Raw genomic sequence first — 72,089 nt, forward strand, 5'->3', positions numbered from 1 at the left:
CCCCATACACCCCCTTAACAAAATCAACTTTCCACTTGCAACTAATCGTGCACTCCACGCTCCTCCAATGAACGTAATCCACATCATTAATCTAAACTTAAACCCCCCCCTTCCCCACCCCCCCAGAGTTTACTTAAACCCCACCACATAGTCAACGCCTCCACCCAAAACTTAAAAAAATCACAATAACCATTTTTAATATAAATTTAAATAAATAAAAACACACCAAAAACACAAAAAAAAAAAAAAAAAAAATGCAAACTAAAAAGCTTTTTCTTTTTCATTTTTTTAAACTCACTTCTCATTTCAAAACCCATACCTCAAAGGTCAACGCTTCTCTCTCTCTCTTTCTCTCCAACCTCTTCTTCTTCTCAGCTTCCCTTCTCTCTTTTCAGAATCCGCCATGAAATATCACAGATAGTAAATTTGTTTTTTCCAAACAAATACCCAAAGAAGAGAGAGAGACAGAAAGTAAAGAAACAAAGAAGCTTTGGTTTTTTTTCTTTTTTTTTGTTGGCTGTTGTTGTTATAAATTTTTTTATTATTTTATTATTTTGTTCTTGTTTAAGATGGGAAACGGAATCGGAAGGCTAACAGTGTGTTTCACCGGCGAAGAGGGTCGGCGGAAACACCATGAAATACCGGTATTACTATCGGACCCATCAGACGAGGGTCTGGGCCACTCGTTCTGCTACGTGAGACCCGACCCGACTCGTTTGTCTTCATCCAAGGTTCATTCCGAGGAGGAAACGACGACGTTCAAGACTATATCGGGAGCTTCAGTGAGCGCGAACACGTGGACCCCACTTTCCACAACCATCGTCGACTTGTACTCGTATCACAGCATAGACAGAGTCGCCGCCGCCTTTGAGAGCTCCAATTCCTTCGCTTCCATCCCTTTACAGCCAATCCCCAGAAATTTATCGGGTCCGATGGTGTCGTACGGAATACCCGGATCCGGCCCATTAGAAAGAGGGTTCTTATCGGGCCCGATCGAGCGTGGATTCATGTCTGGCCCACTCGACCGCGCTTCTGGGCTTTTCTCCGGCCCAATCGATAATAAGTCTTATAACGGCGGCGCCGGTGGAGGTTTAGGATCCGATAACCACTTCCAGAGAAGCTTCTCTCACGGTGCTGGGTTCGGACTCGGGTTCGGGTCTGGGCCATTCAGGTCCAGATCGAGGAAAGGGAAACTCATACGGGTTTTACAGAGAGCGTTATCGAAGACCCTGATTTCACGAATCGGTGGTGGGCAACAGAACTCGATTGTCGCTCCGATCAAAGGCGGTGGGCTGAAAGACCCAGATTGGAATTATAATGAGAAGCAACAGCACAATGAGAATTTGACGGTGAATAGCGTGAATTTCTTGAGCAGCGATGGTAGTTTGGAAGACGATGAGTCATTGGAGAGTCAGAATCTACAGTGGGCTCAAGGGAAAGCAGGGGAGGATCGAGTACACGTCGTCGTTTCGGAGGAGCATGGGTGGGTTTTCGTTGGGATTTACGATGGGTTCAACGGTCCAGATGCTCCGGATTATTTGTTGTCCAATTTGTACTCTTTTGTGCACAAAGAGCTTAAGGGCTTGTTGTGGGATGATGGGTTTGAATCAGCTACAACAACGACGACGACGATCGGTAATAGTACTGCTGGTGAAGCTGCAGCTGCCCCTGTTTCTTCTTCCTCCTCTGTTTTTGGCGAAGATTCCGATCAAGATTTCGCGAGGAATCGGACGGGTGGTGATGCTTGTGCTCACTGTGTGGTGGAGGAGCAAGAGAATTATCCGTGTCCAAGTGGGGATGATTCGAATTCGGATTTGGATTCGCCAAATCCAAAGCGAAAACGAGGTAGGAATTCAAAGAGTAAGTACAGAGGCAATGCGGCGAAAAAGTGGGAAGAGAATCAGAGGAGGTGGAAGTGTGAATGGGATAGAGAGAGAGTGGAGCTGGACCGGAGATTAAAGGAGCAATTGAATAAATCCGGGTCGCCATTGGCTTCCTCAAAAGCGATCAATCACGCCGATGTGTTGAAAGCTTTGTCACAAGCTCTGAGAAAAACAGAGGAGGCTTATTTGGAGATCGCAGATAAGATGGCTGTTGAAAATCCTGAGTTGGCGTTGATGGGTTCGTGTGTACTGGTGATGCTAATGAAGGGTGAGGATGTGTATGTGATGAATGTGGGTGATAGTAGAGCCGTGTTGGCCCAGAAGGCCGAGCCGGATTATTGGTTGGGGAAGATTAGGCAGGATTTGGAGAGGATCAATGAAGAAACAATGCATGATTTGGAAGGTTTGGATGGTGATAGACCCTGCACGGTTCCAAGTCTGACGGCTTGTCAGCTCAGTGTGGATCATAGTACCAGTGTTGAAGAGGTATTATATGGTTTCAAAGTTTTAAAATTTGGTTTTGTTGTTGGAAATTTTAGGTGATTGAAGCCTTTTTATGTGCTGTTTTTGATGGATCGTGAATGATTTTTGAATTTCAGGAAGTTCAGAGAATAAAGAATGAACATCCGGATGATGCTTGTGCTGTGATGAATGATCGTGTCAAGGGTTCATTGAAGGTCACTCGGGCTTTTGGTGCTGGTTTTCTCAAGCAGGTACTTAAAGTTCATAGATTTCTTGCTTTCAACTATAATCCATTGTTAATATGGAGAATTCTTTTGGCCCCGTTTATTTGTGCTTGATATTGTAGATTCTGAAACATGGTTAGGAGAAACTTACACTTGATTTCTTTTGCAATGCATGAAGATTTATAATTTGTTGAAAACATTGAACATAATGATTCAGAATGCAAGTTTGAGAAATAGGCTGGTTGTTAGACAATTCACTTGTCTTGTACCATTATGGTCATGGTGCAGGGGCATCATAATCATAACGATTGTTCACTTCAAATAGTGTTGATAACCTCTTCCTCCTAGATTTCATTTTCGTTAGCTTAATGGAGTATTTAATTCAAGGAAGATATGCCAGATTGTGGTTATGCACATTCCAGTACTATCATATCTTGAAAATCAATTCCATAGAAAGTGATTAGAGTCATGCCCCTGGTGGTAACAGCCATATTGTATTGATGCAATCCTGCTGTTTTATATGAAATTTTTTTAAGTGTTAGAACTAAGTTTTGATACAATTAAAAATAAATTAAGCTCCCAATTGGACCAGCTCATTGTTAGAAAGTAAGCCAACTGAAACACAGTTTCTATCGTGAGGTTGCTTCAATAGAAACAAGTTGCATTCCTTTCTCCCCACTAAACTGATCGTGACTTTGAACTGGTCCTGGTCAAGATTTGTCAATATGTTTAACTTGTTATGGCAAGTCCCTTTATTTTTTTCGGGAAAAAGAATAAAGTAGTGGAACTTTTTGATAAAAATGTTGGTTTCATATTTGCTTTAGCACCTGGAAAGATCCCTGACTAATGTCTTGTTGTTTTACTAAAATATTTATCTTCCATTTCTTACGCCTGGTTTTTTCTTGGATATTTGCAGCCTAAATGGAACAATGCACTTTTGGAGGCATTCAGAATAGATTACCTAGGAACTTCCCCTTACATAAACTGTTCCCCATCTCTATACCACCATAAATTAGGCCCAAAAGACAGGTTTTTGTTATTATCGTCTGATGGGCTCTATCAGTACTTCACAAATGAAGAAGCTGTTTCTGAAGTAGAACATTTCATCACATTGCAACCCGAAGGAGACCCGGCACAACATCTTGTTGAGGAAGTTCTATTTCGTGCTGCAAAGAAAGCTGGTAATTTTCTTTAATTTCAAAAAAGAACACACTGTTTATGAAAGCTATAAATTTTGTCACTAACTTGTGGAGACTAAACATGGTGAATTTTGGTTTGGTGAATTACAGGTATGGACTTTCATGAATTACTTGAAATACCACAAGGGGACCGGCGGCGTTACCATGATGATGTTTCCATAATTGTTATTTCTTTAGAGGGAAGGATATGGAAATCATGTGTATAAGTAGAGAAAAGCACCTATAGAGGACATAGAAACATCTACAAAGTCAGCATTACCCTCTCTTTTTTTCTTTTCTTTTTTCTTTTTTTTTGCTGTTTTTTTTCCTAGTCACCTTTGTAAACATTAGCAACAAAGCTTCCGGGACTTAGTTGTGCAATTTACTGGGTGATGAGGAGTGTAAAGGTGTAAAAGCTGGTTCTTGTTGATTATAAACTGCCATAGAAAATTGTAACTTTCAAATAAAACATTCCTCTTGAAAAAGGTTTTGTTCGGAATTCTTACAACTATCACTTTCTATAATTCTTTTATCACAACCATATGGGGTTGGCAACACTTTTCATCTCAGCATCCGCATCTTTTCCCTACCTTTTTCTCCTTGTATACAATTCACCACTTGTTTCCCAACATTTAGCCATGTGAGTGTGTGTTGGCTTCAAATTAAAAAGCCAACTTATTTTACTATTTAATTTATTTTTGTAACTATTTATGAGCCCAATTGCATTTTTTGGTACTATTTATGGGTTCTATTATACTATTTCGACTAACTTTTACATTTATATATCATACTAGTTTTGTATTTGTATTGTAACTTTTTCCCTTTACAGTTTGACGTGGATACATTGGTCGCATTGAAAGTCAGAAGCACTTTTGAAGCATAGGACCATATTCCATGGGCAACACTTTCTTGTTTTTTCTTTTCTTTTCATCCTGTCTTAATTAAACAAAGATGCTGAAGTTGGCCCCTTAACTGCTACTCAAAACACATTAATCTCGTGCATCAACTAGAACCAACTATACCTACTCATAAAAACAAAAAAACTATACCTACTCATTTTGTTTAGTGCCGACTTGAAGAATATATATTAAGCTTTTCAACTATCCTATAAATGATCCCCACTTTCGAATATTTGTATATCTATAACGGGTTGAACTTAAACTTAAAACATAGTGAGAGATTTACCTTTGTCACTGTTAATATTTAAAGTTTTAAGTAATACTGATATAGAGAAGGTCATTAAACCAAATCACATCAGTGCAAGTAAGACGAACTGATAGGAGTGTAGGGTATCAATGCCCCTTATATTATCATGAAGCCAAGACCAAAATAGAGACTACAATTAAGGGAAATGCATGAGTTTATAAAGCTAGAAGGCGGGAATGAAAAAAATATGAGCTCATAATATCTCCATGTTTTTAATTAGTGACTCAGGCATTAGAGTAATTGTATTACACCGATGTCATTCAAACCCCTTTTGTTTCTTGTTAGTATTCCAATGTAATAATATTAGTACCACACACTTTGCCATAACTATTCTACGCGACAAAGTATGAGTGGTGAAGAAAAATATTAAGCCCGTATAATATTGATAAACAACGCAATCTACTATTAAAAAAAACGGTTGTGGGTGTGTGAAAGTGTGTAGTAGCATTTTTGATTCCCACAATATGTCAACCATCAAACCACTTGTTCGTCATCAAATAGTAACAACATGATGGAAACTAGAAATGGTACAATGCCGTAATGGAAAACTAGAAATTGTTCAATGTTTATCAAATCCTTCTTTTGAAATTGAGAAGTAAACTTCAAATCTTTAAGGAAAGTGGTCCACTTGTCCTAACTCCTAAAAAAAAACTCCATTGACCAGAATGGAATTACTCATATTTATAAAAGTAGGCATTAAGTTGCCATCAATTAATTCATAACATTAAAACCTTGTGCAGAAAAATCCCATGATAAAAAAAGTAAAACCCTTTGACCCCCAATTTATGCCGCATACTACGTGGCAAAACAAGAGCCCTTTATCCTAACTGCTAGCTACTTGAATTGATACATGATAGTAAATCATAAATGTCATGTAGTTGAGAGTGGTCGGCATCAGGCCCATACAGTAAAGGAACCTGTCATTTGGTCAATTAATTTCTTACCAAGATTTCAGCACTCATGCTCCTCTCAATTTCAACCAATCTTAACCAATTCCTTCATTCATAGGGCAGACATACAGCATACATAATAAACCATTTGAAAATCTTTTCCTTGACCCCCCCTCTCAGAAAAATATTAAAGGAAACAGATTTTTTTTTTTTTTTTTTTTTGAGAAACAGAAAATTTTTAGGTGACGTCTATTCACACAATATATATATATATATATGTGTGTGTGTGTGTGTGTGTGTTTTAACTGAATTTTTCTTTGTCAGAATTTTTTTTTTTTTTTTTTGGGGGGGGCTAGAACAGATTTCTAAAATTAACCAAAAGCTTTTAAATAGTACATCAGCCCAATATAGAACATTGGCTTTTGAAGTCCCCCTCTAAATAGTACTTGGGCTGGAATTGAGTTACGCATACGTCAACCTTGAGCTTGCTCTTGGTTCCTTTCGTTGTCCTAGTGCAGTAGTGCTCCTCAGCCCATCTGAGTTGCAGGCCAATTTTGTGTTTCAGTGTTCACCTAAACTCATTTACCAGAAGGGAATAAATTATATAATAGGAATAGTTGTTAGTCTGATCTCATAAAGTAGCATACACAAAGATTTCGGCAAATGATTAATACAAAACTGGGGGAGGGATGTCTTATACTGAGTGGCCTCCCATAACATAACAGGTCAAGATACGAAATCAGGGGACAGTACCAACATATTTAGAACATGATTCGGAAATAAGATACGTCTGTGATACCTAATCCACCATCAAAAACTAGTATAATTAGAGTTATCTTAATAGTTAATAGTGAGTAAATTAATGAGACACATTACAAAATTGCATTAATTTGTTATCTCCGTAACATATTTCAAGTCACTTGCCCAAGCAAGGTAGGTAGGTAAAATGTTTTACTCAAAAAAAGAAAGAGAAAAAAGGTAGGTAAATTGTAACTTTTATTTTAGTAAAACACAAAATTATGATAACTAATTAATGCAAACAAATCTGAGGCAAGCAATAATGAAAATAAATTGTCAAATTGAAGGCTAAGTTGCTTCAAAGCATAAGAAAGATCAGCAACTCTTCAATTAAGCTACAAGGCTAAATCTGTATTATTGAATATTGATAGTTTTTTTTTTTGAGAACAGGAATATTGATAGTTTGTTGGTTTTGCCTTTTCCTTTTTTGGGTAGATTTTTGTTATTATGATTATTATTATTATTTTACAAATAAGCCCATATTTTTTGGGTTTGATTTAGAATTTTATAGTGGAGTTTAAATTGATTAAATTCTTCTTCTTTTTCTTTTTTTAAATTCTAAAATTTAAGGTTTGATTTTTTTTTTTTTATAAGATTAAGGTTTGATTTAAAACTAAAGAAAATATATGATTTAATTTGGGACAATATTAAATTTGATGGTTTAATTTATAACTTTCAAATTTATATGACAAATTTTGAAATTAACCAAAAAATATATAGAGTTTAAAATAAAATTTACAGTTATTTTATTCTCTTGTTGGGTGGGATTACCTATTTAAATTCTGTGCAAATTTTTTGAGCAGTATCCACTTGCTCATCAGGTATGACTTATGAGGTAGTAAATGCTTCATCAATAAAATATTAGCTCGAATGGTACGTAACAATTGCCATTTGTCAACTGATATCTTCCTGGAAATAAGGTTATTTACTAAAGTCAGTCTAGCACCACCATTTTATCTAACAACACACACGACTCTGTCAATGCCTAGTTAACGTCGAATCCCAAAACCTCACCAAGAGAGGGGGGGAAAAAAAAAAGGTTATGGACCTATTTAATTTTTTTTTTTAAAGATAATTATAAGCTAATATTGCAATTCAAACATTTTCTTCCTAAAACTCATGTACATTGTATAAAAAAGTGTCAATTTATCAACAAAATCCGTATAATTATAAAAAAAAAAAAAAAGGAAAAAAGAAAAGGAAAATCCATATCCTATGATGTAATACCTACATTGGTATGCATTTTGACTATTGAATTTTGATGCGGTCTTCACATAATTTTTCAATAACATATTAATAATAATAATAAAGAAAGGGAAAAAAATGATGACACATTGACACCTACCCTACGTGACTTTTTTTGTTTTTTTGAGAAACTACCCTACGTGACTTGGGCTGCTGACAATTGGCAACAATTTCATGTGGCTTAGGCTTCTTTGACTTTAGGCAAGCTGACATTTAGCCGTTTTCCATGCTCTTTCTTTATTCATTAACTTTACGTACGCTTTTAATTTCACAACAAGATAAGATATTAAGTTTGTGATTGGATGTTTATCCCAAAAAAAAAAAAAAAAATTATGATTAGAGAACATTGTTGATCCATCAATAATACTACTTTTTTTTTTTTTTTTTAGTGTATCAATTACAAATACTTTAATGTAAAATGGATAAAGTTCGGCCAAATTTAGTGGTAGCCTAATGTTACAATAATATCTTTTTATTGAATGTGAATTTTGACAACTCACCATGGATTAAAATTTCTTCTTATATTCTCAATACTTGCAAATTTTACAAAAATCAAAGATTAATAATTATGTCATCAATCAATTGTATAAATTGCAAGTTTTTGTAGTCTAAAATTATGCATAAAAAATAAGTTTATGAATAATATAGTAAATAGCATTTGATTGACACAAAATTTGACATATTTGTAAGTAAAGAACATGCAATTCAATAATTAGATTTTCAAAATATGTAGCAATTTTTTTTTTTAAAAGCAAATTGTAGCCATAGGTGTAACGCCCCAAAATCATAAGTAATAAAAGTCTATTTAATCTAAATAATCCATAAAAATATTAAATAAAAGCAACCAGCAATTAGCAACCTAAAATCTCATCACAAATGTCAGAACTCTAATCCACCAAAGATAAAACATCCTCAAAATAATTCTCCAGTACAATATTTAATACCATAAAAATAATAATAAAATCATCAGTTCCACAAAATCATTTGTAACTATTGTCTTCCAAGAATCTCTACTCCAATAATCCCTCTAATGTATTTGTAAGGGGGAAATAAAGGGGAGGGAGGTGAGATAACTCAATAAGTGGAAATCACTAATATTGGGGTATGGGAACAAACCTTTCAAATAAGTAATTCTTACAACAAATTCATAATTGTAACTCATCAATATTTTATCATCAAATATTTCATATAAAAAATATCTTTATATTGTGAGCAATCATAATATGTATATCAATACCATCATATAAACAATTTCTTAGACCTTTCTCGTAGTCAACGTTTACGCCCCATTGATAGGGTTGTGCTGCCCCCTTTTAGGACTAGAACCTCCTTTTCATCCATTTTCTTAAGAATGACTCCTTTGAAACCTAAAGGTGCACTCCCTTGTTAAGGAGCTTCCTTTTTGGATCCTCAATAGTATACTCCCTTGCTAAGGAGCTATCAAATGTGTACTGTCCCCTTTTCTGGAACTATCCCTTGCTAAGACGAAGGGATGACAAAAACCTTTGGTGAACAGACGAATAGACGACAGTAAAGTTCACACCTTTGGTGATGCCTGTCGACCAAATTTTGGCTCAAATCAAGGACAAACAATTTCTCAAATGCCTAGGCCATTACACTCGTCACTCAATGTGCGTGACAAGAGGAAGTATTGCCGTTTCCATAAAGATCATGACCATTATACAGAGGACTGCCGAGACCTGAAGGAGCAGATAAAGGAGCTTATGCGAAAAGGGAAGCTGTAGAAGTTTGTAAAGAATGGAGATTCCAACAGATTCAAGGATGGTAACAAGGACCAATGCGAAGGCTCCCAAAAGGATGAGGACCACATGCATCTTCGTCCACAGACTGCTATTGGGGAGATAAAGACCAATGCAGGAGGACCGTCCACAAGAGGGAGTTCTTTGACGAACAAAGCAACGACGATCAACTGAAGCTAAACCTGGATTGCCTAGACGAGGTTAGAGACCAAGCTTCCCAGAGAATGACCAAGTACCAGTAGAAGATGGTCGAATACTACAACGAGAGGGTAAAGTTCAAATATTCAGCATTGGAGACCTAGTCCTTCAAAAAGTAACTCCTGCAACAAAGGATCCAACACAAGGCAAATTAGGACCAACCTGGGAAAGACCCTACAAGGTCGTCCACTATTCACGGTAGGGAAGTTACCACCTAGAAGATCTAGATGGAAACAAGCTACCTCGCCCGTGAAATGTCGAACACCTAAAGAGGTATTACGAAAAGGAACTTTAGCCTAATTGTAAACAGTTAGCATGATCTTATACTTTTTAATGCAAGTCAAACAAATGTATTATACGGCAAGTCATGTATTCAAATAAACATATTATTCAGCAATTCACATGTTCTAGTTATCTCTCTCAAAACTAAAATCACCATCCGAATCTGAGAATCCCGATACAAATAAAAGACGATAAGATTCCTTAAATAGATGTACATCGTCCAAGTAAAACGACGATAATATTCTTTAGATGGATGTACATTGTCCAAACTATAAGATTCCTTAAATTGATGTACATTGTCCAAGTAAAAGTAAAAGACAATAAGATTCCTTAGATGGATGTACATCATCCAGACGATAAGATTCCTTAAATGGATGTACATCGTCCAAGTAAAAAATGATAAGATTCCTTAAATAAATGTACATCATCCAAGTAAAAGACGATAAGATTCCTTAAATGGATGTATATCGTCCAGACGATAAGATTCCTTAAGTGGATGCACATCGTCCAAACGATAAAATTCCTTAAATTGATGTACATTGTCCAAATGAGACTCCCCAGGTGGATGTGAATCAAAAGAGATCCCAAAAATAGGAAGAGGCCGTCCTCTAAGACGGAACAGCCAAATTCGCATTTAGACAAAGTCCCCTAAGTCCCCAAGTGGACAAAGAGGATTACCTTAGTAAAAATTCTCTAAGTCCCTAGATGGACTAAGAGACTACCTTCGTAAAAATTCTCTTAGTCCCTAGTCCCTAGATGGATGAAGAGATTACCTTAGTAAAAATTCTCTTAGTCCCTAGATGGATGAAGAGAGTATCTTAGTAAAAATTCTCTAAGTCCCTAGGTGGACGAAGAACAAAAATTTTCCTAAATCCCCAAAGGGACAAAAGGATACACCCGAGCAAACTACAGCCAAATACAAGCAAGATGTATTAACGAAATCATAAGAGTACGAAGAAAGGTAAAATGCATAGACATATTATATATAGATAAAGTTGCAAATTGTTCAAAAAGCCCCAAAACAAGCAGGGCATCCAAATATAAGGTGTCCAGTACCCCTAAAACAGACATGGCATTTTCAAAAAAAAAAAAAAAAAATTCAAGGGGCAGCAAATTCAAGCTCGGGGAGCGTTATCATCGTCCTTATCAGCCTCGAGAGGGTCCGCACCAGTAGACGCTGTAGTCTGGGCCACCTCGTTCGTCTCAATCTCCTTATCAACGGCCTCAAAGTCCAACTCCTCCAAGTCCGTCCCGAGTCCATGCTTTATCAGATATCTCCTTAGTAGTTCAAAGCCTTTAAAATACCATTGAAATAGAATGGTGTTATACTCGTCAATAGCCTGGAAATCGTGGATGGCCTTAGCCACGGTTGCCTTCATCCTCTGGCTAGCTAATGCAAGAAGTTCATCCTTTTGCTTTACTAGCAGCTTCTTGGAATCAAGCTGCTCAGTCAAAGCCTTGATTTGCTCCTTAGAAGTGTTATGGGTGTCCATAGCTGCAATCAAGTCTTTCCACAGTCCCGAAGCTTCAGCCTCCAACGCCTCCACTTTTGAGGTGGCCACAACGGCCTTCTCCTCGCATGCCAGATACTAGGAAGTGATGTGCATCGTTTCTCCCAATACCTGACAACAAAAAGTTTCGTCATGACCAAAGTTAGTAGAGGCAGCCAAACACTCATGGACGAAACAAAAGGACGAGATAAGTGGACGAAACAAAAGGAGGAAATAAGGAAGATTATCTGCACAAGTTTATGAACGTGACGGCTCACCATCTCTTGGGAAGGCACATTTGAAATCTCCCTCATCTCCTCATGAGTAAGGAGTTCATTCGCTCGATCCATGGCAACCTCAACATCAGCCCAAACACTGGAGCCCATCTTCTCTTTCCTTTTACCCCCCGTCTTTCGTTTCTTTGAAGGAGGGATGACCTCCTCGATTGAAACGCCAGGAGAAACAACCTGACTTTCATCCAGGGCAGGGGTGGACGAACCCCTCTCCAACATTTCTTTTTCTTTTTCTTTTTCTTTTTCCTTATCAGTGATTCTTAATCTCCTTTGGCCAATGTTAGAAAGGGGTTCGTTCTTCTTCCCCTTAATCTTTGCATGCATTTCCTTGTTAAACTTGGTCGTCATCTTTGCACCCAAAAAGAGCAAAGGTTTAAAGCAAGGAAAAAGAAGAAAATATGATCTGATATGTCGGGGCAACTTACGTTTTCTCTCTTCCTGATCAAGTGTGCAGAGGACGTAATGAGAAGGCTTTGGCCTCAAACAATGACAGGCCAACATGCGATCAACCAGCTCATCAAAATCCTCAATGGTACTTGCATACTTGACAGCCTCTTAAACCCTCTCCTCAAACTTACTCTTAAGTTCAGGACGCTCTTTTACTGCAAAACAAAAAACTACGTAAGATTAGAAGGACGACCAACATAAACAAAAGGTCAAACAGGAAAACGTCTCATGGGAGGTAAACGCACCAAGCTGAGGGGTCTCCCACTGGCACAGCAACCTAGGGACATCCCCCCAAAAGTCATCAGAAAGAGTCTCTCTACCATCGCTTGACACGAAGAAATATCTAGACTTCCAGTAACGGAAGGACGATGGGAGGTCAACGATGAGGCAAGACTTTCTGTCCCAGGGTACAAATTCATAATACCCAAACTCCTTGGACTCTTTCAAATGGTAGAGATGGATGAACTCATTAAGCATGATCATATCCCCATCAGCTATAGTCGTCCAAATCACTATGCAGCTTATGACGATTCTCCAAGAATTCGGCATAAGCTGCCCCGAAGCAATATTTAGGTGGTGAAAGAGCTCTATGATGAATGGATGGACGAGGAATCTGAGGCCGCACAAGAACGCAACCTTATAAAAACAAACTTCACCGTGAGCAAAGGCACAAGCCTTCTCACCCTTTATAGGAAGATGAGCCCTAGTCTCATCAGGGAACTCAAACATATCCCTGAACTTACAAAAGACGTCTACCTTCAAAGAACACTTCTCTTTAAGAGCATGGAAAGGACGAGGTTTGGCAGAAGCAGAGGGATGAGAGGACGAAGGTAAAGAGGAAGGCACAGAGGTAGCTGTGTCTACCCCCGCCCCAGACGTGCCTACACCAGAACATGAACCCCTCTCTACATCACCAGATCTCACCTCGGACCCCATATGTTCCCTCCTTAAATCCCCATGCACAGATTTAAACCAAGTTAGGGATTTGCACAATAGAGGATGTAAATCACCCAACACCAACACAAGGCTACTATCACCTACGACGAAATTCCTAATCAGTGGGTATAGATCGCTAGAGCAATATGAAAGTGCACCTAATGGGTCAGTAGAAGAATCTATCAGTGCCCCTAAGCGAGCAAAAAGGAAGGCGATGAAGGGAGAAGTATGCCTAATTTCAGAGTAATCCACCATTAAGGAAAGTAACATAACTCAAAAAGGAAATGGAAGCACAAAAGAAAGGGATACAGTAAAACTCAAAAACTCAAAAAGGAAAAAGGCATAAATAAGGGGCGTACTTGGAAATAAGAAAGGAAACTGAGAAGTCAAAGAGCAAAAAGCACAACTGTGAAGTCAGAAAAGCCAAACGCAGAGAGAAAATGAAGAAATGAGAAAGGAAAGGCAAGGGTTAAAAAGGTTTGCCTTAAAAAGTGCGGGAAATCTGAAAAGGTTTCGTTGGAAACGAGGCCTTCTAGCCAGTCAAAGTGGGACATGTGGCCACGATGCATGCCTGCCACCGCGAAGCAATTAATAGAGGGAGCAGAACCCCAAGCATCCCAACCGCAAAAAAATAAAAACTCCTCATATTCCTATGACTGTCCAAAACATGGACGACCTCGGAATAAGGGGGCAGCTAATAGTTTCAAACATATCTTTGTCCATAGAGAAAACAATGGCCGAGAGTAATTCCAAGGTTCATCCAACTAGTAATGATCGACAGGCGAGGACGAGTTCATCCACCCTCAATTATTGATGAAGCATTACAAAACAATGATGAACCTCCATACCGTTGGGGAAATATCTCACCATTAACACCCTGCAGAGGCGTTACTAATACGGGAATGAAGCCATAATTAAGGCAGCACAAAATGGCTAGGAAGAAGCACCTATATAGGCCAACCAATAAGGCCTGACCTAAGGTACACACACACAAAAAAACAAACTCTAGTCCACACACTAATATTTTAATATTCCTCATTTTAGTAAGTCTAACTTTGGCATCAGAGGATTTGTGGCAGACACCACACCGGTGACCCACATTTCCTCCTTTTACCATCAATTTTCTCAGGATCAGGTTGCCTGTGGACGACTCCACCCTGGACGATCATCTTGACTAACGATGGTGGGATTACTTGCTTAAATTCTTATTCTAATATATAGAGTTTAAAATAAAATTTACAGTTATCTTATTCTCTTGTTGGGTGGGATTACCTGCTTAAATTCTGTGCACATTTTTTGAGCAGAATCCACTTGCTCATCAAGTATGAGGTAGTAAATGCTTCATCAATAAAATATTAGCTCGAATGGTACGTAACAATTGCCATTTGTCAACTCATACCTTCCTGGAAATAAGGTTATGTACTAAAGTCAGTCTAGGACCACCATTTTAACTAACAACACACACGACTCTGTCAATGACTAGTTAATGTCGAATCCCAAAACCTCACCAAAAGTGGGGAAAGAAATAAAAATAAAAAAGTTATGGACCTATTTAATTGTTTTTTTAAGATAATTATAAGCAAATATTGCAATTCGAACATTTTACTCCTAAACCTCAAGTACATTGTATAGAAAAGTCTCAATTTATCTACAAGACATGTATAATTATAAAAAAAAAAAGGAAAAAAGAAAGGGGAAATCCATATCCTATGATGTAATATCTACATTGGTATGCATTTTGACTATTGAATTTTGACGCGGTCTTCACATAATTTTTCAATAATATATTAATAATAATAATAAAGAAAGGGGAAAAAATGATGACACGTTGACACCTACCCTACGTGACTTTTTTTTTTTTTTTTTTGAGAAACTACCCTGCGTGACTTGGGCCGCTGACAATTGGTAATGCAACAATTTCATGTGGCTTAGGCTTCTTTGACTTTAGACAAGCTGACATTTAGCCATTTTCCATGCTCTTTCTTTATTTATTAACTTTACGTACACTTTTAATTTCACAACAAGATAAGATATTAAGTTTGTGATTGGATGTTTATCCAAAAAAAATTATGATAAGAGCAACATTGTTGATCCATCATTTATACTTCTTCTTCTTCTTCTTTTATTTATTTATTTTTTTATGTATCAATCACAAATACTTTAACATGTTGTAAAATGGATAAAGTTTGGCCAAATTTAGTTGTATCTTAATGTTACAATAATAACTTTTTATTAGATGTGAATTTTGACAAAATCATCATGGATTAAATTTTCTTCTTATATTCTCAATACTTGCAAAATTTACAAAAATCAAAGATCAATAACTATGTCATCAATCAATTGTATAAATTGCAAGTTTTTGTAGTCTAAAATTATGCATAAAAAATAAGTTTATGAATCATATAGTAAATAGTATTTGATTAGCACAAAATTTGACATATTTGTAAGTAAATAACATGCAATTCAATGATTAGATTTTCAAAATATGAAGCAGTGTTTTTTTTTTTTTTTTAAGCGAATTGTAGCCATAGGTGTAATGCCCCAAAATCATAAGCAATAAAAGTCTATCCAATCTAAATAATCCATAAAAATATTAAATAAAAGCAACCAGCAACTAGCAACTAGCAACCTGAAATCTCATCACAAATGTCAGAGCTCTAATCCACCAAAAATAAAATATCCTTAGAATATTTCTCCAGTACAATGTTTAATACCATAAAAATAATAATATAATCATCAGTTCCATAAAATAATATGTAACTGTTCTCTTCCAAAAATCTCTACTCCAATAATCCCTCTAATGTATCTGTAAAGGGGAAATAAAGGGTGGGTGAGATAACTCAATAAGTGGAAATCAAAAACATTGGGGTGTGGGAACAAACCTTTCAAATAAGTAATTCTTACAACAAATTCATAATTGTAACTCATCAATATTTATCATCAAATATTTCAGATAAAAAATATCTTTATATTGTGAGCTATCATAATATGTATATCAATACCATCATATAAACAATTTCATAGGCCTTTCTCATGGTCAACGTTTATGCCCCGTTTACAGGGTTGTGCTGTCTCCTTTTAGGACTAGAACCTCATTTTCATCCCTTTTCTTAAGAATGGCTCCTTTAGAACCTAAATGTGCACTCCCTTACTAAGGAGCTTCATTTTTGGATCCTCAATAGTATACTCCCTTGCTCAGGAGCTATTAAATATGCACTGTCCCCTTTTCTGGAACCATCCTTTGCTAAGGACTAGCTGCAATATGATTGTCCCTTACTAAGGACTAAATACAATACTGAGATTTTAATCACAACTTGCCATAGGTTTTCAAAACATATTCAATATGCTCACAAAAATAATCCATTCATAATTCTCAAAAATATAAAAATATATTCACACATACAAGTTTAAATAAATTTAGGTTGTCCCACAAGTTTTTCATAAAACGAATAGTCAATGTGCACATCAAACATTTTATAAAATATCAATTTATATATAGAATATCAACATATTTCTTTGATATAAAATAGTTTAATAATCAACACTGTTTTGGGAAAACCCTCAAAATTAGTAAACACCACTTACCTCTTAGTTGCAAAAATATGAAACCAACCTCCCTTGAATTAAGTAGAATTAGAACCTCGCAACACCAAAGATAGGTCCATCAATACACAATTTCCCACTTAAAATCAGTTTTCACACTTAAACAATTTTGTCCTAGACAATATTGATATATCCAAAATTCTCCATTTATTCACTTAACTATCCAATTCACTTTTAGCTTTGATCAAATATTTGGACTTAAAAATATTGCTGCCTAATCAAAATTTTCCATTAACGTAATCATAGGTATTCATGAAACTTCAATATGGGCGAATAATGAATATCTAATCAACCTGAATGTAACAGCCACATGATTTATTCATATCTATTCACTCTAACATTATATCTATCCAATCTAATATTGGAACCATGTATAGAATTCTTAATTTATCAATCCAGTTGCCTATTATCCCCTCAATGCCGCTGGACTAGTATTAGACAACAACAAAAGTGTGATGCATGTCAGTTTGACGGTAAATAAGTGAGGCTATATACGAATATATATATATACCACAAAGCACCCTTTTCCCTTTAATATAAAGATAGGTGGAGATTCATGAAGTGATGCCTATTATCCTAGTAGGTACTAATATAATTCCATGCACCACTCATGCCTTTCCTACAAATGTGGGACAAGTCTAGCCATAGAATATTCAACCTCCTAAATTTAGAGCTAATGGAAACCATACTTGCAGCAGTCTCACGTTCAGCCGCAAAGAAAAAAAGAAAATAAGTTGTTCAATCGGGTGTTGCGGCTAAAACAAAAGAAAATCTTTTATATATATACGTGTATCTTAAGAGGAAAAAGGCTAGGGTTTTTAAAAGCTGATCAAGGCCCATATATTTACTTATACCATCTCACTTGAGCTTTATATTCCATAGTATTTATTTTGTTTTTAATATCTTAGGCCCAAATCAATTAAATCAATTTAATTGTGGGCCTCCTTTTTAATTTACGTATAAGAATTAAATTGGTATCAAAATTATGGGGTGTTACAATAGGCTACTGTAAGGACACGATTTTGTAACGAACCTAAACAGTATTGGGTTCGCACGTAAAAAGGCCCAGACAATATGATTTGTAGAGCGTGGGTGTAAAGAACTAGGTTAACTGTGGTCTCTCCTAAAAAGATTCACTCTCAAGCACGTTAAGGGTCTAAAGTTGGTGCAACGAACGTTTTCTTTAATGACCAGTGCAATTCTTTTTTTCTACTCTTACTTTCTTCTTTTTCTGTTCCGATCCCCCTTCTTCATGCTCTTCTTTTAGTTTATATACCTCCATTTGCGCTCCATCCTTACCGCACACGTGTAGGTTGGGTTCGGAGGATTTCTTTCTGTCCCATCTGGCACCTCCTGGAACTTCCTATGGGCAGTTGTAAGGATGCTTCCTTACTGTTCAGGTATCACCTCCACATTAATGCGGCTAGAGAGTTGGTTGAGAGGTCATTAATGCGGAGGCAGCTGTAGTTACAGATATTTGTTTGTTTTATCTCTTTCATCCTTAGTCGGTTACTCTATCCTTTACGGTGACCTAATTCTGAGATCTGGTCGCAATAAGACCACGTCTCGATCGTCCTCGGACGCACACTGCCGAGGAGTATGGTGTCCTCGGACGGATACACATCCTCGGATGGGCCACGGGCCCAACAATCCTGTATCAATTCTGAACCCTATGGGCCTATTGATCAAACGGTCCCCACAATAGCCCCTCAAAATCCTACTTTTCGACTCCTCGGGAGAGAAGGTGGATTTTGACGTCATAAGTCTGCACCTGTGCGCATTTTGGGGCATGCCCCTGACGCTTCAGCGCCCCGATTTTGGCAGCATTAAATTCTGACAACTCCCTTGTCTCCCACGTTCGACGGTGAGATCTAAATCAGACGGCAGGGGGCTTCCCTTGTTTTGTGAGCGGGAATTTCACCGCTCACAATCCTCACATGACTATAAAGGCGCTCCCTAATTAAACCTGCACCTTACCTTTGATGATTACGTGGTTCCAGAGCTTATACACTGAATCTGCCTTCTTCCAGTCTTCGCTATTCTCCTGGCGATTACAAATAATCGTACGTTGTCCGAGGTCCTTCCTTTGATCCTGTAAGTCCTCTTGAAGTTTTTACCACTTTTTTTTAAAGCAAAAAAGTCTTTTCTACTAAGTTTTTTAGAAAAATGGGGAAACAGAAGAATCCCTTTCGATGTCTCGTTGAATCTGAGGAGGGTATTAGAAACTTCCGCTCTAAGTACAAGATCCCCCCAACGGTAGGGATGAGGTATGCAGCCCAAGGGGAGTGGGTTGATACCAGGCAAATTGGGGAAGTAGTTATCCCCATGATCGCCTTTATTGAGGGCGGGATGACTATCCCCATGGGTAGTATCACTAGGGGTTACCTCAACTTCTTTAGGCTATCCCCACCCAATGTGCTCCCAATATGTTTAGGGTCCTGGGAAGCGTAGACGCTCTGAATCAGAGAATGGATCTAAAGCTAACCCATCATGACGTGAATTGGGTGTACAACCTTCACCGCCTAGCTGACCAAGGCTATTATCTCAAGTCGAGATATCCTGAAGTAAGGCTAATTCAGTGCCTTCCCACTTCAAATAAGAACCTAAAAGAGGATTTCCTTATTTTTTCTGGGAAATGTCATGATGGTCTACCTTGCCCGACAGTAGAAGGAACACCAGGTGGGTGCGAAGTTATAGACCTATACTATTTAGCTCGCGAACACATTTTACTTACCTTTATTATTTTCGTGTCTTACAACTTTAACTTTAGAATCAACGGTTTTGCAGATAGACGCTACACGAAACCCAATCTCAGATTAGTCAATAAAGTAAGCCTAGACAGGTTATTGAAAGCTGAAATATACGTGAATGAGGCTGATGGTCAGCTTCGGGTAGCACATTTAATTCTTGGCTATGCCCCTCTTTCTTTTGGCTTTCAGGCGCCGAAGTGCGTGATTAGAGCACGAGATCCTCGGCTTCGCCGTATCAGTGTTGCCTACGAAGGGTTTATCGTTCCAGAGGGTATTCCATTTCCCAAATACACACCTCGCACAGAGCCTCTTTTTGTGGCCAGCGTCTCGGCGGGACCTTCTTCACCCTTACCTTCCCTCAAGAAAAATAGAACCAATAGGGGAAGGAAAAAGGGAAAAGACGAGGAAACCGTTGTAATAGTATCTGAATCCTCGGAAGATTTCGGGATTTTTGATCAGCCCACAAGCCCCGAGGAAAATCCTGACGAGATGGGGATACAAAGGAAACCCCAGAAAAGCTTGATGGAGCTGATGGAAGGTCAACCGGGGAAGTATGCACCTGCCAAAACAATACCATCCCAGGCTTCATCTCTTCCAGCCAAGTCTCCTCCTCCAGCTCCTTGCCACCCTCCTCGATCATCTCCACAACCAGCGCCGCCCAGTGCTGCCAAGCAGAAAAAACGCAGGGAACAGAGGGGCAAGGAGGTGGCAGATGCGAACAAGTCTCGTCCCACTCGAGAGGAGGATGTCCAACGAGCTGCAAAGCAGCAGAAAACTAAGCACCCCGCTACGCGGGGCCAAGAGAAATTTGATTCCCCACATCCTGAGTCACAAGCGTGGCTGCCAGCTCTTATGCTCGGTGGGGAGCCCCTGCGAGACGATGCCTCTATAAGGGACTTTAACGGCGGCATTGGGTGTCATGTAGCCTCGGCCATAGAGGAGGCCTTACTGCTCCCAAAAGATATGGTTGAGATAAAGAATATGAGGAAGAATCAAATCATCCTTGACAACAAACGATACTTGGGCATGGTGAGAAGCTGTCTTTTACACTGTTTCATTTTATGACTGTTACTCACTAATGCGTACTTTTCATTGACTATAATGCTAACTCCCCTCCCATTTTTTACAGATCATCCAAAATACTTTCAAGCTAGATGAGATGCTCAATGCTTTCTCCAATCAGCTAGATGGTGAAAGGAAAAGAAGGGTAATGGATGTACAGACCTTGTCCAAATCTGAAAGGATTTAGTCGACGCAAGGAAAAAACTACAGGTCGAAGAAGAAGCTCGCAAGAGTGCTGAATCGACATCAGAAGGCCACCAGAAGCAGGTCGAGGAACAAGCAAAGCTTCTACGCGAGGCGAATGCTGAACTGAAGAAGACTCAGGAGCAAGTTTTTGTTCTTAAGAAGCATATAGAGGAAACTCAGAAGCTAAGGGAGCAAGCTGAAAAGCTCAAAGAACAAGCCGAGAAAGCGAGAATCAACTCCGAACAGGCAATGAATGAAGCCGAGCAGAGGGGCTACGAAATTGGGATAGCTGAAACTGAGAAAGTTTTAAGAGCCGAGGTTCCGGAGGTCTGCCGCATCTACTGCGCGAGAACCTGGAGCGAGGCTCTTAACCGTGCTGGGGTTGAAGCCTCATTTAAGCTACGTAGGCCAAAGAACGTATATTACCCCGAAGCGATATGCCCCTCAGCCCCTCAGCCGTATCAGGCTGATACTCCTTCTCAAGTTTTTAACCTTAACGAGGAGGTTTTGCCTCGCAATTCCCCTCCTTGCGGCCAACCGGGATCGATTGAAGCGGGACTAGCCCCTCCAGGAGCTTCCCCAAACAAATCCACCACTGTTTCGGAGGCAGAGACGGCCTCACAGGGTTTTCAACAGGAATTGGACTCCACAGTTCTACCAACTAGGGGCATTACCAAAGCCAAAGATGGAATCGCAACCTCGGAGGCAAACCTACCCACCAGCCAGACCCCGCAGATCCAATTGAAAGTAAAAAAGTAGAAACTGTTTTGTAACTCTAAATAGACACTTAATAGAGGACTTTTTCGCTCACTTTCTTGTCGTTCTGACGGCTCCATGTTATCTTTACACCCATTTACTTTGTCGTCGTAATTTTGTATGGGTTCATTTCAACCACCTTTTGCATTGTACGTTAATCTTGCGTCCGAAGATCTCTCTTTCTGATTCCTTAATGAATGTTCATAGGGCATTTATTTTCGTCAAGTTTATGATTTAGAAAACTCATCACAACTCTATTATCATTTAATAATTCAATACACAACTTAGAAGGTCAATTTCTGCTGAGTTTGCGGTCCGAGGATCTGGCATAACATAGGTTCTGTTTAACAATACAGTATGAATGATAGGATGTTAATTTCCACTAAGTTTGCGATCCGAGGACCTGGCATAACTTAGTTTCTGTTTAACAATTCAGTATGAATGATAGGATGTTAATTTCCACTAAATTTGCGATCCGAGGACCTGGCATAACTTAGTTTCTGTTTAACAATTCAGTATGAATGATAGGATGTTAATTTCCACTAGGTTTGCGATCCGAGGACCTGGCATAACTTAGTTTCTGTTTAACAATTCAGTATGAATGATAGGATGTTAATTTCCACTAGGTTTGCGATCCGAGGACCTGGCATAACTTAGTTTCTGTTTAACAATTCAGTATGATAGGATGTTAATTTCCACTAAGTTTGCGATCCGAGGACCTGGCATAACTTAGTTTCTGTTTAACAATTCAGTATGATAGGATGTTAATTTCCACTAGGTTTGCGATCCGAGGACCTGCATAACTTAGTTTCTGTTTAACAATTCAGTATGATAGGATGTTAATTTCCACTAAGTTTGCGATCCGAGGATCTAGCATAACTTAGTTTCTGTTTAACAATTCAGTATGATAGGATGTTAATTTCCACTAGATTTGCGATCCGAGGATCTGACATAACTTAGTTTCTGTTTAACAATTCAGTATGATAGGATGTTAATTTCCACTAGGTTTGCGATCCAAGGACCTGGCATAACTTAGTTTCTGTTTAACAATTCAGTATGAATGATAGGATGCAAGATTTACAGGATGCATAATTGACGTAAGTTAAAAGAGAATATTTGATTGAAACTTCTTTACTAATAATAATACCTTTTGAGATTATTTACATTCCAAGGATGGAGTACAGGTTTTTCATCTAGGTCCTCTAGATAGTAAGCCCCTATTCCTGCTACAGAAGTAATCCGATATGGTCCCTCCCAATTGGGTCCCAGTTTTCCCCAATTTAGATTCTTAGTGGCACCCAGGACTTTTCTCAGCACCAGATCTCCTATGGCTAACGGCCTCATCCTCACATTGCTATCGTAGCCCTGCTTGAGTTTGTGCTGGTAGTAAGCTAGTCGAACCATCGCGCTCTCCCTTCGTTCTTCAATCAGGTCTAAACTTTTTCCCAACATCGCATCATTCTTACTCGAAGAGAATGCACTGGTCTTTAACGTTAGGAATCCAGTTTCCAGGGGAATGACGGCCTCGACCCCATAGGTCATGGAGAAGGGAGTTTCCCCCGTCGAAAGTCGGGGTGTTATCCGATACGTCCAAAGCACATGTGGCAGTTCTTCCACCCATTTTCCTTTCGCGTCATCCAGTCTCTTCTTAAGCCCATTGACGATGACTTTGTTAACAGTTTCAGCCTGCCCATTGCCTTGCGGATAAGTTGGAGTGGAATGTCTGTTTCTTATTCCCAGTTCTGAACAATATTCCCTAAAGGCATTGCTATCGAATTGGAGCCCGTTGTCCGAAACAAGAGCTCGTAGGATTCCAAATCGCGTAACAATGTTCTTCCAGACAAACTTCTTCACATCTACGTCCCTGATGTTCGCCAAGGGCTCAGCTTCAACCCATTTAGTAAAGTAGTCTGTGCCGACCAGCAGGTACTTCTTGTTTCTTATGGCTTTAGGAAAAGGGCCGACAATGTCCAGCCCCCATTGCGCAAAAGGCCAAGGGCTTGAGAAAGGGTTAAGAACTCCTCCCGGTTGGTGGATATTCGGAGCGTATCTTTGACACTGATCGCATTTCTTAACTTACTTCTGCGCTTCTCTCTGCATATTCGGCCACCAATAACCTTGCGTTAGTGCTCGGCATGATAGAGACCTTCCTCCTGTATGGCTTCCATAAATGCCCTCATGCAACTCTTCCAAGATTGATTCTGCTGTCTCAGGAGGTACGCAGAGCAAGTATGGCCTAGAGAAGGACCGTCTGTACAGCTTTTTATCCTCGGATAACCAGTACCGAGGAGCTCTCCTTCGTATTTTCTCAGCTTCCACCTTATCCTCGGGCAATATGTCACTTTCAAGAAATTTTAATATAGGGTCCATCCAGCTTGGCGACTAACTAACTTGACGGACTTGGCAAACCTCCTTTTCTGGTGAAGTGGGAGTACGCAAGTCTTCGACGATAATCACCCGAGGGAAATTTCGTACTGAGGAGGTGGCAAGGGTCGCCAAGGAGTTAGCGTGGGTATTTTCACCTCGTGGAATATGTAATACGTCGAAAGATTCGAACTCAGTTCGCATACGCCTAACCCGGTCCAGATACCCTTGCATCCTTGGTTCTCTAGCCTCCAACTCTCCGGTCACCTGGCCAACGATCAGCCTCGAGTCCGAGAACAGTTTCACCGCCTTTCCACCCATTTTATGGACCATGCTCATTCCCATTATCAAAACTTCGTACTCTGATTCATTGTTAGTAGCCGAGAACCCTAGTCTTAGCGACTTCTCGATGATGACCTCTTCGGGGGATATCAAAACCAATCCCAATCCAGCTCCCCGTTGGTTTGCGGCCCCATCCACGTATACTTTCCATACAGACCCTCCTTGTGCGGATATCATGCCAACCGATTTTTCACCCATGTGATCTTGATTGCTACTAATTTCCTCAGGGCACTCAGCAAATTCAGCTACCAGATCGGCGAGAACTTGACCCTTTACAGAGGTGCGGGGCATGTATTTGATGTCAAAAGCACCCAGAATCGTACCCCACTTGGCAATTCTGCCGGTGTAGTCAGCACTTCTAAGTATGGATTTAAGAGGCAATTGGGTCAAAATAACCACAGTGTGAGCTTGAAAATAGTGCGGAAGTTTACGTGTTGCATGGACCACCGCCAGTATGGCCTTCTCTAATGACAGATATCTCACCTCGGCTTCATGGAGGGATTTACTTACATAATAAACTGGCCTCTGGACGCCATTGTCTTCTCGCATCAAGACGAAACTGACTGCGTGAGGAGCTACCGCCAAATAGGCATACAACACCTCATCCACTTCAGGGCTAGACATGATCGGCAGTTTGGACAAATAGTCTTTCAACTGCTGGAACGCCTCAGTGCACTCCTCGGTCCATTCGAATCCTTGCCACTTATGTAACAGGCGGAAAAAAGGACGACACCTCTCAGCCAACCTGGAGATGAACCGGTTCAACGCAGCAATCATCCCAGTCAGCTTCTGCACCTCTTTTGGATTCCGAGGCGCTTGCAAATCGTTAATGGCCCTAATCTGGTCTGGATTCACCTCAATTCCTCTATGGGTCACCATGTACCCCAAGAATTTCCCGGAACCTACACCAAAGGAGCACTTCGAAGCATTCAGGCGCAACTTATGTTCTCTCAGTATCCCGAAGATGCTAGTGAGATCCCCCACATGTTCAGTCACTACTTTACTTTTCACAACCATGTCATCAATATAAACTTCAATACTTCTGCCCAGCTGTGGCTCAAACATTTTTGTCATCATGCGTTGGTAGGTAGATCCAGCATTTTTCAAACCGAAAGGCATCACCTTGTAATGGTAGTTCCCAACCGGGGTCACGAAAGTGGTCTTTTCTTGATCGTCGGCGGCCAGCGGTATTTGATGATACCCTTGAAAGGCATCCAAGAAACTCATCCTAGGGTGGCCCACGGTCGCATCCACCAACTGGTCAATTTTCGGTATAGGAAATGGGTCCTTGGGGCATGCCTTATTAAGATCAGTGAAATCCACGCACACTCGCCATTTCCCAGTTTTCTTCTTTACTACCACCGTATTGGCCAGCCATTGGGGGTAAAAGACTTCTTTGATAGCCCCAGCCTATTTTAGCTTGGCAACTTCACTTTTGACTGCCTCGGCATGCTCTTTCGATGGTCGCCGAGGAGGTTGCCTCCTGGGGACAACGGCAGGGTTCACGTTGAGTCGGTGACAAATGAAACTTGGGTCTACTCCTGGGGCTTCGTACGGGTCCCATGCAAAAACGTCCACATTGGCTCGGAGGAACTCCAACAAATTCGCTTTCTCTTGCAAAGGCAACTTGGCCCCAACCCGGAAGAATTTTTCTGGATCATCAGCAACAATTACCTTTTCCAGATCTTCACACTCTACCCCATTGGTTGGTACGTCTAAACCTGATGTTGGGGACTTTAATTGCTATGACTCATTATCGACGGTAGCCAAGGTTTCCACCTCTGGCCGATGCTGAATAGCCGCTACTTGGCATTGCCGAGCAGCCGCTTGGCTCCCTCCTATCTCCAGCACTTGGTTTCCGGATGGGTACTTCACCTTCTGATGTAGGGTGGATGAAACTGCTTTAAGTGTGTGAAGCCAAGGTCTGCCCAAAATAGCCGTATACGGAGAAAAAACATCCACGACAATAAAATCCACCTCCACCACCTCCACCACCTCCGTGCCTGACTGCATGGGCAGCCTGATTAGCCCCATAGGAATGACCAACCTTCCCTCAAAACTGACTAGAGGGGAATTATAGGTTGTCAAGTCCCCTGGTTTCAAACCTAGCCCCTTGTACAAATCTGGATACATCACATCCGCTGCGCTTCCCTGATCAACCATCACTCTTCGGACATTGTACCCACTAATCCTCAATGTTACCACCAAGGCATCCTCATGGGGTTGTTTGGTCCCAATCAGATCTTCGTCTGAAAAACCCAAAATCAAGGGGACACGCCTCTTGGCTCTCTTCAATGCTTGAGAACGATTCTCGGCCGGGGATCGGGACACCAACAACACTCTCGAGGGGCAAGATCCAGTCCTTCCCGGGGCCGCAAAGATGACGTTAATCGTACCCAGGGGGAGCCTTGATGAAGCATCCCCACGCACCTCGGAACCTGCTTGGCTCGCCCTTCCGCTGGAGTGATGCAAGAGTTGCTTTAATTGCCCTTCCCAGACCAACTGCTCCAAGTGGTCCCATAAATTCTTGCAGTTGTCTGTCGTGTGCCCATGGTCCTGATGGTAATGGCAATACAAACTTGGGTTGCGTTTTCTAGGCTCTCCCGCCATCTTGTTCGGCCATTTGAAGAATGACTCGTTTTTTATCTTCTCCAAAACCTGGTGAACAGGCTCCTGAAATACTGCATTAATAACCTGGGCGTCCGCCGAGCCCGACTACCCAACAAAGTCCCTCCTTGGTCGGCTATTATTATAACGATCCGACCTGAAATCTCTCCTCTCCTGAGGGATCATCTTGGCCTTTCCTTTCCCCTAAAGTTGATCTTCCTCTATCCTTTTGTACTTCTCTATTCTGTCCATCAGCTGGCGCACACTGGTGACAGGTTTACCCGTCAAGGATTTCCTCAAGTCGTGATCAGCTGGGAGACCGGCTTTGAAAGTGGTTATAGCCACAGGGTCATTCTTCCCCCCTATTTCGTTAAACATTTCCCAGTACCTATCCGAATAGCTCTTGAGAGTCTCGCTCTCTCGCATAGACAAAGTCAACAAGGATCCCAGAGGCAAAGGAGTCCGGCTACATGTAATAAAGCGAGCACCAAAAGCCTGGGTCAGTGTTTTGAAAGATCCAACAGAATTGGCCCTTAAGCCATTGAACCACCTCATCGTCGTTGGACCCAAACTCGATGGAAAAATCTTGCACATCAGAGCATCATCCCTGGAATGAATAGCCATCTTCTGACTATAATAGCTTACATGTTCCACCGGATCCGAATGGCCATCATACAGAGAGAACGTAGGTTGATTGAACCACCGAGGATGGGTAGCATCATTTTTGCTTCTTGTAAAGGGTGACTTGGAAATTTGACTCAGGGCTTTGTTTATGGCATCGTTTCCCAAGCCCCTGCTAGTTGGACTTCTACGCCTACGCCTATGGCGACGTTCCTCTTCATAGGAGAAAGTCTCGCTTTGCGGAGTCCTCGACCTCCGCCTGTAGCTAGTTCCATCCGACTCCCCGGATGATGGTTCAGAGCAAGGTGGGGAACGTTCCCGTCGTGCATGGCGCAACTCTCTCTTCAAGTCCGCAATCTCACGTTGCAGATTCCCACCATGCTTCGCGTGGGAAACGTGACTCTTCCCGCGTGTATGGCTCCTGGTGGTATGAGTGGTATGTATACTCCCCTCCCGGACTTCCCTCCGTTCGGGACTCCTTCGAGGACCACCATGCTGAAAGCCCCTTAACTCTGCCTGATGCAGGTTGACATCATCCTGATGCAGCCCCGCTGCGGGATGAGGTAGTTCCACTCCTTCCATCGGAAACGTTGTATCAGAGGTTGTACAAGCTAACACAAGCTCTTCCCACAGACGGCACCAATTGTAAGGACACGATTTTGTAACGAACCTAAACAGTATTGGGTTCGCACGTAAAAATGCCCAGACAATATGATTTGTAGAGCGTGGGTGTAAAGAACTAGGTTAACTGTGGTCTCTCCTAAAAAGATTCACTCTCAAGCACATTAAAGGTCTAAAGTTGGTACAACGAACGTTTTCTTTAATGACCAGTGCAATTCTTTTTTTCTACTCTTACTTTCTTCTTTTTCTGTTCCGATCCCCCTTCTTCATGCTCTTCTTTTAGTTTATATACCTCCCTTTGCGCTCCATCCTTACCGCACACGTGTAGGTTGGGTCCAGAGGATTTCTTTCTGTCCCATCTGGCACCTTCTGGAACTTCCTATGGGCAGCTGTAAGGCTGCTTCCTTACTGTTCAGGTATCACCTCCACATTAATGCGGCCAGAGAGTTGGTTGAGAGGTCATTAATGCGAGGGCAGATATAGTTACAGATATTTGTTTGTCTTATCTCTTTCATCCTTAGTCGGTTACTCTATCCTTTATGGTGACCTAATTCTGAGATCTGGTCGCAATAAGACCACATCCCGATCGTCCTCGGACGCACACTGCCGAGGAGTATGGTGTCCTCGGACGGATACACATCCTCGGATGGGCCACGGGCCCAACAATCCTGTATCAATTCTGAACCCTATGGGCCTATTGATCAAACGGTCCCCACAGCTACAACAAAGTTTGTAACCAAACTTCATCCTTGTAAAATTGGGTGTGTCATTAGACTTATTGTTATTTATTTTTTATTACTAGAATTATTTATATTATTATTATTATTATTATTATTATTATTATTATTATTATTATTATTATTATTATTATTATTATTATAAAAGTGAGTTTATATAAATTTACTCATATAAGCTTTTTAAAAAATGATGGCCAATTAAAACAAAAAAGTGACAAACAAAAAAAAAAATAGCAATCACCCAAATTTATTAAAAAATAAAAATCATATCTAGAAAAAAAAAATCACTTCTAGTTAAAATAAATAAAAAATACAAAGCACTATTAAGCCACGCCCCAAGAAAAAAAAAAAAAAAAAACAGCCCCAACATATTGGTCAAAAGCCCATGTGCAAGTGCACAGGAGCTTTTTGGTCAATAAATAAATCAAACTCCCCTCATCAGTTTTCTCCCTATTTTGCATTTTGCAGAGAAAACTTTCTGGTGTGCCCAGAAAGAAAATATCCGAGCTTCACCCTTGTTTTTTTCTTCTCCCCCTCCCAACCAAATGGTCTCAAAAAAGTTCTCTCCTCATTTTCTCTCATTCCTTTTCCATCTTCCTTAAAATCCACCATACCAAACAAACCCTAAGAGATAAGCCGGAAGTGGAAGCCATCTAACTCGCAGGGAGACTTGAGACACGGATTGGATTGAATGACTGGGAATGACTTTGTAGAAGTCTTGGAGAGCTTGTGGACTAGGGGAAACACCTGTGAGGCAGTGAAGTCTTTTTGGTTTACCCTTATTTGGTTCCCTCGGTACCATATAGTCCAAACATGCATTGCAAAGAGTTTCAAGTTTTTTCTTTCATCTATAACATGTTGCACCACCTCAAAAAAATGGGAAAAAGAGTTTGATTGGCGAAACAACCACATGGTCATGGAATAAGTTTTCCATATTGTCAAGGTTGTTGGGCAGTCCCATAAGACATGGAGAAGCGATTCAAATTAGCTTTTGCAGTGATTATAGGTATCTTCGGAGAGGACTCTTTTATGAACTAAATTTTGTTTCACTGGAATAGCCGTTCAACATGCATGCCAAAGAAAGTTTTTTACCATATTTGGAACCGTAGCTTTCCAGATATGTTTCCAAAGACTTTGCTGAGGAGTCGGGTTGTGATGGTGCAAGCTAATCAGATAATTTTTTTTTGCTACCCTGATTTTACAGAGTAGGTACCTGATGATACAAAAGGCCATATCAATTTATCTTCAACATAGTTGTGGAAAAAAAAGGATACTAGAGATCAATACAGCCTCTTACAGTACAAACAAACCGTTAATCAACTCCAAATCCCAAAGCTTTGAAATTGGGTTTATGAGGTCACTAACCTTAGCATCTTGGAATCCACCAAATATAGGAGATTGAACTCTGGGATGAACAGTAGAAGGTCACCATGAATCTGTCCAAACACTAATGGAATCGCCGTAACCCACCCTCCAACTAGCTCCACTCTTCAATACATCTCTTCCTTTCAAAATGTTTTGCCAAGCATAGGAACCCGATGAATCCGAAGCCTCCAAAATTGAGCAATTTTGGAAAAACTTTGGCTTAAAGAAACGATAGGAAAATGATTGTTTATTGTGTAGGGGTCTCCATGCCTACTTTGCTAGAAAAGCTTCATTGAATAAAGCTAAATATTTAAACCCTATACCTCCTTCTGACTTTGATTGGCAAAGAGCTCCCCACTTCATCTAGTGTATCTTTCTTTGGTTACCTCTTTGGTCCCACTAAATTTTTTTAATGAGACTTTCAATCTTAGTGCAAAAACTCAAGAGAAGTTTGAAACAACTCATTGTATAGGTGGGGATTGCTTGAACCACTACCTTAATTAAAACCCCTCTCCTAGCTTGACACAAAAAGCTTTTCTTCCCATCCTTGCAATTTCCTCCAAACTTTTTCTTTGATGAAATTGAACTTAGCATTTTTCCTCCTACTCACAAAAGAGGGTAATCCAAGATACTTCTCATATTACTTTATTTCTAGAACCCCCAAAGCCTCCTGATGTAATTTCTCATTTCTTTTGAGGTTGCTTTTTTGAAAAAGATAGTGGTTTTCTTTTTGTTTATTTGTTGACCAAAACAGCTTCCATAGACCTCTAGTATATCAAGTACTTTTTGACACTTCTGAACTTATGTGTTAGTCTTGGGTTATTTCTTTAGAGAGAATAGCCATGATTGCCGCCCATTGCAGCAGTTTTAGAGACGTGTCTATGAAGACCTTCAATACATAGTAGAAAGCGGAAGAGAGACAATGGATCTCATTGACGAATGCCTCTAGAGGGATGGATCATTCCCTTAAGTTCACAATTTACAAGTATAGAGTAGGAAACTATGGTAACACAAACCATAAAGAGATTAATACACATTCGTTGAAGCCCAACTAAGATGTATCTAAATTTTAATATATTTATTATTATATCACATTGAAGTTATCAAATTTTTTTTTTTTTTTGGGGGAATTGAAAATATCAATTTGAGTACAAGCGATGATAGTATTTTAGTTTTTGAATCTCTGCTCGATTGATAAGGAAAAACAAACGGGTGAGCCTAAATTGATCAGGAAATGGATGTTTATTGGATTAGACTACATTTTTTTGTGTTTTTTTGTCAATGTCTTAAATTAACGAAAAATGCTCCTCTCCTTTTGTACTATCCTTATAAAATTGACATTTGACATATTATTTTCAAGTTTTCAACCTATCAAATGTGTAGATAAAAATAATAAGTTTAATCTTTTTTACAATGATTGAAATGGTATATTGTGATTGGTGTAGATTTAAATAAGTGTTAATAGTGAGGTCATTTAAAAGTGATGTTATGCGTGCATTTGTCCAGCACTGAAATTATATTTCAATTGCATATTTGTGTTTTTTTTGGAGTCCCACGACATTGTTCATGTGACCACCAAACTCAGTAAAACGCAAATTTTTAGGTAAATTTGGGTCCCACAGTACTATTCACACCTTTAAAAATTATTTTGCTACAATGTTTTCAGTAATAAGTTTTTAGTTTTCAGTAAATAAATGGTATCCAAACAGACTCTATAATCACAAATTTATCATTTTAATAGTTGTGGAAATTTTTTTTGTTTTCTAATATTTCTTAAGAAACTAATTTGTTTTTGGATTGACACCTATTGACATGTCTTTTCATTGTCAAAGTCTGTAAAAAATATAGCAATATATATATATATATATGTGTGTGTGTGTGTGTGTGTGTGTAAAACTCCCTCTTGGAGACTTGAATCCCCACCCTTACCCCCCACACTCCACAAGCACTTATACATGTAGAGTGACCATCACACTAAGGGTATACGGTGATAATCTATATATATATATATATATATATATATGTATATACGAAATATCATGAATGATATTTTTGACTCCTTCAGTCATTTCACCATTGTTTATATTGATGATGTTCTTGTTTACTCTAGCTCTATTGAGAACACTGGAAACATTTGAATTCGTTTCTAGATACTATCAAAATAAATGGTCTTGTTGTCTCAGCCAAGAAGGTTAAACTATTCCAAACCAAAGTTCGTTTTCTTGGCTATGATATCTCTGAAGGATAGATTCGTCCTATAGATAGAGCCATTCAATTTGCTGATAAGTTTCCTGATGTTATCATTGACAAAACACAGCTCCAAAGATTTCTTGGGTCATTAAACTATGTTGCGGATTTTTACAAAGATATGAGAAAACAATGCAAACCTCTGTTTGATCGGTTAAAAAGTAACCCTCCTCCTTGGTCTGATGTTCATACTTCTATTGTTAAACAAATCAAATCTCATGTTAAGACATTGCCTTGTCTTGGTATTCCTACTATTGGTGCTTTCAAAATTGTTGAAACCGATGCCTCTGATGTTGGTTATGGTGGTATTCTAAAACAAAGAGTTTCTCCTGAGTCATCTGAACAAATTGTTCGTTTCTATTCTGGTATCTGGAACAATGCACAGTTAAATTATAGTACTATTAAAAAGGAAATTTTATCTATAGTACTATGTATTTCAAAAATTCAAAGTGATTTGTTAAACCAAAAATTTTTGTTACGTATTGATTGCAAAAGTGCTAAATATGTTATTGAAAAAGATGTTGAAAATATTGCTTCAAAACATATTTTTGCTAGATGGCAAGCTATTTTAAGCGTTTTTTTATTTTGATATTGAATATATTAAAGGATCTCAAAATTCTATCCCTGATTTCCTTACCCGTGAATTTCTGCAGTGTCACAATGGCAAGTAGGAGACCAAAAGATAATCATCCTGCTAAAACTTCTAAACAAATTGTTAAAAAAGAACCTACTTCTCCCCTTGACATAACCAACCGTTTCACCACCTTAGGAACCATCCCTAGGATTAATTACTCCACTATTCTTGCTTCATCTTATGACCCTTATGCCTTAACCCCTGTTAACCGGCCCATTAAAACTGTTTTTCCAAAAAATTCCCCTCAATACATCAAAAAACAATATTTCCAACACCTGTTTTATATTGAACCCAACAGAGCCTCTTTTTTGATCCTCTCAGACTTGCTAGGAGTTATTTCCCTCTGAAGTTTCATTGGATTCCGGAGCATAGAGAAAAGAATTTAAATTATTATTCTGATCTTCTGCGCCATGAAGGATCTATTATTATTAACACCATTTCTGATAATAAAGATACTTCCAAAATTATTTACCACAGTGTTTACTTGGTCAATTTTATTTCTGAAGAAAAATGGGGCTCTTCTCTTACATCTACCAGAACAATGCCAAGTTCCCCCATTCCCTATTCATATTATGATTATATCATGGCTTGGTCAAGATTCATGCTGCACCAGAATGAAAACATGTCTCATTCCTGGTTTGTTAACTTTGACAAAAATTTCACTGGTGATTTGCCTCTTTGGTTCAACCGCTGGTGGGCCCAATTTGGTCCTATTACTGAATTATTTCCTACACCATTGCTTGATGCTTTCAACTGTTTCAAGAAATGTTTTAGGTGTGATGCTTATGGAGCCAAATTTCCTGCTTTGCTTCATTTTGTTAAAAAATATAAAATACCTTGGATATTGAAATGGCAATATGAGAAAGACGGTGATGTTCTCTCTAGGCATTGGTATGTAAAATGGTGGGGCAAATTCCCTCACACTCAACGTATTATTACCGTTGTTGCCTCTATTTCCAGAGAATCTTCATCTGCTGCTGCTTTGCCCATGGCAAAAGATCATTCCTTTGTTCAAACCCCTGCTCCTGCTGATGCACCCTCTTCTTCTTCCAGCAAAAATGTTCAGTCTCCAGCATAGAATAAAAGCTCCTCTATTGACAATTTGAGAAAAAAATCCTGATGCTCTTCTAGCTTTACTCAAATGGGCAGAAGAAGCTGTTGCTAATCAAGAAGAATCCAAAGCCTCCTCAGAAGAATCTGTTGCTCACAACCCCTATTTCTCATATGATCAGGAGCTGTTTGGACATGATGAAGATAACACTCCAGATCTTCAAGAAGATTGAGCTTATTTGTCTGGCCTGCATAAGGGCCAAATGCTACACTGTTTACTAGTGAACTTTCGCTGTTAATTTCCACTCCTAATGATAATGTTTTAAAAAGATGATTCTCCATGTTTCCCATGACTTTTAGCCACACCAAGATTGCTTCCAGCAATTTATTACTATTATCTTTTACTATTAACTTTTACTGTTCACGAGTACTGTTTATTCAAAACTTTGCCTATTTAAGGGAGGATGTCCCTTAGGGGCTTTTCAAGTCAAGTTTGAGTTCTGATTTCTCTTCCTTTAGAACTAGCCTTCTTAGAGAAAGAACTCACCCTACTTCTATTACTACTACTACCTTATTCACCCTTGTTCACTACAAGCCTTGTAATCTTACAAACCTTGTAACTAGAACTAGTTCAAGTTTTGTAGTTGTTAACCTGTAACTGTTGAAATCTTGTATTCATTACTACTACTGTAAGTGTTTATCCTACTTTCAATAATAAGTATTTTCAATTCTATGTTCATTACTTTACTTGTTGCTACTGCCAACTTGGACGGATTACCGCCATACCGGACGGTTCTAAATTGCTTTCATTTATTTTGAACTATTGTTCTTATTTACTTTGAATTATTTTGATATATACTGCTTGGCTGGTTCTGCTGCCTTATTATTGTTCTTACATTCAAGTTATTTACTTTCAAGATATTTACTTTCAAGTTACGTACTTTATTTTCATTACAACATTACTGTGCTTCCGTCTCTTCCCTTCAGCAGTGTGTCCCCTTCCCCCTTTATGGTATTAGAGCCACTCTTTTCTGGCCGGTGATAGTGTTGTTGTGTTCTTTGTCTCTTGTCCGTGTCTACCCGAACGCTTGATATTTCGTTGTTGTGTTCCCTTCTTACCGTCGTTGGCGCCACCCTAGTCGTAAAGTGAATTCCTAGAACTGAACTGTAAGGCCCGTTTGAGCCAAGAGAGGGCGTGTAGGGCATGAGAGGTATAAGGTTGGTTAGGGTATGTGTTACGAAATGCAACGGTTGTAAGAAAAACATGATAACTGAGTGTTGAACCTAGGATAGTATGGATAAGTTGTGGAGATCCAACTCCTCTATCAGCTCCAGGACTAGTTGTCCTCCTAATATTGTAAATGAAGAAGATCACACTATTGATGATAACGAGCTAATCCCTGATTTTCGTAAATGGACTATTCCTAAAGTTGATACTAAAACTATTTATAAAACTAGTTTTGTTGAAAGTGCTTTTCATTCTGCTTACAAAGCTAGAACTGTTGAACAAATTTTTTCTATTTCGAGAATTCATGAAAAATGCTGTTTGTTTACTAAAAAAAATATTAATGACTTCCTTACTGCTAAAAAATTCAGTTATTTGCATATTGGTATGGTTCAAGTTGCTATTAAACCACTTACCCGAAAGGGTATTAATGCTTCTGTTCTCATGTGTTTAAGAGATGCTAGATTTAAGATTTTTAAAGATAGCATCCTTGGTATGATTACTGCTTCTATGTATGATAGTCCTGTTTATTTTAACTGTTATCCTGATCTTACTCTTGCTTTGGATGATCCTAATATTGTTAAAGCATTGACATTGAATATTGCTTCATCTGGTTATCACATGGAAGAGGGTAGTAAGCCTTTTGCTTTGATCTATCGCATTTATTATAAACTAATGGGTACTCAAATGAATCATTGTGCTATGATTCCTAGAGAACCTTCGGGTAAAACCATGTTAATTCAATGTTCAACTCCTGATGCTAAAATTCAAGTTCTAAAAATGATTCAATGGCAAGATGTTAAACTTCCTAATGATTGGGTGTTAGAACAAGAAACCCCTCCTGCTAAACCCATTTTTGATGAGCTTGATCTTACTCATATTTAACAATATCTTGATGGTACTGTTAAAATAAGTTTTCAAAACAATCCACCTTTGAGGATCAACGAAGGAAGACATTCCTTTGCTGGATCTGAAAGTATTTCAAAAAGAGATCGAGAGATCAATGATTTTTTGAAAAAGAATTTGGAAAAATCCTCTAATTTAAAGCTAAAAGGTATTTCAAGTGATAAATCTCAAGTTAGCTCTGTTTACTATTCTACTAAACCTGAATCTTCCTCCCTATGACAATATTACTGTTAATGATGAAGAAGACTCTGTTTCTGTTACTCCATCTAACTTTGATTCTCCTATTGAAAATCCTCCTGTTTACCAAAATCAATTAAGAGTTTTGACTGTTCTAAATGATGATTTTGAAATTGATTGGGATTCTCTGTACAATGAGTTTATGCTTGCAAAAAACATGACCAAAAGAAAATATTTCCAAAATAATTTTGCTTAGTCTGAAAAAGACCGTGTTAAAAGAAAATAGTTGGAAATGATGAATCAACTGAAAAAACATATTTTGTTTTTTGATTTTCTTGAAAACCATTATTTTTCAGAAGATGAGGTTTCAAAACAACATTTAAATGTGATAAAGAAATCAAATTTTGTTAAAATTGATAAAACCATTATTAGGTCTAGTCATCCTCCTCTTGACTCAATTTTGATAACTACCAAGAAAGATGAAGTGACAAAAGAGGAAGTGAAGGCCTCTCCTTTCAAAATTGCTGATGATCAAACTCCTATTGTTAGCCTTATTGAACAAAACAATTTTACTAATCAATCTTTGCATACTATTGGTCAACAGCTTGACCGTATTGAAGAAAAAATTGTTGAAAAATCTATTTATGAAAAACGTGTTTCTGAAAAATCTGTTTCTGTTAAAACTGAGAAACCTTTGATTGATTTACCCAGTCAAAGAGAAAAAGTTATGTTCAAAACTTCTCAGTCCAAGACTTTTGAAATTGTTGAAAAAATGCTTTCTGATTTAAAAATTAAAACTGAGGGTACTTCTACAAGTACTTCAGTTACTCGAACTATTTCCAAAAAAGAAATTGTTTCTGAAGAAAATACAGATTCTGATACTGTTTCTTCTGTTTTTTCTGTTCCTGCAAAAAGAATCTTTGATGATGATTTCCCAGAAATTAAAAGATTTGTTGGGAACTCCAAACCCATGTCTTGTACTAAAAACTGGTATTCAAAGCCTACTCCTCCTGATATGCAGTTTGAAGAGAGATCTTTTCAAACACAGTTTTCTATTTCTGCTGATAAACTTTATGAATGGAATATTGATGGTTTGTCTGAACAGGAAATCGTTACTAAACTGATTCACATGTCTATGGTTGGTATTGCTTATCAAAATAACCATGATCTTAATCAACCTGATATTGTTAACTTGCTTGTTACTGGTTTTTCCGGTACTCTGCGTGGATGGTGGGATTCCTATATCACTAAAGAATCTAGAGAGTCTATTAAACATGCTGTTAAAAAAAATGATGAAGGTTTGCCTATTTTTTATGAAAGTATTGGTCGTGGTATTCCTAATGGTGTCAATACCTTGATCTATACTATTCTCAAACACTTTGTTGGTACTCCATCCAATATTTCATCTCATGATTATTTAAATAATTTGAGTTGTCCAACTATGTTTGAATACAAATGGTATCAAGATGTTTTTACTTCTAGAATAATGCTCTGGAAAGATTGTCATAAGCCTTATTGGAAGGAAAAGTTTATTGACGGTCTGCCTCCTATCTTTGCTCATAAGGTAAAATAAGAATTAATGGATAAAAATGATTCTATTGATTATGATAATTTAACCTATGGTGATATTTTCAGTACTATTAAAAAACAAGAATTAATGATCTCCAACATGAAATTCATACTGCTAAAAAAAAGATAAATGAATTAAAACATGAATTTAAAAGCATGAAAAGTGATAACAATAATCTCAACCAAGAATTGATAATGTTGAAAATTGATAAAGATATTAATAAATCCGGTAATGAACAAAATAAACAAAATGAGCACAATGATGGAGATGAATCCAGTCAACAGGCTCTTCTTTCTGATAAAGGTACTCCTGATACTTTCACTGATCCTCAACTTGCTTTCGTTAATAAATTACTTCCTCCAAAATGGTTTACAAAAGTTAAAATTGTTGTTTCTCCTGATTATCATTTCACTGTTATTGCTATGATTGATTCTGGAGCAGATATGAACTGTATCCAAGAATGATTAATTCCTTCAAAGTATTTCGAGAAATCTATTGAAAGATTGGTTTCTGCTAATGGTTCTCAAATGAAAATTAAGTATGAATTGAATAATGCTCATGTGTGCCATGATAATATTTGTTTCAAGATTCCTTCTGTTCTTGTCAAAAATATGACTGATAAAGTGATTCTTGGTCTGCCATTTATTAATGCTTTGTATCCCTTTCTTGTTGAACATGATGGAATTACTACTGATCCGTTTGGACAGAAAGTAAAATTCAAATTTGCTTCAAAGTTTGAAATTGATATTGATAATCTGTCTTATAAGAAAGATTCTCCCATGAATGAACTTGTTCAAGAACTAGTGATGAATTATTACCAATGTTTCACTGATGATTTTAAAGGTAATTTTCATAATACCAAAATGATAAATACTATCCATTATCCTAACATTATCAATGATTCTTTGCAGGAATCGGACAATGATGCGTGGATAAATACCACTAATAAGTGGGATAATAATAGTATTCATATTTATACCACTAGTAAGTGGATTATTATGGAAAAGAAAAACAAGGGAAAAGCTCCTGCACAGGACTATTCTCAAAACAAAGGGTTCCCAGCAGGACAACCTTTTAAAATGCATGAAGACGCATCTTCTGGGGTAAAACCCAATGGATCAACATCCCTTCAAGGAGATGTCCCGGCAGAGGTGACATACTCTAATGGTGATATACTAATTGCTTTACAGGAAGTTTTGTCACAAAGTTTACAATTCCACAATGGAACCTATTCAGAATTATCAGATTCTATTAAATTCATTCTTGATAACCTTCAGTTTGCTTTTACCAGAAATCACCGTAATATTTTCCAAAAAACCCTCAGAGCCCTTGAAATCCACCTCGTTAACCTTACTGCTCAAAATGAGGTTTATATGAGCCATTATGGTAACCTTATTCTAGAAAATGACCTTGCTTCGAATATTGACTTTGTTCCACAAAATAACCTTGTTTCAAAAAATGAGGCTCTTGTGAGCCGTCTTAAAGCCTACACTAGTCAACTCTTTGGCAAAGAGGGAATCCATTCAATGGATAAAGAGACTATAATGGGCACTGATTATGCTAGATTGAGTCTTAAGACCCAATCCATGTTAAGAAGTGCTGTTGCCAACTTGCCTTCAGATTTACAATCTCGTATTCTGGATAGCAAGGCTATGTTTAGGTCTTTTGACCTATGGTCCAAGTATTTCAGGAAACTTGTTACTGCCACTATTCCTAACCCCAATGAATTAGACGAAGGTGATAATGTCTTTATTCAGCTTGAATGGGAAGATCACTTTGGGAGGAGTCTCAGAGTATATGAAAAGAAACATCCATATCCTGGTCTCCTTATTGATTTTGATGATGGTTCATATTTCACTGATGAAGATTCAGATGATAGTATTGATGATGATCCTAATCCTAGCTGGCTTTCCCAAATGTTTGAATATGGCTTTATTAGGTTCTTAAAGTTAACAAGCCATAAACAGGCCAGCCAACTTCCACAGATCATTCAGAATGCTATTAAAGGGTTTGAAAGCTCTTCCACTAGATCTTTTGTTACTATTAGATGCTGGAGCACTCTGCCAAAATGGGAAAGAAATAACTGGATGAATGTTAAACCCTTAAAGCACCTCATTCTCATTAATGGCTACACTCACCAAGGGCCATGGTTTGAGGGAAATTCTCAATTATCTTTTAAAGATCCTTTTGATCTAGCAAATTGTTGGAGAAATTATTTTAATAATCAAATTCATGAAGTTGCTCATGATCTATGGAAAAACTATCATTTCATAGGAAGCACAGATAGAATGGCTGTTTTTGGTCCCAAACCCTATGCTGATGCCCTTGTTCACCTACAAACAGAAGATCATCCTAATCTAAAAAGTCTTCTCATTCCAGGGAAAACTCCAAAGTTTGAGCCAATTTTATATTGCGGATTCTGTAATAAGTATGCTATTTACCATGAGCATGTTTGTGATTCTCCACAAAGTCCTTTTGATCCTTTTGATGGTTATCCATTTGATGCTCCCTCTACTAATTGATGAGGTTACTACTGTTACAAGACTGATACTACTTTATTTGGCTTGCACAAAAGCCAAAATATTTCATTGTCCATGACAGATATGAAAATCTGGAACTGTTTCAAGATATTCCGGATTTTGCGGAAGATTTTGATTCCTGTATTTGTCTGGCCTGCACAATGGCCAATGCTTCAATATTTGCTACTGTTTGAAGCTTGTTTCCCACCAATATGATGCTTTCAAAGGTTCCCAAAGACCAGTGTTCACGTGAAGACATTTGAAAGGCATGCTAGTCCTTTTTATTGGTTTCTTTCCTATTGGTTTCTTTTGTCACTAAAGGACACCAATAATGAGGACTTGTCCCTAAACTTATAAGTCTATTGCTGAGCTCTACGTTGGATTCATGCAATCTTGAAGATTCCCCACAATCCTAGGTCAAAAAGAGAAGAAAAATTCTATTTTACTATTCAGTCACTATTCACCTGTCACTATTCACTGTCACTGTTCATCCGTTACTGTTCATTCGTTACTGTTTATGACACTGTTCACTTCGAATTTTGCCTATTTAAGGGGGGTTGTCCCTTAAGTTTAGGGGTCTTGCTAAGTCAAGTTTGAGTTCTGATTTCTCTTCCCTTAGAACTAGCCTTCTTAGAGAAAGAATTCACCCTACTTCTACTACTACTACTACCTTGTTCACCCTTGTTCACTACAAGCCTTGTAATCCTACAAACCTTGTAACTAGGACTAGTTCAAGCTTTGTAGTTGTTAACCTGTAACTGTTGAAATCTTGTATTCACTACTACTACTGTAAGTGTTTATCCTACTTTCAATAATAAGTATTTTCAGTTCTATGTTCATTACTTTACTTGTTGCTACCGCCAACTTGGACGGATTACTGCCATACCGGACGGTTCTAAATTGCTTTCATTTATTTTGAACTATTGTTCTTATTTACTTTGAATTATTTTGATATATACTGTTTGGCTGGTTCTACCACCTTATTATTGTTCTTACATTCAAGTTATTTACTTTCAAGTTATATACTTTATTTTCATTACAACATTACTGTGCTTCCGTCTCTTCCCTTCAGCAGTGCGTCCCCTTCCCCCTTTATATATATATATATATATACACACATATATATATACACACACATATATATATATATATACACACATATATATATACATATATATATATATACATATATATAATAATAGGTGAAACTGAGATAAACTCAAATTAGGATTCCAAATTAGAGTCTCAATTTTGCGCCATGTGTCCTAAATTATTTATTTTTAAAAGAGTTTTATTTCTTAATTTTAGAATCAAATGTGGAACCACATCATAAGTATTTATCCAAGTGAGTTATTAGGTACAAAAATTAAAGAGTATAGAATAAATTAATCATAAAAAAATGCTTCACAATAAAAAATAATAGACAATTTACATTTTATACCTAATAATATCTTTATAAAACTTTTTAAAGAGTTAAAAAAATATAAAAATGACTATCAATAGTATTTAAATTTTATATATATATATAAGCTATATTATGCTTCTTATTGTATACATTTAAGTGTATCAATGTATATGCATGAGATTACAAGCTAATTTATGTAATGAGTAATGTTGAAGATATAAAATTTTTTACAACTTATTAAGGCTCTCTCTCTCTCTCTCTCTCTCTCTCTCTCTCTCTCTCTCTCTCTATATATATATATATATATATTATAGGTGAAGCTTCACAATAAAAAAAAAAAAAAAAAATAGACAATTTACATTTTATACCTAATAATATCCTTATAAAATTTTTTAAAGAGTTAACAAAATATAAAAATGACTATCAATAATATTTAAATTATATATATAGAAGCTATATTATGCATCTTATTATATATATTTAAGTGCATCCATGCATATGCATGGGATTACAAATTAGTTTATGTAATAAGTAATGTTGAAGATATAAAAAAATTTCTACCAAAAAAACAAAAAAGAAGATATAAAATTTTTTACAACTTATTAAGGCTCTCTCTCTCTCTCTCTCTCTCTCTCTCTCTCTCTCTCTCTCTCTCTCTCTCTATATATATATATATATATATATATTATAGGTGAAGTTGAGAGAAACTCAAATTAGAATTCCAAATTAGAGTCCCAATTTTGCGTCATGTGTCCTAAATTATTTATTTTTAGAGAGAGTTTTATTTCTTAATGTTAGAGTCAAATGTAGGACCACATCATAAATATCAATCCAAGTGAATTATTGCGTACAAAAATCGAAGAGTTTAGAATTAATGAACAAATTTTTTTTTATAAAAAAAATTGACAATTTACATTTTCTACCTAAAAATACTCTTACAAGACTTTTTAAAGAGTTAAAAATATATATATATATATATATAAGAATAACTATCAATAATATTTAAATTATATATGTAAGAATTATACTGTGCATCTTAATGTATATTTTTTAAGTATATCCATGTATATGCATGGAGTTACAATCTAGTATATATAAAACCAAAGTTTAGAGAAAATTTGATTAAAATCAAAATTAGATTTTGTCATTGTTAGCTTTTCATACAAATTAAGTATATTTATGTATATGCATGGGGTTACAAGTAGAGCTGTCCACGGGTCGGTCCAAGTCGGGTTTGTGCCTAACCTGGAACTGACCTACTAGAATCAGGTGACAAAAAAATGCACCAGTTGCCGACCACCGAAGTAATCGGATCGGGAGGATCAGACCATCAATGGGTGGCGGGTGGGTTGGTCAAGGTCTAAAATCCAGAAAACGGCGAAAACCGACATGAAAACGGCGAAAATAAACACATGAAAACGGCCAAAATCTTTGAGCTTTCTCCAGATCCGGCCTAATCTAGGCCATTTTCAGCAAGATCTTGGCTAGATTCGGCGAAATCTCGCCGAGATCTTGACAAAAATGGTCTAGATCTCACCGGATCTACCAAATAGCGCCGAAAATCTTATGGGTCGGTCGAATCGGTTTGATTGGATTCTGGAAAAGGAAAACCAACCTTCGACTTGCCAAACTCGAGTTTTGGAGAAACAAATCCGTCGTCGATCGCTAGAGAAGTTGGATCGGTCAGCGGCGGGTCGGGTTTGGTCGGCGGCGGCGGGTGGGTCGGGTTGACCGGGTCTCTGGACAACCCTAGTTACAAGCTAGTATATATAAAACCAAAGCTTAGAGAAAATTTGATTAAAATCAAAATTAGATTTTGTCTTTGTTAGCTTTTCATACAAATTAAATTGTTTAAATTTTTGTTGTTATTTTTTTTTTTTTGAACTAATAAGTATATTTTTTATATTGTTTCTATTTAAAAAATTTGTATGTAAAGATCTTGAACGTAACAAACTGTAATTGAACTAAAAGATTCTATGTACCTATCCTCATTCAATTTAGAAGATACTATTGAACCAATTTATTCTTTTATTTTGTGTTGTTTTTAGTAAAATTTCATGGACATTGATAGTGAATTGATATTGTATATGTAATGTCCAATAGTGATTTTCAAAATTATATATATAACAGTAGTATAATGAGAAACTTGGCGTAACAAATATCATTAAAATTGTAAGGAAAAATCATTTTAGTACCTTCAGATGTCCTGGTCAAACTAATATCTTATATATTTAATAACCCAAACTAACATCAATAGCACCACTACAATTCAATATTCCTATGCGTAAACACAGATTACATAATAGTAAGTTGTAATTAGAGACATTATTAACATCACTTCTATTATATATCACTTATAACAGGTCATATTAGTAATAGTGAAAAATTTTGTGTTACTAGATTTATTGTTTAAGAAAACCAACAGCAAGTTTAAATCCAACTTCTTCAATATCACTGAGAGTCTTGTAACTCAATTTATTCCATATAGTATTTCCAATAGAGATATTTATGGTTCCAATTCACTTTCTTCCAATTTTGGAACTATTTTTTTATTTTTTTTATAATTTTCATCTTACCAAAATAATAATAACTAGCCTCATCACACGCGCTCTGCACGTGCGAAGATACTTTTTTTTTTTTTTTTTGAGTTTAATGTAATTTTACAAAGGAATGAATTTTTAAGAAACTAAAATTTAGGATTTAAAATAGAGTAAACTGCTAGGTTTAGTGTATGCTAGTTCTTAGAAAAAAAATGTATTAAACATGCATGAGATATAATTAAATAGAGAGTGTGCTAATTTTTAAGAAAAAAGTTTCTTGGATATATATATATATTTTTGAATTTTTTTGAATTACAATTTTAACCCAATTTTTTATTTTTTAAGAATAAGGATTATCTAATTAGATTAAGGGTATTTTTGACATTTTATTGAATCCATAACTAATTTTATGAATCCTCTTAATGTATAGAGATAAAATGAGTCACGTGCTATTCTTATTTTTAAATTTCTTTTCGTGGAAGTAGAATTACTTACTTGGAATTAGTAATCGACCATTTCAAATTCAAACCGAAACACCCGCTGTCTAGTTGACTATAGAGATGCTGACATAACACCATTCTTAAATTTTAAACTCCAAAGACTATAGGGACTAATTAGATCTTTACACACCATCAATCTAAAATGACCCACAATTTTTTTTTCCTGCCAAAATTCCACTCAAAATTTCTCCCCTTTGAAATCTTCGCCTGATTTTAAAGACTATCACTGAATTTGCCATTTTCTTTGTTTCTTACTTATTAAATCTGCAAAGCAAAACATTGTTTGAATTATGGATATTTGCCCAAATATATTAGGCGATGGTTTTATTGTATCAGTGGATTAGTTGTGCCTTTTTGTTTTTTCAACTCTACCCACTTTTAAGAAAATAATCTAGCAAAACTTTCCAAATCTTGTTCAATTTAGACAATGTCTATCTTAAGCAAAAACACTAGCAGCAACATGATGGGCACGTCCTCTTTCCATGAATTGAAAAAGCAAGCTTCTTTCTTTTTCAAGGAGAAGATCAAGACTGCTAGATTAGCTCTCACAGATGTCACAACCGCACAGTTGTAAGTTTATTATCAGTTACACAATTTTGTCATGTGGACTTGGTTTTATGGTTTGACTATTTGATGTTGGAACTAGTTATTTGTTTTGGATTTTTTTTTTTTTTTTTTTTGATGGGATTTGTTTGTTTTGGTTTCTGATATGGGTGTCTTTCTAGTTTCTAATGATGCTTTTGATGATTAATTTGCAGGATGACAGAAGAAGCTACAAGTGGAAATCCATGGGCGCCAGACATGCCTACCTTGGGATCAATTTCAAAGGCTGCTTTTGAACTAGAAGATTATACAAGAATTGTAGAAATTCTGCACAAAAGGTTCAGGGTTTTTTGTTTTTGTCTTCCTTTTTTGCCAATTTGATATGCAACAATGATGTGGATTGGTGACTTTACAATTATGCATCAGATTCCTGAAGTTTGAAAGAAAGAATTGGAGGGTCTCTTATAATTCCCTGATTGTACTTGAGCATTTGTTGACACAAGGGCCAGAGAGTGTTGCAGGAGAGTTTCGAAGTGACAAAGATGTTATAAGTGAAATGGAAAGCTTTCAGTATATAGATGAGAAAGGGTTTGTAATTCTAGCTTAGTTTTTCGACCTGTCTTTGCTTTTATGTTAGCACTGTATATAGTTGTAATAAGATCTAAATACTTGTATATGCAGATTTAATTGGGGCCTCACTGCTAGAAAAAAAGCTGAAAGAATATTGAAGCTGCTTGAGAAAGGCCCTCTTCTCAAAGAAGAAAGAGACCGAGCTCGGAAGCTAACAAGAGGGATTCAAGGTTTTGGGAGCTTTAGCCATCGGCCATCTTCAGCAGAAAGTGTTCTAAGAGAATCACCATCTTTCACAACATTTGGAAGGTCTAATTCTCAGTTCAACAGTCAAGGAAATCAGGAAAACCAGTTTTCAAACTCAAAAAAAGGGTTGTGCAAAGAAGTTCAAAGACCACAGCAAAGCCATCAGGTTGAAATAATGCTTGAGTCAAACTCAAACAAAGGGTTGTGCAAAGAAGTTCAAAGATCACAGCAAAGCCATCAGGTTGAAATAATGCTTGAGTCTAGTAACAACATTGAGAATGAGAAATCTTTGGACGGTTTGTGCAACACCAAGGTGCTTGAGAAGGCTGAAACTCAGACTAGTTTCAAAGAAAATACGGCTCCTGACAAGGAAGAGTTGCACATATGGAACCCCACAGGGGAGTCTAACCCACTTCTGGATGATAAGAAAAATGAATCCAGGATTGAGATGTCCATGGAAGAAGATCATCCCTTCAATGAGACTCAGAATCAAACCACAGCCTCACTGCTTTTGAAGATTTGATTGAAATATTGTTCTAATCTATAATCAGTTAACTAGCTGGCCTTTGGCTGTTCTGGTTATTGTGTATTTGAGTACTATATTTGGGGCAAGGCTTTCATCCAATGCATTGTTGATGGACAGGATACGAGACTGACATGTAGGAAATTTTGGGCATGAGTTGGATTCATGTCGCATCAAGTACTTCAATGCAATGGACACAAGCGAAACCCCTATATTTGTACTCTACAGTCTATAGTAATATTTAAGGAATGTTAAAATTCTATTGTGCTTGGTAAAGTGAAAAAAAGACAATGTTATTAAGCTCTTTGGAACACTCATCAAGCTATTTTGATAAGAGCCTTTTCTCCTTCCTTTCAAATGATAGGATTTTTAGCCATGATGTTTAATTTGTGATGGTTTGACTCTTACAAAAAAAGAAACAATGTTATTAAGCTCTTTGGAACACTCATCAAGCTATTTTGATAAGAGTAAGTCTTTTCTCCTTCCTTTCAAATGATAGGATTTCTAGCCATGATGTTTAATTTGTGATGGTTTGACTACTATAATAAAGTCCATATAAGAAATTTATTAGAAATCCCAATGGCATTTTTTATTAGGGTGGTTATTTATTTGCTCCCTTGTATATCTTGTTGCATCAGTAAAGAATAACACCACCACCAACAACAACCAAGCTTTAATCTTAACATTTTAAGATTTGTTACATCTTAACATTTCAAGTTTGTTTTGTAAATTAATACAACTTAAAAATCCATTTCATAATGCCTTTAATTCAAAATGGGCAATCTAAATGAAATACTAGCTATCGAATGACACAAATTTGTTTGAAACTTCCTATTAGGATATTACCGTAGTCTCATCACCTCACTCCTCTCCCCAAATATTGTTAAAAATGCATTTATGAATCCAATATTGGCCTAGGATTGAAAGTTAACTTTCAATTTCAGCCCTTGGTTCAAAAAAAGTGAAAAAAAAAAAAAAGAAGGTTAAACTTTTCCAATCCAAAGGCTCTCAGCCAAATCTTAATTCCTATTTCACGGGACTATTGATTATTTATTCATAATATTAATCTCATTACATGACCTAATTAATTCAATGAAACACTCAAGTCATATTATTTTCATTATTTAACTCTTCGACAAAACGAAAAACTAGTATGACTCCTCATATACACGAAGGAGTTCCATCACTTTTGTTATGCCTTCATTTTTTTTTTTTTAATTTCAACGTTCTCCTTCAAGTACTACTGTATTTGAAAATTATATCAACTAATATGTATAAGTCACTTCAAAAATGAGCTGTTTCATACATTTTTGTTTTTGAGTTTAAATATTGGCCAATTAAAAGATTAACAAAACTAACCTCACCTCCATATACAATTCTGTTCACTCATCGCAATTTTGGTTGCTTTCACAATATATAAAATGGAATCTACTATCTAGCTCATTGACTATTGTGTTGTACAAACAACAACACGAAGCATTAGGAAACCCACTCTTGATGCATTATCTACAGCGGTAAAGCAGGGATGCATTACAATGAATCACTACACAAATATAATAAAAGATGCTACATAAATACACATATTAAGAGGTACAAAGGTGTTTTTTTCTTTTCTCTTGATCGGTATGTTACACATGAACCTAGTGGGTCTTGATTGCACGACCTCACTCTCCACCTAACACTTACACGGGGAGGAATTGCCAGTTGAGCTAGAACTCATTAACAAAGGTACTCTCAAGTCTCAACATTTGCAAAGCCAATCCTGTATAGCAAGCCTCAGAGCATTATTAGGAGTAAGAAGCAAGTGACTCAATTTCAGATTGGTCATGGGAGAAGTATCATGCCCATTTTCCAACCATCCACGCAATGCTTCCCCTTCGTAAGTGAACCCATCTGCTGCCACCTGCGGGTCATGCATTATTTCCTGAAAGCAACCCATTAAACATGTAAGCCACACTTTTTATAAGACTGATATAAGACCGACTATGTTTTATGGTACTTGGTGCGGAAAGTGCAGAGAGATGTCTATTTCAATTTAGTTTATTTAATTTTGGAGTCAATTATATTTTTTATTATCCAATTGTATTTTATTTTAGGTCTTAGCAGTTTAATGAGGTTTATTAGTATGGTTATTTAATTTTCTAGAGACAAGGGTACTTTTGCAATTCAATTATTAGGTTTCTTATGTCAATTAAAATTAAGGTTTCATATGTCAATCAGAATTAGGGTTTACGAATGAACCTTATTAATGAAAAGATAAGAGGGTGTCGCTTGAGAATTGAGATTGTTTGGTTATATGTAAAAGGAGAGCAACTAAGGCACTAGTGAGGAAGAATGATTTTATTTAAGTTGAGGGAGCAAAAAATGGTAGAAGAATACCTAAAATAACATTAGTAGAAGTAATAGGGAAAAAGAAAGAAAAACATGTTAATTAAGGAGATGAAAAAAGGTGATTTTTAATAGGATAAAATGGTTGAAAAGACTATGATTAGTCATTTTGAAATATCCTTAATTGATCCCAAAGTTTCAGGACTAAGATTTAGTTGTTGTATACACGGGTAATATTTGTCACAACACTTCCTGCAATGGGCAGATCCAAGTCATCCATTTTATAGAGTTCTCCGTGAGACTCATATGAGTCCTATATGGGATCTTTATAATGTGTCCAATGTGAACAATATGTTGTTGGGGATGCTTTTCTTTCTAATTATATCTTCAACCCATGGCAGTTTGACGTTTTAGCTTTCATGGAGTTGCAGGATTTAAATAATCATGCTCTTGGTGGAACTTTACACTCACGAGACAATAAACTAGCCAAGTAAAGCACAGCTTAGCTCAGCATGGTTGAACCCTTTTTTTAAGCCCAAGTTGAGCTTGAGCACTACCTTAACACTAGTAGTTTTCTTGGCTGACCTAGAATCTTGCTTGGTTCAAATTTTGCAAAGCTATTTACGATAACTCCGATTGATAAGCATCAAAAGGTGATTGAAAACATGTCTAAGGCTACTGCACCCTATATTCAAGACCCAAGCAAGTTGACTGTCGAGCCCCAGTACATCTAGGCTTTAGCAACCAAGCTTGGAGTTCCAGCTTGTTCCTCCAATTATAAATATGGGTGAGCTCATGGGTCCTTTCAGATTAGGTGTTAGAGTCAGTCATGTTTACCTTTTTTTTAATTATTATAAAAAAAAAAAAAAAAAAAAAAAAAAAAAAAAAAAAAAGCAGCTTGGTCTTTCAGCCTTAGCTTAATTTGTTAGGTTAGCGAGTTTGACTTCCCACAAGTTGCTTATTGGTTCATCAGCCAACCTAAATAACTAGGTCCATCACTAATTACCATATTGGTACCATTCCTCAACTCAAGTTCTAAACGAGAAGCATCACTTACCTGAAGTATAGGGCACAAGAAATAAGATGGCACTGGTCGCTCTTCGGAGACATGCAACTGCTCTAGTTCCCTCACTAGAGAAGGTGTCATATCTGGTCTATCCCTGCTGCTCAATTGACAACATTGCAGCCCCAGGTCTACCAACCGCCTTGCCACAAATGTAGGCCATTCTCCTGCTGATGAATCCAAAATTGATGCCAATTTCCCACATGAATCTGCCTTACGCACCTCAGCTGCTAACCCAGTTGGAAGCCTTCCTGTGAGTAGCTGCAGAATGATCAGCCCAAAGGAGTAAATGTCAGACTTGGGTGTCAGAACTCCAATTCTCTGAAACTCGGGATCTGTATACGTAAAAGCACCCTTGGGCTCCGTGCCCCGGCGGAAACTGGGGCAATGAAGGTTCTCCTCAGTTACTAGCCTGCAAAGCCCAAACTCACATATCTTGCAGCTTAGATCAGCATCTAGAAGTACATTGTCAGGTTTCAGATCACCATGGATGATCTTTTCTGGTTGGGAAGAGTGCAAGAAGCAAAGGGCACTAGAGATTTCAGCAATGATACGTGTTCGGGTATTCCATAGCAAGGGAGGATTATTGCTTTTTCGGAAAAGGTGGTTTTGGAGGCTCCCATTGGGCAAGTAATCATATACAAGAGACCAGGCTTCTGGGCATGCACCAAGCAACGTCACCAGATGAGGATGCTGGAGTTTTCCAAGAACTTGAACCTGCATGCACAAAAACAAAGGTTATTTCAAAAAGAATGAAAGGTATGGTATACTAGGCAGTAGGCATCTAAAAAAAGTAAGAAAAACTAAGTACCAACTCACTGCTAAATGTTGCCCAAGTTTTTTCCTTCAGAGGGGGGGGGGCATCTAGCTTAATGCTTATGTTTCTTAGACTAAAGTTCATGGACACATGATCGCACATCTCATAACACTCATTTGGATAATCTGGAAAAGAAAAGGTAGGTATTTAGAAGGATCCATACAGGGGAGTCCAATTGAGAGGCCTTTTCTTGTACGCACACCCCTGTGGCACACACAGGTTATCCAGATATTTAAAGCAGTATTTTAACAACCTGGCAAATTGACACATTATACAGATTGGCCCTGAAATTTTAAAAGGTTTACCAATTAATATACTCCATCTAAATGGTTTATAAATTAATATAACAACTACTAACAAAGGAAGTTTTGAATGTACAAGAAAGGCTCAAACATAGGGTGCATAATTTTCTTTTCAAACTTCTACATGAAGAGACACTGAGAGACTACTGAGCGCTGGGATTAGATCGGAAACCCCCAATGAATTGGCAGCAGCACGTGATTACCTACATATATATCATCAGCCCCAGCAGTGTGGTGTGGCATATACTTAGAACCACTTAAGTCTCAAAGTATTTGGAAATCCCCTATAGTTGCCTCTCTGGTAGTAAACTCCACCCCTTTAATAAAGAGGGAGTTCTCTATGAGAAAAGAAAACTATGGGAGAAGGCAAGTTACTTCTGAACCTTCAACAGAAAGTTGTAGAAAAAATAGGGTATAGAGCACAAAAAGCGCAGTATGGCATTAGAAATTGGAGGCACTGTATCTATTTGAAAGTTCAAATGAATCAAATCAATACTTAAGCTTGCATGGTAGTTCAACATAATACATAAAAGCATCCCTAAGTTTTAAAAGTCTACAAGAGTCTCAATAACTATTTTAGTAGAGAGAAATAGAGAGGAGAGAAAAGGAGCTTTACCTCTTGTTGAAACTCTGATGGTCCTTGCATGCTATGAGGGTTGAACTTCCTTATAGCAACAGTTCTACCAAACATTTCCCCCTTGTAAACAGAACCATATCCTCCCTGCCCAAGCTTGAAGCTCTCAGAAAAATTGCATGTAGCAGTTTGCAGATCTGACAATGAAAATACTGCTAACTCAGGCAATTCATCAACAAAGCCAATGAGCCCATTGCAGTTAGCAGCTCCAGCTTGTCCACGTCTCCACCTTTCAAGCCAGCGCAGGGCTTCTGTTTTCTGATGACGGATCCTCTGCTTCTCCTGCCGTAGAGTTGAAATGGATGCCTGAATCAAATTTAGTTCTCCAACTACTTCATCACACCTACGGTTTGCTTCCTGTGCACGACTATCTAGAAGAGCAACATTTCTCATGGTTCTTTGTAGCTCTCTAGTTACTTCTTCTCTTTCTTCCAATACCTTTTCTTGTTCTTGTATTGTTGTTCTCAGTGCATCCTCACCCTCCTTCCTCAGCTTAACTTCATGTGCATGGGCAGATTCAAAGACTCTGATCTGAGGACATAAAAAATTCTGAGGTTGAAAGATGACTCACAAGATTCTAAGGGTCTGTTTGGATTGAGCTTATTTTTGCTGAAACTGAAAACACTGTAGCAAAATAATTTTTAAATGTGTGAATAGTGCTGTGAGATCCATTTTTAATGAAAAAGTTGCTGAAAAGTGATATTTGTGGGTCTTATGTACTGTTCACAGGGCTAATAAAAGTGACGAAAAAGTAGGAAAAGTGCGGCTACTGCTCATGAACAGTAACCGCTGTCCCCTGCTGCAGCTGACCAAAAAAAAAAAAAGAGAAAACGCAACACAAAACGCAGACATGAGATTCAGCCCAATCCAAACGGGTACTAAGTCAATAACGGATTATTATTTGTAGTGTATATTTTCATCATCATTTGAATGCATTGCCAAACCTTTAAATAAGTGATAAAATCCTAGTGTATTCTTGTCCTAGAAAGTTTGCGGCACAATTTTTGTCACTTGCCAGAATCCATTTTGTAAGTTTAGATAGGTCCTATTGTATCCCATGGGCCCAACAGGCTTCCAATGGATCCCCCCCCCCCCCCCACCCCCAAAAAAAAAAAAAAAAAAAATCAAATCATGTGAGCATGTAAATATTATTATAACCTTTTGTTCTTTTCCTATTCTTTTCAAGCAATTCTTTAAAAGACATAAGAGACGGAACTTTATACTTCACAACAAGCAAAAATCAATACAGTTTTCAATTTCTTACACTAAAAAGGAGCATAATTATGCTTGTAAATAACAGGAAAATGAACATATTTGTAGTTTATTTTATCACACGCTATAAACTAAAAGCCTTTCCCAAAATCTATTTTGCCTCCGTAACTCTTAGGAACCGTGATATTGTAAATTGCAAATCCCTACAATGAAGAATGGACATCAAGCTCATGCTTACCTTGCTGATAGCTTCAACAGCTTCCATTTCCAATTTTTTACGCTTCATTATTTCTGCAAACACCTCATTCATTGATGCCTCAGCTTCTATCTTGGCTTCTGTTAGCTGGTCATACAAGCTCATTTCGTCAACCCTTGGATCAGAAATTGCAGAGACCATTCTCCCAGGAGAATTATTTTCAAAACTGGTGCTTGTAGATGGTGGAAAAAATGAACTCTGGAGATTGTGAGGGGAGTAGGATAAGATGGGCAATGAAAGCTCTTCGACATGAACTGTATCACCCAGAACACAATTGCTGCTTCCAGCAAAATGTGTAAATTTATCAGAAAAGAATGAAACACTTTCTGGATGGATTGCATTACTTTTACTGTATTGAAAAGATTTGGATCTCAAAGTTTCTGCAGTTGTAATCTCAGGTTGACTAGATGGAGACAAAGCATTTGGGACTTCAGAAGCTTCTCTCGTCCACATATGTTTCCCTTTCTTGACAAACCATATTTCACAGAATGAGGGAGCATTTTTGGCAGCATAATTTGCCTTTCTGGAGCTCTTTTTCACCTTCACGCAACTGTTCAAAACCGTTAGAATGGAAGAACAGAATACACACACACACGCAATTTCAACCAGCCAACTAGTGGAAACTCTAATGAAAAGGACACAACACATGGGAACAGAGTATAGAGAAATCCCAGTGTGTACAGAAGAGCAACTGTTGAGAAAACAGAAAAGAAACTCACTGATACATTTTGCTAAGTCGCAACTCTAACATGCCCATGTTTGTTTGTATGGTATGAAAAAGCAAAAGAATCCAAGTTGAACATTTTTTTTATAGGGAAAAAAATCTGCTACTATCATCTGAGTAATACACACACCAAAACTATATATATGTAGCTTTAAAAAACTATATATATAACCTGACAAAAGGGAGGGGGGGGGAATATATATATATAACTTAGAAGATTAGAAAATATGATAATTAGATTTCCATAGAGGACGATGATATGACAGATGGACCACTTACGTTTCAGGCACAGCCCCCATCACAAGCTTCCTAATACCATGTACGTTCACCAGATCTACAATTCCTTTCTGAACTTGGTCAGCTTCTATTGTAACAAAGCTTGCTTTCACCTATAAAGCAAGCAAGATGAGTCCAGTAAATAATCGACTCAGTAAGGAAAGAAAATCAAATATTCTTGACCTAAGAATTTATAATTTTACATCAGTTTCAGTTATTAAGAAATTCTCATTTTTGGAAATGCAAAAGATAGCTCTTAATGTTTCCTGTAAATGACATTTTCAGGAAAAATTTTAAGCAAAATCTCTGGCTAAATACTTCACTTGCATCATCTTGATTTTTCCCTAAAAAATGAGATTGGAAGCCTACCACTAGAAATGTAGGAAAAGTGAGGCAAATTCAACTAATGCAGGGCATACACTCATGTTGAAACAGATACTTCAGAGTCCCCAACTATTTGGAAAGAACTGACCATATAAAATGAGGAGGGTTACATCAAAAAAAACTGTAGAGTATAGAGCAAAGCTGTCAATGCCATAGCAAAGGCCATTTCTATTTGGCTAGGGAAACAAAATATTTTGGTACCAATCGTCGCAGTCGATATCATAGCTGTTATATATATATATATATATATATATATATATGGTTAGAAGTTAGAAACCATGTAAATTTTAAGAGTCCTTATAAATGCGAACCCATTCCCAACCTAAAACAATGTTGACCATGTGGCCCTAATCAATCTTGGTATCTAACTTTATAATAAAAATGATACTTAATTACACTTTTGACTTAGAGTTTGGAATTGTTTTCATTTTGAATTTTTTATTTTGGTCCACCAAGTTTGATTATGTTTTTAAAATTCCCTTTTGTCCATCTTCGCAACTAAAATATCCACTAAAAGAGAGAAGAAACTACATCATTTTGTTGGCACTTAATGGCCAGATCAATCACAAAGATAAAAAGGACCGTTTGGAAAACATAATCAAACTTGGTGGACCAAAATGAAAAATCTCAAACTTTAAGGATGAAAAGTGTAAGAATGATTACACATGACCTAAGGGAGAAAGTCAGAAAAGACCAAGAAGAAGAAAACAAAGAAGAAGAAGAAGAAGAGGAATGTCATTAGCGGAGAGAAGAGAAAGAAGAAAAGAATTAGCACTGTAGCATATATGAAATTTTTGCAGTCCCAGATTGTATTACAGCCCAGAACTGCTATAACTGGTACAAGCCAAAATAGGCCAGTACTTAAAATTGAAATGTTTCAGGATGGCTTAACTGTAATTGTTTAGTAACCAGTATAAAATTTTTCGATAGTACCAACCCATACGGTACGGTATGGAATCAAAACTTTGGCATAGGTTGTTTTTTTTTGAGCTTTCTCTTTTTGGATAAACTTTCCTACAAAATTATCATTACTACTATAATTGGAGTAGCCCCCTTTGGTGTCCAGTTTACAAATGCCTCAAAATACCCTCACTTTATAGTAATAACCAACTTGAGGTCAAAAAAAGGAAAGAATAAAAAAAAATCGTAAAAATATTGGCACATTTTAAAGGAATGTTTAACATGCTTTATAATTGAAAACCAATCAAATTATAACTGATAACTGCCCATGACTTAGCAAATTCTCCAATTATTGCTCACTACATGGCTTGGCAATTAATTTTTGAAATCCAAACACTTTCTAACTCTTATATAAAACTGCTCTGAACCACTATCCTAAAATTTGACTTTCATCATGATTGGAATACATACAATAACAACAACAACAACAAAGCCTTCATCTCAAATTTTTGGGGTTGGCTATGGATCCTCAATAGATTAGTTAGGGTCTGCCACATGTATTCTTTTCCTTCATTATATTCTATCTGAAATTATACTCTCTGTTACTTTCTTAATTGATATGTCCTTTTTTATTTTTTCCACTAATGTTATTTTTTGATTCCTACCTTTTTTTGTTCCCTCAACTTGAATCAACTAACTCTTTCTTATCGGTGCATTAATCACTCTCCTTTGAACATGACCGAATCATCTCACGCGACTCTCCCTCATCTTTTCATCAATAGGGGAAACCCCTATCTTTAAGAGGATTTTCTCAACATTTAGTATCATAGAGCATAGTTGGTCGTATAATAGTCTTATAAAATTTTCTCTTTAACTTAATAGGTATTCTACAATCATACAATGCTCTTGATGTGCTTCTCCACTTCATCCACACTACTCTTATCCTATGATTCACACTCTAAATCTCTAAATCTCTCTATCTTTATGAATTATTGATTTGAAAACTCTCACTCTTTTGTATCTCCTGACCGTCCAATCTTACTGTTGATTTTTCTATGTTTTTACTTTTACTAAATTTACATTCTATGTACTTTGTTTTAACCCTACTTAATTGAAACCCTTTAGATTCTAGTGCGTCTTGCCAAATTTCTAACTTGGCATTAACTCCACTTCTACTTTCATCCGGGAAAAGCATATACCAAGGAAAAACCACAACTTGAGAAACAAAAGTTAGAACACACTTCTCATTAATGCAGCAACTTTTGACGCTAACAATCAACATCAAGAGTATTATTGCTTCATCAAACTCCAAGAAAACTCAAAGTATTCATAAAGCTGATTTTGCCTCATACACAGAAGGCTATACACTTTTATGATGGTAGACTGCAAAGAAAGTGGTGAAAAAAGAAGAATCACAAAGAGTTGATGGAACAATCACAATACAGATGATCCCAATCAAATTAAATTTCTGCATGGAAACTGCATAAAATCAGTAATTACAATAACAATAAGCACAGAGAGATAAACACCTTTTCTGCATTGCAAAGGCTCACGTAAGATCCTAAGAGCTTCACTGTCTGTGCCCATTCCTCCTTTCTATATGCAGCCACTACTTCACCACTTGCTTTACTTGCCGGTAATTTTCCCACTGCACGAAATTTGTGATTCAAAAAAACAATCTAGCTTACTCAAAATGCTAAGAAAATGAAGGAAAGTAAAAGAAACTGATATGATGAATCTCAAATCTTCATCCAAATTTACAAAACATAATATCTCAGCCAGTATACTAACAAAATCTCAGAAAAGAAAAGGAAGGTAATCACATCTCATATCTTCGTTATTAATTATTACTACTGTTTTTTTTCAACACCCACTTGACAAAGTAAAAACTTTTTATGTAAACTTAACTGACATATCCACAACAAAGTATACCCTAATTAAAATTCCCCACAAATATATCAGAATTTCAAGGAACATTTTTAAATTCAGCAAAAGCTCAAAAATCTGAGTTAAACGCACCCATATACTTAAAACAATTACACACAGCACAAGAATTTCAATCAAACCCCACAATTTCTAAAACATAAACCAAACACACCCACAAGACTTTAAGTAAAAAAAATTGAAAATCCAACACAAAATTCAGAGACCCATTAACGAAAAACAATGAAGAAGCAAGTCAAAGAAACTTACAAAGTGTAGGAATCTGATGAGAAGGCTGATGAACATGAATTACACAAATTTCTTGGTCCCGAAAGTTCTTGCATGACCATTGAAGCAAAGCCACAGCTCGCTCCATAGACTTACCGACCGCCACATGTACTTTTTCATGATCTCTTGCTGCTTCTTCTTCATGATCTCCTGCTTCCTCTTGAATATATGGAAGCTGAGGTTGTGAACTCATCTCCGGGTGAAACCCGTACCCGAAGTTAGACCCGGAAGAAGGGAACCCGTACAGGGTGTTGGTGCCTATGCCGTGATGAAGTGGGTGCGATGGCTGCAATAGCTCCATTTCTCTCCGGAGAGCCCGGCAACAGACACGTAGAGAAAGAGAGATAGAGAGAGAGAGAGAGAGAGAGACAGTTGTCCAAGCGGAAAGCGTATCAAAGGGTGAGATTCTTTGGCATCGTGGTATTTTTTTTCTTAAATATTATTGTTTTGTTTCTACTTTTTACGGTGGCTGGAGGCTTGACTTTTGCTGTGACTTGATAACGTCAAGAGAGACTTGTTTGGGTTTTAATTTTTGCTTTTTGCATTTTAGGGATGTTGGAAATGGGATGTTTTTGCAAAGAAAGTTCACTTCAAAAATGCCAAAAAAGCTTTTATAACTAGGGTTGTGTTAACTGTCACCGTGAAGTACCCTTTAACAACAAATTTTTTGGCAATTTTTGGTAGTAATAATAGTTTTTTTTGGTAGCTTTTAGCAATTCTTTTACAATTTCTTTCCTTTTTTTTTTTTTTTTTTTTAAGTGAGACTTGTATAATGAAATCTTAACAAGCACCACATGGTACTTATTAATATTTCCCTTATAACTATAGGTATTGTAGCCTTTTTTTTTAGCCAAAGATAGAATATGAGATAGCTTTGTTGGTGTTAGAAAGATAGAATATGAGATAGCTTTGTTGGTGTTAGTTCTATGGTAAAGGTTTTTTTATAGTCAAGTAAATACATAGGTTTGAATTTTGGTTATATTGAAAAGAAGCTCATGTGGGTTCCAATTAGTTTAACTGAAAAAATTTCTGATGGTTAAATAAGAGTTTTGGGATTCAATTCCCACCTACACCAAAAACCGATTGGTATCTTAGTTTAATAATAAAGAACACAATTATCAACGGACACTATATGTTCAAACTCTATAATAATAATAATAACATGTTTTAGTCTAATAATAAAAAACAATTATCATACAAAGGATGCCATAAGTTTTAAAACCTAACATATCTATTATAAAAACACTAGAAAGGTTTTTTGGTGTAGGTAAGATTCAATTGTTTTCTTATTAATTGAATTAACAGGATTCACTTATAAAAAATCTAGAAGTAACTTAAAGTGATTGGTTAATATTTTTTTAAAAAAAAAATTATACTAGTGGATGAGGTTTGTTTTATTGATATAAACGCATATGGATGGATTTTGAATCAATAGTATATTGATTGTATACGGATATTTTCTAACACAAGTTAACCAATTTAGCTTTTATACTGTTAAATGGGTGTTGGAAGCATACAACTAAGTTATAATTTATTGTATTAACTAGTTGTTTGATTAATGTATTATATATAGAAAAATAATACAACAAATGACAGGTGATTCAATAATATATGTATATATATCATTTAGTAAGAAAGCATGATGGGAATGAACTAGTCATTGGAATGAAAGACATGTTGGAGGATATTAAGACAAGGATCATAACAAGTTTTAAAGTTATGGTTTTACTTTACAAACGAGAGTATTAACAAAATTCTTTCAAAGGAAATCTTAGGGATAGTTTTTTAAGTGTAATATGAAATTTAAAAATTCTTAAGTGTTACTTTAAGTTCTTCAATTTAATTTAAAGCTTTCATATATTGTAGTTCATTAGGGCAAGGTCCTTACCATTTTATACTCTCAACTATTCAACAAAGGGGTGGTTTGATGTCAAGAGTCATCACTTCATGAACCATTATTCCTACGAGTGCAAAATATAGGTTCGAGTAATGGCAAGCCTCATTATTATGCGAATGATCAGACGTCATGCATGAGTCAGGTTTAAGTAAGCAGAAGGTAGCGACCACACCCGCGAACCTCCTATATTTCTTTCATTAAAAATAAAGTATCTCCAAGCAACCCCTTAATTAATTAGAAGTCTAATAAGTAGGAGTAATCTATATTTATGTGTTGATGATTAATTCAATTGCCCTTTTTTTTGCTTGTAATTCTACTCAGCTAGAGACTTTAGAGTAGTTCCTCATCTCAATATCTATTCACCCTTTTATAGATAATCCTATTTTTGATTCATTGGTCAATATAAATCAAGTAGCCTAATGTAAAACATCTAATTAACTGTATCTAAATTTCGCCTTCTTTTTAAAATATGCATCATGATGAATGAGGAACTTGTGAAAATGAAGGGGAGGTGACAAGCAATAAAGAAATATAAAAAGCGACATCATTTTTATTCCTCTAATAATTGGCTAATTCCACTTGAATGGGTATTAAATAAATTTAAATTTAAATTTAACGGCTAATCACCAATGAAAAAGTGCGCGCGGACCTGATTGGCAAAACGCGTGGGAGTGCAGCGACCAATTCTCAATAGGGCGCGTTTGGATGATCCTTTAAAATTGAACTACCCCTATCAAACTTTTTCACGACTGACTTCAGTGGCTCGTTAGGTAAAAAGGAAAAAGTGTGTTGACTTAAGGGTATTTGGGAAATTTTTTTTTTTTTGAGAAACCAAAAAGGGTGGCTCACGTGTGATATCACAGCCGACCACACCCCACAGATACATCGCCTGTGAGTACCACCATCACATAATGGTGCCCGCGACTTGGACTCCACCCATGCACTTTGTTTTTTTTTAGAAACCAAAGTCCAAACCCCACACCTATGGGGTATGAGGACTCGAACTCGTGCCTGGCACAGCCATCAAGAAGGGGGCAACCACTAAGCCACACTAGCTGGTGGTATTTGGGAAATATATGATAGAAAATTATTTTTATTCCTATAATTTATCAAATATAATTTCAATCAAGGACATATATTTAACTTTAAAATGTTAATGTTATCATTACTTTTCTCTATGCCTCGAATCAAATAGATATAATGAAAATTTATTATTTTTTCAAAAAAAATTTTCTTATAATTTTTTTATATAGAAAAGACTTACAAAAGCATTAATATAGCCTTGCTATATGATTTTTTTTTTTTTTAATCCAATTTTTACAATAAGTGTGAGGATTTAAAAATAATATTAATAGTAAGTGGGGGAGGGAGCTTTGAATCTTAATTTTACTTATAAAAAAGACCAAAAAATGTCGCTGTACTACAAGTTTATAAGGCTGTTAGCATTTTTTTTTTCCCTTTTTTATTCATCTCTCTCTCTCTCTCTCTCTCTCTCTCTCTCTCTAATGAGTTATATAACAGAAGATAACTCTTAATCTTCTCTTAAACCCTAGAAAGTACGGACACTTCATTTGGGATACCGTACCCATTTTGTATATGTGTCGTAATAATATCCTATTTGCCGTGTCATGTTATAATTTTTTTAGAAATTGTTTGTATTACCATTTTGTACCCATACTCATACCCGTGCTGGTATTTGTGTTCATGTCTGTGCTTCCTAGCTTAAGGCTTAAACCCTTTCCATTGATATAGGTAAATACCGTAGATTCAATCCTTAATTTGTCACAAAAATGAAAAACTTTCCAAATTGAAGTAACTTATACAGTCATACCTGCATTTTAGTTTGAACTTTTAAAGATACAATAGTAAAAGTCTGGGACTGACAAGACAATGGGGAGTGTTGAAGCCAACAATACAAATTTGCAAACATTAACCCCTTGGAAGGCTATGTGATATCTGAAAAACAATGGTCCGATTTGGTTACTACATTGCATCCCAAACTAGGACTCTTTTATGAAAATAATTAAGTGAATCCTCATTAAAAAAATCAGCATGTACCAATGCTGCCAAAACCTCAGAAAAACCTGGTGTCTCCAAGTAAAGCAACAAAGGATAATATAAATCTGCAAGTGAAACTAACGGGGTTCCAAATCTTTTGGCTACGAGAGGAAAAGACCAAGCAGAAAGAATAAAAGAATATGCTCAGAGCTCATCTCTCGTTAAGCATGACATTATGTTTGATAGGATGGGTTGACGTGTAGATAGACTTTGTCTATATTTTTTGTTGTATATAATCCTGGTGGCACTGCACCTCTTTTGATGTTAAATATTTTATATATATAAAACCTCTCCTATTTTTCTATAAAAACAAAACAGAAAAACAAGGATAATATAATTGAAATATTGAACTGCTTATTAAACAAAGAAAAGATGAAAATGAAGGTTACCAATTACAATCCACATCAAGTGATTATCTATCATGCTTTTTGAGTTTTTTGTCCACTTATAATGATCTACTTTCAAATACTACAAAGGCAACAAGCAAAACAGAATGCACCATTGTTCAGTTTAGATTTTTTTTTTTTTTTTCCCTTCTTTTTTCAAAAAGCAAAACGAAAAATTAAAATATATGTAACATTGGTGTATTAGTTCAAGTTTAGAACTTTCCTTTTTTTAAAAAGCAAAAAGAAATTAAATATATATATATATATATATATATATATATAGATTACCGACATTTCTTCTTGCACCCATAAAAGTCAAATAAAAAAGGAAGAAAATGATAGTCTTGGCTAGTCTATGCTTATATTAGTCAGGTCATTGCCGAGTAGCGTCTCACATGGTACGCGCAGATGGCGTAGTTTGCAATAGTTTCTCACTAACGACAACTGTAATCATTAATCAACTCCCCCATGGTCAATTAAAAAAGCAATTACGTCTTAAACTCTGCCTAACTACTCCCATTAAGGTGGGGTCACATGTTCGATATCGATAGTCGAATAGGAAGAATTTTTTTTTTTCCCTTTTTCAAAAAGTCATGTTAATGGGTGTTTGAAAGACAATGGTTAATAAACAATTTTAAGAAATTTTTGATACTGATATCATCATAAATATAAAAAGTTATCAAAAAAAGTTATTATTTTGTCTTTTTTTATAAAAGAATTTTAAAAATATTTTCTTAAACCAATATCTTTAGAGTATCTATTAACTTTTCTCTTTTTTATTTATTTATTTTTATAAATTTTATAGTTATAATGAAAGGATTTGAACTCAACACGTCTTCATTATAAATATTAAGATGTAACAATTGAACTACAAAACTTTGACTAAATATTAATATTCTTATAGTCATAAACTTTGTCAATAAAGGAGAGAAAAATCATGTTTACAATAACTAATTGGAAATTTTAGGGGAAAAAAGTAATTGGAAATTTAAGTAACAATTGAAGATAAGAAATTGATACAATATTGTTGTTGTAGTGTATGAGTGGTGTGATTTATTAAGTGTAGTAAAGTCTCACATGGGAAACTAATGACAAATGAGGGATCAATATAGCATAATTAGACCCAAATTCATTGGTTTAAACTTTTACATATAGTAATATCCCTATGTGTTATACTAATCTCTTAAACAGAGTCTCCCTAAAGTATTATCTCCCCGATAATTATTCTATTTTTTTCTTCTTCTCCTTTTGTCTTCAATCGATTTGGCAAGATCTTAGAAATTGCTTTGTAGACCACTATGGGTTTGAATTGACTCACTATGACTGCTTTTTCACTTTTAGGAATTATGGTAATAAACGAGTGATTTAGTTGTTTTAACATGTAGCCCCCTTAAAAAATAAAAAACTCAAAATGACATATGCTACATCGCCTCCAATTATAATTTATATGCCAATAGTGTTTGTAAATAAAGCAGACATTCCATCGGCCCCTGGTGTCCTATGTGATCCCATAAAAATAACACCCTTAAGTTAAGGATGGTAGGCTTGTAAAAGGATGGTCAAATCTTCTTCATTCAAGCTATATGGAATTGGCCTTCCAGGTCTTGAGAAATATCTGAGTTAGAAGAAGTGAACAAATTTTGATAAATTTTAGGTACAAGAACAATCATGCTTGCTATGTCAAGAGAAGTTGGAAACATTGGTGCATGTTTTTGCACATTGCCCTATTGCACTTTCTATTTGGCATCAGCTTTAGCTTTTAAATTTTAGTTTTTATGTATAACTTTTTAAAACCTCACTTTTTCTTCTTTTTCCTGTATTTTTTCACTTTATCAAAAAAATTTCAAAGTATAAGTATATTTTAGCACACTTTCAACAAAAAAGTTAGATAAGTTGTTCCAAAACAGACACAGATCTATCTTACAATGGGATCATATGATACTAAATCCATGTTAAGTATCTAGGTCTGAGAGCTAAGGAGGAGCATGAATTTATTTTGGAGAATGAATTTATTTTTGTTTGCTGAAGTGGTTTGTGATCAAATTTGGCGGCTTAGAAACAAAGGTGCTTTGTGACAGTATGGGTGTTGACCCAATTGCTTTTGTGAGGGAAACTAATAACGTTTTTGAAAGTCACTGGAAAGAGCATTTTCTTGACTTGAAAAACGTTAGCTTCAATGCAACAGTTAAATCCCATGTAACTCTAGCAGCAGTTTGTAGAAAATAGGACATGAATGTCATCAGACTAATTCACCAATCAGTTTTTGGTGTAGGCGGGGATTGAATCACAGATCTCTTATACAAGCATTAGAGACTTTACTAGTTAAGTTTACTGAAACTCACAATATCCTCTTCTAAGTGGGAGTGTTATGTTCCCATCTCTACCGTCCATTCCTCTAGGAAAGGGTACAATTGGTTGGCTCATTTCCCACCTCTTTTTTTCTTGTGTTAATAAATCATTTTATCAGCAATAATTTTTTATTTTTTGGGTGAAAAAAAAAGAAAGAAGCAATTTTCTTATTTGCCAAAATACGCTATTCCTTTCTTAAAGCAAGTACTTTAACCCAATTTTTGTAAGGAAAAAAAATATTATTTTCATCCATAAAATTTACTCGAACTTCAATTTTCGTCTTTAAATTATTGAATATTATATTTAGGCCAAAATACATTATTAGTTCTTGAAGTTTACATATGAAGTATTCTTAATCTCCAAAGTTTCAAATGAAAGCTATTGGTCATTAGAGTTTAAAAAATGAGAAAATGAGCACTAGCCCTTCCATTAATTTCCTTGCTTGCATATGTGGCGAAACAACGACGTCGCAAAACTTTAATTTTTTTTGCTTTAACCCAATTTTTGTAAGGAAAAAAAATATTATTTATGTCCATAAAATTTACGCAAACTTCAATTTTTGTCTTTAAATTATTGAAATATTATATTTAGGCCAAAATACTTTATTAGTTCCTGAAGTTTACATATGAGCATTCTTAATCTCCAAAGTTTAATTTCAAATGAAAGCTATTGGTCTTTGGAGTTAAAAAAAATGAGAAAATGAGCACTAGCCCTTCCATTAATTTCCTTGCTTACATATGTGGCGAAACAACAACATCGCAAAACTTTAAATTTTTTCGCTTTAACCCAATTTTTGTAAGGAAAAAAATATTATTTTCGTCCATAAAATTTACGAAAACTTCAATTTTTGTCTTTAAATTATTGAAATATTATATTTAGGCCAAAATACTTTATTAGTTCCTGAAGTTTACATATAAAGTATTCTTAATCTCCAAAGTTTCAAATGAAAGCTATTGGTCTTTGGAGTTTAAAAAATGATAAAATGAGCGCTAGCCCTTCATTAATTTCCTTGCTTATATATGTGGCGAAACAATGATGTCGCAAAACTTTAATTTTTTTCGCTTTAACCCAATTTTTGTAAGGAAAAAAAATATTATTTTAGTCCATAAAATTTACGCAAACTTCAATTTTTGTCCTTAAATTATTGAAATTTTATATTTAGGCCAAAATACTTTAATAGTTCCTGAAGTTTACATATGAAGCATTCTTAATCTCCAAAGTTTCAAATGAAATCTATTGATCTTTGGAGTTTAAAAAATGAGCACTAGCCCTTCCATTAATTTTATGTAGCAAAACAATGACGTCACAAAACTTTAATTTCTTTTACTTTAACCCAATTTTTTTAAGGAAAAAAATATTATTTTTGTCCATAAAATTTATGCCAACTTCAATTTTCATCTTTAAATTATTGAAATATTATATTTTGGCCAAAATACTTTATTAGTTCCTAAAGTTTACATATGAAGCATTTTTAATCTCCAAAGTTCCAAATGAAATCTGTTGGTCTTTGGAGTTTAAAAAATGAGTACTAGCCCTTCCATTAATTTCCTTGCTTACATATGTAGCGAAACAACAACGTCGCAAAAATTTAATTTTTTTTGCTTTATCCCAATTTTTGTAAGGAAAAAAAATATTATTTTCATCCATAAAATTTACACAAACTTCAATTTTCGTCTTTAAATTATTGAAATATTATATTTAGGCCAAAATACTTTATTAGTTCCTAAAGTTTACATATGAAGCACTCTTAATCTCCAAAGTTTCAAATGAAAACTATTGGTATTTGAAGTTAAAAAAATGAGCACTAGCCTTTCCATTAATTTTCTTGCTTACATATGTAGCGAAACAACGACGTCGCAAAAGTCAAAACTTTTATTTTTTTCGCTTTAACCCAATTTTTTTGTAAGGAAATTTTTTTTTTTGGTCCATAAAATTTATGCAAACTTCAATTTTTGTCTTTAAATTATTGAAATATTATATTTAGGCCAAAATACTTTATTGGTTCCTGAAGTTTACATATGAAGCATTCTTAATCTCCAAAGTTTCAAATTAAATCTATTGGTCTTTGGAGTTTAAAAAATGAGCACTAGCCCTTCCATTAATTTCCTTGCTTACATATGTAGCAAAACAATGACATCGCAAAACATTAATTTTTTTTGCTTTAACCCAATTTTTGTAAGGAAAAAAAATATTATTTCCGTCCATAAAATTTATGCGAACTTCAATTTTCTTCTTTAAATTATTGAAATATTGTATTTAGGCTAAAATAATTTATTAGTTCTTGAAGTTTACATATAAAGCATTCTTAATCTCCAAAGTTTCAAATGAAATCTATTGGTCTTTGGAGTTTAAAAAATAAGCACTAGCCCTTCCATTAATTTCCTTGCTTACATTTGTAGCGAAACAACGATGTCGCAAAACTTTAATTTTTTTTGCTTTAATCCAATTTTTGTAAGGAAAAAAAATTATTTTCATCCATAAAATTTACACGAACTTCAACTTTCGTCTTTAAATTATTGAAATATTATATTTAGGCCAAAATACATTATTAGTTCCTGAAGTTTACATATGAAGCATTCTTAATCTCCAAAGTTTCAAATGAAAGCTATTGGTCTTTAGACTTTAAAAAATGAGCACTAGCCCTTCCATTAATTTCCTTACTTACATATGTAGCGAAACAACAACGTGGCAAAACTTTAATTTTTTTTTGCTAAAAAATAATTATACATATGTTGGGTCTAATAGAGCAACCCGTGGATAAAATCTCTAGTTTGAAATAGACCAACAAGAGAGAGAAAGAATAGCTGACCCGAGTCTTTAAAGGTGCTTAGAAATTGCTTATTCTATGGGCCTTATTGTAAAAGTTCCAATGGATGAAAGTAGCTGAGACATTATTCATCTCTATTGTAGGAGGTGGGCAATGCTGGATAGGTGTGTGTGTTTGTTTTATATATATATAAGAATGTTGGATAGGTGTTAACTAATCTATCCTTGCATTGTTGTCACAGTAGGATTTTTGTTCACTTTAAAGTTTAAACATAAAAAACTTTATAACTAAAGTAGGTGAACAAGTCCAATTTTAATTAATGGATTTCAGAGAGAATATTGTGACATATTGTGTAACATGCTAGATCTTACCATCCTAAATTAATTTGAGAATCCTTTTGAATACAAATGAGTTTTTCCGGAGACAAAAGCAATAGAATAATCTCTTATGTATAATTTTAAAAGATTTGCCACATCATTTTAAAAGAGCCACTTCATCATTTCATTAGACACATAAACAAGAAAACTAACTGAAGTTAACAGAGAGATTAATAGTTCTCATTTTTAAAATTTCAAGGACCAATAGCACTCATTTGAAATTTCAAAAATCAAAACTGCTTGGTAAGTAAAGTTCAGAACCCAATAGTGAATTTTGGCATACACTTTATGTCATTTTATTCACTTCCATTAACTTTAAATCCTACATGTCTAACATAATGTTTATGGTGACATTACTTAATTAGACATGAAGTACTAAATACATTCCTTTTTAAAAAAATGGGGAAGTATCTTGTATCAAAAATGTTTAACCCTATAAATGTTTTGTAGTGCATAGTGTTTTTTTTTTTTTTAAATAATAATAAAATAAAATTAAGTGCAACTTTATTGGTGATTGTTAGGAAGAAAGGCATTTACCTATCACACTTATGACTGGTATTCAAAAATAAATAAATAAATAAATGTGTCTTTTTTCTTTTGATTGAATAAATGTGTCTATTATTCATTTCATGGTGATTTTTTTTTTAAGCATAAAGTCAAAAACACCAATGGCTATTTTTTTTAGTGTGTTTGTGAGTTGATTCGATTATGTGTTCCTCATTCAATAACAAGAGAACTTATGAATTAATAATAATATTTACAAATTAAAAATCTTCATCCACCAAAGAAATCAATTCTAAGTGTTGACATCGAGCTTAACCTAGTATTGTGAGATATGAGAAATATTTATGATATCTAATTATCTATGTAGTATTTGCATATATAAAAGTCAAAGGAAAAGCCACTTGCTACCTAGCTGGCAATTTAAAATTATTTGTTTTTATTTTTTATATTTCTAATTCGTCCAGCATAACCAACTATGAACTGGTTTTTTTTTTTTTTTTTTTTCCCTCTCATTTTATTGGATTCAGGAGCAATACTCTTCTTTCCTACCACGGAAAAAATTGTTTATTTTCAAGTCGTGGGTTGTAATATTTGTTTAATAAGTCATGTTTCCTTAATTGGTTCGATGAATATAAAAGTATGTAACTATGTATTATTAACAATATTAGGTCGACCATTCCAAATAAATAAATATAAAACCAGGATGAGATGCACCTGTAAAATTTTTAGTTGCTGTACCTCAATCAATGTAATGGTTACTGATTTTATGATAGAATAAAAAAGTGGAGGAAAAAAAAAACAGTTAGATATCAACAATTGAACTTTTGTATCTATTCTAACGGTAGACAAAGCAACAAATGAAAAGTTGATAAGAACGGTAAAACTTTTGTTTTCATCTAAAAAATTGATGCAACCACTTGACAATTAATTAGAATATATACTTGGTGAAATCATAGTTTCTAAACTTAACTTAATTAGAATATCCACTTGGTGAAATCATAGTTTCTAAACCTAACTTTTATCATATAATATATGATTATATGATATTTACGAAATTCCAACATGTATTAAATCCTTAATTCCTGGACATTTTCATCTCAAAAAAAAAAAATTCCTGGACATCCCTTAATTCCTTGACATTCCTCATTCCTTAATTCCTTGACATTCTTCGTTTTGACGGGCTACTGATTGAGAAATTGTGTATAATTTACATAAAAATTGGAATATTATCTATATTCGTCCATGTTGATTGAGTATCATCCATTTTTTTCACATTATTTTTATTTTTATGTTGTATACTATAAGGGAGACAAATAATGTACAACAATTTTTATTATTATTATTTTGTTTTAGTTTGTTTTGCCTCCTAACCTGAGGATTCGATTAGCCAATACCGGGTAATCCGTATTCCATACATGAAGATCTTTCTCATTTTCTCTGGTAAGACCAATCATAATTCGTGACAGATGAGCTTGAAGTGCCGTAGGAATTGGTTGCACAGACAGATCAATTGACTCCGAAAGTCAAGGCAAAATGTTACACTTGACTCTGAAACTCGATTGACAACAATGAGAAGTTGTGCGTTCAGGGTACGTTTCAGACTCTTGGCTCATAAACTACAACTTAGGTCTAACCTGAACCATTTATTTGTTTATTCATCTGTAGCTGGTAGAAGGAATTGGTTGAATAGACTTAGAAACTTTTTTTAAATAAAAAAAGTTTCTAAGTCTTTAAAAAAAAAAAAAGACTTAGAAACTTCTTTTTTTTTTTAAATAAAAAAAGTTTCCAAGTCTTTAAAAAAAAAAGACTTAGAAACTTCTTTTTTTTTAAATAAAAAAAGTTTCTAAGTCTTTAAAAAAAAAAAGACTTAGAAACTTTTTTTATTTTTATATTTTATGATAAGTCACACAGTTGGAGAACCCAAGGCTTATAAGGGGAGGAGGTGCCAGTTGAGCTAAAGCTCATTGGCAAAAGTACCTTTTAAACTTGAAAGATCTAGGACAAATGCACAAAGAGAATTTATGGTGAATTGTTTGAGTCAATATTAATCATCAAGGAGCTCTCTAGAATCTAAAATAAATAACATTTCCCACCGTAGGAAAATGGAAGAAGCTAGGAATAAAAATAAAGTGCAGAATGCATATAACTTCAAACTTGGCATATAAATTACAACTGTTTAACAGCTGATTAAAACAACAATGAAAGAATTGAAACTCTCTGCCATCACCCCCCACTGCTCTACAAGCTCATTGTTTCAACAAAATCAGATAAGAGAAACAGTCAACTGGTGCGTAGCAATTGCTTTGCCCAAATCAGGACATTACACTTGCACTGCTCCCATCCCAAAGAATTAGAAGCATTTCCTGTGCACAATAGATGGACCAGATTCATCATACTCCGCCTTAGCAATCCACATCTGCATTCCATATGTAAACAATAACCTCTCATCAGTATGCTCAGAGTACATAAATAATAAATCCAATTAGGGTTATACAATTGCAGATAGGCAATATATTATGTGTGTGTGTGAGTGTGTGTGTGTGTTTTGGTAGGTATGGATATCAGAGAAATAAAATATAAACAAAATATGTTAATGCTGTTAAATGCTTAACCAAAGCCAACCATAAAATTTTGAAACTAGGGCTTGGTTGTTGTTGTTGTTAAATGCTTAACCAGACTATTAAGAGGCTTTCCCAATATCAAAGAAGCTACACTGTTAGACTGAGAGAGTGCCTATATAACAAATTGAAGTACCGGCAAAACGCAGATTTACTAAACTCATTCCCACAATCTGACTATTAATACCATATTATTATACTTATGCACACCATGCATATGGGCTTATCAGTCGGAAAAAATAACATAACATACCTGTTGGAAAGTGCTGAGAGATGCCAAGATGGAGCCACCAATCCACACACTGTACTTTCTCTCAGGTGGAGCAACCACCTTGATTTTCATGCTGCTTGGGGCCAAAGCAGTGATTTCCTTGCTCATTCTATCAGCAATGCCCGGGAACATGGTAGATCCACCACTAAGGACAATGTTTCCATATAAATCCTTCCTAATATCAACATCACACTTCATAATAGAGTTGTACGTGGTTTCATGAATTCCTGCAGACTCCATCCCTATCATGGATGGCTGGAAAAGGACTTCTGGGCATCGGAAACGCTCAGCACCAATAGTGATCACCTGCCCATCAGGCAACTCATAGCTCTTCTCAACAGAAGAACTAGTCTTTGCAGTTTCGAGCTCTTGCTCATAGTCAAGGGCTATGTACGCCAGCTTCTCCTTCATGTCCCTTACAATTTCACGCTCGGCTGTGGTGGTAAAGGAATAACCACGCTCAGTGAGGATTTTCATCAGCGCATCAGTAAGGTCACGACCTGCTAAGTCAAGACGGAGGATGGCATGTGGGAGGGCATACCCCTCATAAATGGGGACTGTGTGGCTGACACCATCTCCAGAGTCCAGAACAATACCTGCAAATTTCAAAAATACATGTTATATATTCTCACTCACACACACACACAAGGAAGGAAAAAGAAAGAATCCAAGAGATTCATTTTACACACTAGATTAGAATTCTACACTCAAATCACTGTTATTCGGTCATAATAGGAGAAATAGATCTTGAATCATAATACATGAGTGCAGAATCATAAACACAACCAAACCCC

At 36.0% G+C, this 72,089-nt stretch overlaps 4 protein-coding genes across 5 annotated transcripts in view; 2 read left to right on the forward strand and 2 right to left on the reverse strand.

The window, feature by feature from the left end:
• Positions 1 to 469: 469 nt before the first annotated feature.
• Positions 470 to 4,248, forward strand: LOC115987028 (probable protein phosphatase 2C 23). The gene is made up of 4 exons (XM_031110471.1): positions 470 to 2,369; positions 2,483 to 2,596; positions 3,486 to 3,750; positions 3,859 to 4,248. The coding sequence occupies exons 1-4, from the start codon at positions 570 to 572 to the stop codon at positions 3,972 to 3,974; spliced, it is 2,295 nt and encodes a 764-aa protein (XP_030966331.1). The 5' UTR covers positions 470 to 569; the 3' UTR covers positions 3,975 to 4,248.
• A 40,954-nt stretch (positions 4,249 to 45,202) lies between these two features.
• On the forward strand, positions 45,203 to 47,278 carry LOC115995383 (epsin-3). Of its 2 annotated transcripts, XM_031120050.1 has the most exons (5): positions 45,203 to 45,649; positions 45,838 to 45,960; positions 46,049 to 46,210; positions 46,304 to 46,564; positions 46,640 to 47,278. In XM_031120050.1, exons 1-5 carry the CDS (start codon positions 45,507 to 45,509, stop codon positions 46,959 to 46,961), a joined length of 1,011 nt encoding a protein of 336 aa, XP_030975910.1. In that variant the 5' UTR covers positions 45,203 to 45,506; the 3' UTR covers positions 46,962 to 47,278. The 2 variants fall into 2 exon arrangements, with proteins under 2 accessions (XP_030975910.1, XP_030975830.1); XM_031119970.1 differs by having other exon boundaries at positions 46,304 to 47,278.
• Positions 47,279 to 48,376: 1,098 nt separating this feature from the next.
• Positions 48,377 to 58,492, reverse strand: LOC115987036 (U-box domain-containing protein 33-like). Its single transcript, XM_031110482.1, has 7 exons — positions 58,051 to 58,492; positions 57,387 to 57,505; positions 54,577 to 54,686; positions 53,556 to 54,123; positions 52,088 to 52,636; positions 50,347 to 51,069; positions 48,377 to 48,885 (listed from the first exon to the last, which is right to left on the reverse strand). Exons 1-7 carry the CDS (start codon positions 58,367 to 58,369, stop codon positions 48,703 to 48,705), a joined length of 2,571 nt encoding a protein of 856 aa, XP_030966342.1. The 5' UTR covers positions 58,370 to 58,492; the 3' UTR covers positions 48,377 to 48,702.
• A 12,033-nt stretch (positions 58,493 to 70,525) lies between these two features.
• LOC115987046 (actin) overlaps positions 70,526 to 72,089 on the reverse strand; it is a 4,714-nt gene continuing 3,150 nt past the window's right edge. The window contains exons 4-5 of the mRNA XM_031110491.1: positions 71,278 to 71,891; positions 70,526 to 70,822 (exon numbers count right to left, since the gene is read on the reverse strand). Coding sequence (XP_030966351.1) covers positions 70,757 to 70,822; positions 71,278 to 71,891 — 680 coding nt within the window. The 3' untranslated portion in view covers positions 70,526 to 70,756. The remainder of the gene's footprint in view (positions 70,823 to 71,277; positions 71,892 to 72,089) is intronic.

The sequence above is a fragment of the Quercus lobata genome, chromosome 1, assembly GCF_001633185.2.
Source record: "Quercus lobata isolate SW786 chromosome 1, ValleyOak3.0 Primary Assembly, whole genome shotgun sequence".
Taxonomy (NCBI): Eukaryota; Viridiplantae; Streptophyta; class Magnoliopsida; order Fagales; family Fagaceae; genus Quercus; species Quercus lobata.

Coding starts and splice junctions, on each gene's coding strand:
- LOC115987028 (XM_031110471.1), top strand. CDS start 570: ATGGGAAACGGAATCGGAAGGCTAACAGTGTGTTTCACCGGCGAAGAG. Junction 2,370..2,482: donor ATAGTACCAGTGTTGAAGAG/GTATTATATGGT, acceptor TTTGAATTTCAG/GAAGTTCAGAGAATAAAGAA. Junction 3,751..3,858: donor TCGTGCTGCAAAGAAAGCTG/GTAATTTTCTTT, acceptor GGTGAATTACAG/GTATGGACTTTCATGAATTA.
- LOC115995383 (XM_031119970.1), top strand. CDS start 45,507: ATGTCTATCTTAAGCAAAAACACTAGCAGCAACATGATGGGCACGTCC. Junction 45,650..45,837: donor GATGTCACAACCGCACAGTT/GTAAGTTTATTA, acceptor ATTAATTTGCAG/GATGACAGAAGAAGCTACAA. Junction 45,961..46,048: donor GTAGAAATTCTGCACAAAAG/GTTCAGGGTTTT, acceptor ATTATGCATCAG/ATTCCTGAAGTTTGAAAGAA.
- LOC115987036 (XM_031110482.1), bottom strand. CDS start 58,369: ATGGAGCTATTGCAGCCATCGCACCCACTTCATCACGGCATAGGCACC. Junction 54,687..57,386: donor GCCTTTGCAATGCAGAAAAG/GTGTTTATCTCT, acceptor CTTGCTTTATAG/GTGAAAGCAAGCTTTGTTAC. Junction 51,070..52,087: donor CATCAGAGTTTCAACAAGAG/GTAAAGCTCCTT, acceptor TTGTGCATGCAG/GTTCAAGTTCTTGGAAAACT.